A 71,585-nucleotide genomic window follows, 5' to 3' on the forward strand; every position below is an offset into this window, starting at 1 on the left:
TAGATTTGGTGACAACTAACAAACACGTTAATGTTATGCTCACTATTGGTGACAGCTACAATTTTTTATTTTCTTTTTTTTTTTTTAATCTACAATTGAAAATAGAAATTACAAAATCTTCGTTTTAACTTAAAATCATATGGCAATCTTATTCGCATATTTTTTTAATTTTAATGAAATAATTATTTAATCTATTTATTTTGATATTATAAATTAAAATCTCCATCAATTTTACTCTTGTCTACCAATTAGCATTTTCGTTGATTTTTCTTAGCATACTTTGTTGGTCCAACTAATAAAATAAAAAATATATATTTTTATTTCTATATGGATAGAGAATGAACGGATGAGAGATAAAGAAGAAAATTATGTTGATTATTTGGATTAAAATAAGTTACTAAAATTGTTATATCAATGATCAATGAATTTTAATTTAATAATATTAAAATTATTTTCCAAATGATGAGATCCGTATTCTAATGAAAATCAATTTTAAAAAAACTTTCACACCAATATTTAAATAAGAAATAAGAGAAATTTTGTTATTTGGAAAATAAATTTTAATTTTAATAATATTTTTACTTATTTTTGTTACAAATAATTCATAAATTGAATAAAAATGACAATGTATAGGATATTTATGAAAATATCTCACTCAAATTTAAATCTAATTAACATTTATAATACTCAAATTTGTTACAAATTTAAATAATATTTTTTAATAATATTTGAACCCATTTAAATTTATATATTTTAATTAATAATTTATATAAAATATATTTTCGATTGAAAATTTATATTTTAAAAATTTTATAATTATATGAAATATTTAAATATTATTTATTTAAAATATATTATATAAAAAATTATTAATATTATTATAAAAATATATATTTTTTAGTTAATTATTTATATATAATAAATATATAAAATTTGAGTTTTACCCTAATTTAATTTGGATATTAGTTATTAAATTTAAATTATTTTAAATTTAATTATATATTATTTAAATTCATTTTAATAAATATCCCTTTCATTAATAAATGAAAGGACATAGAGATGGCTCATATAGAAGCACCATCTATACACCAGAATAGGAGGCTATTTAATGCATATAAAAATTTAGAGTTTAATTAAGAAGGTGCTTTTAAGATTGATTAATATTAGAGTGTATGTGTAGATAGCTCGAATTAATGTGAGAATTAATTTATTAATTATTAAATTAAATTTTTATATTTAAATTTATGCATCTTTTATATATAATTTAATTAATTTTATATATATTTCAATATAAATTTTATGATTGTTAAATTTAATTTTATATAAGGTTAAACTTATATTATATGCGCTTTTAATTCTAATGAATAGTTGAAGAGAAAGAAATTAGAACGACCAACTCTCAACCACCGTTGGTCTCTTGATATTACCCACAAGGATTTGGATTTCCACCTAACTCTTGCAAGGCCTTCGATGATTGCTAGGCGCACACCCATCTCACAATTTAATAATAATATTGGGAAAAAAAAAATCATGAAAAGAATAGAATGCACGTGAAGCCATTGCTAGAAGGATATGCTCATGCTCCTTCCTTCCCACCACTTGTTCTTGCTGCCTAAACCAATATGCTAAGACAAATAAAACAATTGGCCATAACTAGAGGAGTAAATGTTAAACTTGGTCTCGTCTTCTTTTTAATATTATTTATTTAATTTAGATTAAATTAAAACTCAACATTTTATAGTTTGTAAAAACTCTCTAAAACTAATTTTAATATTATATTTGAGATTAGCATTTGATTAATTGAATTAAATTAAATTTTTAATTAATTGAATTATTAATTAATTTTAAAATTATTAATCAAACTAAATTGAAATCAAAAGAAAATTAAAATTAATCAAAATCAATTATTTTTTTGAATGATTATCGATTATAATTAAATTAATAAAATATATATATATATATATATATATTTATATTATTAATTAATTATTAATAAAAATATTTTTATAATCCTTTTTTATTTATAAAAAAATAATATATGTGATTTAATATTAATAATAGAATAATTATTAAATATTATTATAAAATCATAAAAATAATAATTATAAATAATATATTATTAATAAAATTATAATTGGATGCAATTTCTTTGACAAATGGAAGGAGGAGTCCTCAAGATGTGGCTGCATAAGCTTCATCCCACATTTCACTGTCCATATACACATATGCACACACACAGCAATTTCTGTATCCATTGCCCATTTGCCCTTATGGGAAAGATAGAGAATGGGCATCCTCATAATTTTTTTTTTTTGGATTATTTGTTATTATTTTTCTTAAAAAATCATTTGAAATTCAGCAATTGCTAAGTTTTTATATGATGAGAAAAATATAAAAATTTGTTTATATTGAGAAAAATATATTGAGAAATATGGTTAAACGGTGAAGTGGGCAAACTTTTATATTGATTAAAATGGTTTGTCAGTGGCAGTGCTGTTGACGGAGTCCCAACGATCAAGGGCATATTTATTGTCCTTCTCAAACCCAGAAGAGAAGGCCCCATTCATGACATTTGCATAACAGCCATGAAATCCCTCGGATGGAGAATCTAATGTTAGTATGGAACTAAAGGACAAACCCCCATGCTAATCTCTTAAGTGCGCTCATCCTACACCTTACCATCACATCCCTTCCGTGAAAATGCAATCGTTTATATATATATACTTATAGTTAATTATGACGGATTCATTATGATTAATTATTATAATATAATTTTTATAAAATAATTATATTTTAAAATTTTCTTTCATCCTCAACTCTCATTTAATTTCATTAATTTTTTTTTCTTAATTAATTAATAAATTTTAATTTTAAAATATTAGAAACATCTTTAAAATTATAATTAAATTAAAATTATCTATTTAAACTTAATTAGATTTTTTTTACCACAATTAGAATCAATTGAAAACATAATGTATAAGTAGGAATAACAATAAATAGAGTACATGTGAAAATTATCATTTCTAAATTTGAATCTTGATTAATATTTATGAAACTTAAATTTAATTAAAATTTATTTTTAATTATTCAATTTATCTCAAACTCAATTATTATTGTTCAAAAAATATCTAAATTCATTTAATTTTATATATTTAATTAATAATAAAAAAATAATTTTAATTAATAACTTATACTTAAAAATTTAATAATTTCATAAAATATTAAATTTCTATTTTATATAAAATAAAATATATAAAAATTTATAAATATTATTATAAAAAATATATTTTATATTTAATTAAATATTTATATAAATAAATACAACTAATAAAATATCTAAAATATAAAATTTAAACTCATCATAAATGTTAAAATTAAGTCATGTCGATTACCTATAAAAACTTGATATATTGCGTATGTATAAATTTAAAATATTTTTTCACAATAAAAATTCGAGGGTGCAAAAAAGAATAAAAAAAACATCACCTTGTCAATAGCACTTCTTGGTGCCTGCCTCAGGCCATCACAATAACACAGTCACAAATCCGAGCGCTAGTAATGCCCCCAATACAAGAAAGGGTCCTACGTTTTATGGGACACATTGGTAATATTTGGACAAAATCAGTTGCGCACATGTCATTTCAATAAAGAGAAAATAAAAATTAAAAAAATAAGAAGAAAAAGTTGGTAGAGAGAGGAAGTGAGTCGAGACACGTTTTAGCCTCCTTCGTTGCCATTTCTCGATACCTCCTCCCCTCTCTCTATCTTTCCTCTGTTAAGTAGAGAGAGAGGGAGATCAGAGAGAGAAAAACCACAGCTAGGAGAAGCTTATATATTTCCTCTTTTAGACTCTCTCTACTCTCTCTCTCTCTCTCTTCCCTTCACTCACTTTGTTATTCTATTTTTCTCTGCTTCTTTTCTCTAAGGAGGGAGAGTGTTTGTAGAACGCGAAAGACACTGTCTTTCCCACGTTTCTTCCGCCATGATCTCCTTGAAAAGCAGTTTCCTGGTAATATAAACCACACCCATTTCTCTATTCACAATTTCAACCTCACATACTTCACACAAATTATTCAAACAATCTATTAATTCAAAGTTTGGCTTTGCATTTCACATCGTCAATCAGCAACTTGTAGATTTTTCTTCAATTTTTTGCTTATGCTCCTTTTCAGTTGATTTACATTTCTGGGTATGTTCCCTTTAATCTCCTTTTACATTTAAAACTATCAAACTGTTTTCAGTATACTTGTTTATACATATTTTTCCATATCTGGGTTTTTGAAAAATTGAAAATTAATTTACTTTTAATTTCTGAAAATAAAATTTGTTGATCCCGTAGATTATTCATATCTGGGCGTTGTTTTAAATTCAAAGCCACCAAATCATCCTTATTCCGATAAGTGTTTTTTTTTTTTTTTACTGAACTATTTGATTTACAAACATTTAAAACTTCTTGTTACCATTTATAGTTTCAAGGTCTCTTATATTTTCATTTCAAATCGATCATGAAATTGGAACACAAAATGTTTTCCTTCTGAGAAAAGAACTTTTGATGTTAATAATTTCTTGATGATTGTCATTATTAACTCACAGCAATGAAGAAGAAAAGGTAATTATTTTTGTTATTATTATAATAATCATCATCTTGTGGTGAACAGAGTAACACGGGCATCTCAGGCTCGTGTAGCCCTTTCGCGGGGAAGCAGAGAGGACTAGTTCGTACAGCTCCACCTTCACTAAAAGTACAGGCACTGAATCCAAATAGGGAACGAAACGGCAGCGTCTTGATGGAGAGCACACTGCAGGAAATGAGAGATGGAGCCTCTGTGCTTGACTTGGAACCCAAATCCACCGTTGCTGGTGGCGTCCGCGATGTTTACGGTGAGGATACTGCCACTGAGGATCAGCTTGTCACGCCTTGGTCCCTTTCGGTTGCTAGGTAAGCTTTATGAATAAGGAATTGTTGACGTTAAATTTTTGTAACACGCGTCTCTTTTTTTTTTTTTTTTTTTCTGGTTATTCGATTTTGTTTAAATTTTTTATTTTATTTTCGATGATATCGATGTTTTTAGCTTGTCATGTACTATGTTGTTGATGTAAGTTGCATATGTTGCTTAGATGGGATCTTTGGACATATCTTTGTTGCTTTATGTTTATGGCTCCCTTTGGCTTGGTTGTATTTTCTGTTTTTAGTTTATATATTTATAGCCAGTATAATTTCTCATTATTATTTAAGTGTTTTTCTTCTATTATTTTATGCAATCTAATTTTTTCCAGCCCTTTTTAAGCCTTTGTCTCGTTTGGAGCAGTAGTTTCTATGTTCTTTTGCTATCTTAGCAATTTGAATGGCATAAGCTAACCTAATCTTAATTGGTTATGTTTTGCTATCTTTCTTACTTATTGGCTCCTTTCTGATGCTGCAGTGGATATTCTTTGTTGCGAGATCCACACCACAACAAAGGACTTGCCTTCAATGATAAAGAGAGAGATGCCCACTACTTGCGTGGCCTTCTCCCCCCAGCTGTGGTTTCTCAGGAGGTTCAGGTTGTTTTTCCTTATTTGTTGTCTCTTGATTTAATTTACCCTTTGTTTTACACACACACACACACACACATGAAATGCTGATGAAACTTTTGGCCCTATGCTGACCAGGTGAAGAAACTGATGCACATTATTCGCCAGTATCAACTTCCATTGCAAAAGTACATGGCTATGATGGATCTTCAGGTAGCCACAAAGTTTCTCTGATATTTTGCCTGTATTATTCATGCTTCAATGTAAAGAATTGTAATTGACTCATAGTTTGCATGTCAACTGATTTACTGATAATTACGAGCAGTGTGAATACCATTGATTACTTTAATTTTGTTGCAATATATTTGAGAATACATCATATTTTCTTCCCTAGCCTGGATTGCCTATTGTACTAGTGTAATTGGTGTTGTAAATAAGGGGTATGCCCTTTCCATAACTTAGTGGCCTTTTCTAGAGTTTTGTTTTAACTGGTACCACTAGACTCTCCAGCTTTATTTTATTGAAAATATGAAATAAACATGCTAACTTATTGCAGGAAAGAAATGAAAAACTGTTTTACAAGCTTCTCATTGACAATGTTGAGGAGATGCTCCCTATCGTTTACACTCCAACTGTTGGTGAGGCGTGCCAGAAATATGGAAGTATCTTCAGTCGTCCTCAGGGTCTTTACATCAGTTTGAAAGAAAAGTAAGTACCGCACAATATATTTGTATTCTTCATTTTTGTGGTACAAAGTCTCTATTGCAACACTTTCTTGCTATCCATGGTTAAGCTGATAAATTTTCTTTTACAGGGGTAGAATTCTTGAGGTGCTGAGGAACTGGCCTGAGAAGAATATTCAAGTCATTGTTGTGACTGATGGTGAGCGTATTCTGGGCCTTGGGGACCTTGGATGTCAGGTGAGATCTATTTAAATACCATTTCAAAAGTTCCTGTGATTCTTTTACCCTTTCACCTCCATATCTTTCTCACACACACACATTCATGCTCTCATTTGCACAGAAATATAATTGGTGACACTTAATTTTTATTTTTTTAGGGTATGGGGATACCTGTTGGAAAACTCTCTTTATATACTGCACTTGGTGGAGTCCGTCCTTCAGCTGTAAGTATCAACAAAACAATTTTTTTTTCCCTTCTTATCTTTAGTTCCTTTGTTCCTTATTTTTGTTTTTCTGTGGGACATACCTGAGCCAAAATACTTGTACTCAATCAGCTGTTATATTTTATCTCATCTAGAATTCCACTGTAGCCTGTGCACATGGTCTAAGCCTTTTCTGGCAGAACTTGAGAGTTTCCAGAGGTTGCCATTGTTTTTTCAGGATTGGAGGATGGTATTTTAGTGCTTCACTACGTTTTCTTTTGTTTGATGATGGCAATGTGTACTTAGCTGCATGTACAGGATGTAAAGAATATGGCAAATCTTGACAAGTTTTGCATCTTGTCACCCTTTCCCTTATCATTAACAAAAAGGATATTAATTATGTGAATTATTGCAGTGCCTGCCTGTTACAATTGATGTGGGAACCAACAATGAGAAACTGTTAAATGATGAGTTCTACATAGGGCTCAGGCAAAGAAGAGCTACTGGACAGGTACATGATGTGTTCACTTAACTTGTATGGACTTCTTCTGTGCTCATAAGATTTTTTTATAGGTGTTGCGTAATTTTCTGTTAAAGTGGAGTGCTCTTCATTTCAGGAATATTCTGAATTGCTACATGAATTCATGAGTGCAGTCAAGCAGAATTATGGTGAGAGAGTCCTCATTCAGGTTGTTAGCTAAAGCCAAAGACACTGATGATCCTTCTGTGATTTGGTTTTACATGTTCTTTTTTTTTTATGGGTAAGCTTACATGCATTTGTTTTTTTAAAATCTATGTCAAACTCTGCAGTTTGAAGACTTTGCAAACCACAATGCATTTGACCTGCTTGCAAAATATGGTACTACTCATCTTGTTTTCAATGATGATATTCAGGTAATTTTTACTTTTTCTTATAAAAGGCAATTTTTTACTTGTATTATTTGTAGCAGTTAGGATTTAGGATGGGAATAGCTCTAAATGCTTAAATCAATTGTTCTATTCCAGGGTACAGCATCTGTGGTCCTTGCAGGGCTTGTTGCAGCACTAAAATTAGTTGGTGGAACACTAGCTGACCACAAATTTTTATTTCTTGGTGCCGGAGAGGTGAGTAGATACTTGGTACAACTTTCACAAAATGTGGATTCATGGAAGTTTGTGAACATGTAAGCTGATAAATGGAAAAGGATAAATTGCTTGCCTTAATTTATGCCAGCATATGTATTTTTTGGGGTTCTTTATCATGTGTGCAAGTGCAACTGCTTTTCCTGACCATGACTGCATCATCAACCCCATTCTCCATTTTCACATTTTCCTTTTCTTCTACTTGTGTTTATATCTCACTTTGTTGCTGATAACAGGCTGGCACTGGAATTGCAGAACTGATAGCCCTTGAGATGTCCAAACAGGTCTGAAAATAATTTCTTTTGCATGTAATCTTTTTTTCCTTGGATATTATTATGAAAGCATTCGATGTCAAATAGACCTTAATGGCTATACATTTTGTCTTATTCTTTGTGCAGACAAACATGCCAGTGGAAGAGACTCGCAAGAGGATTTGGCTTGTGGATTCGAAGGTAGTAAAAATTTGTTCTGATTCTGGTTAATGGAAGGAGAATGATCATTAGCTTCTCATTCTGTTTCATTTTTATCAGTTATAAATCTGCACATGTAATTCCTTTGCAGGGGTTGATTGTTGGTTCCCGTAAGGAATCACTCCAACATTTCAAGAAGCCCTGGGCTCACGAGCATGAACCTATAAAGACACTTCTGGATGCTGTCAACGTATGGATTCTCTCTCTCTTCTCACTCTTCTCTTACAGTGCAAAAGAAAAATGTATTCTTATTCTCTTTACTTGTCTGATTTCCATCAGGACATTAAGCCAACAGTGTTGATTGGAACATCAGGGGTAGGAAGAACATTTACTAAAGAAGTGGTTGAGGCTATGGCCTCTTTCAATGAGGTATGAATCTTTATCCATCTACTTTGGTGTTGAATTTTGAACTCTGAGATAACCATGTGTTGCATTATCTCGTGCAGAGACCTATAATTCTTGCTCTTTCCAACCCAACTTCACAGTCTGAATGTACCGCTGAAGAAGCTTATACATGGAGTAAGGTAATGCAAACGGTATTTGTATGTGTTATTTGCCGACAAGAAATTAGCATATCACGGTGCTTTTCCTTCACCTTTGCATATGATTTTCACTTAATACACTGCCTACCATAGGACTGCTGGATTTTATATAGACCAACATTTCTTTCTTCTTTGCATGCAGGGTCGTGCCATTTTTGCAAGTGGAAGCCCATTTGCCCCTGTTGAATATGAGGGGAAAGTTTATGTGCCTGGTCAGGTAGGAAACCTTGGGAATTTAAATGATTTTCTAAGTAGAGACGTTTGATCCATTGGATATTGATTTTTGTTTTATTGTTATTTTTGGTTCAGGCAAACAATGCATACATTTTCCCTGGATTTGGTCTGGGTTTGATAATGTCTGGTACAATTCGTGTTCATGATGATATGCTTCTGGCAGCATGTAAGTGAACCAAAAATATGAGTACTTGAGATCATTTTACCTTTAGTTGTTAAACTGGTAAAGTTTTAGGGAACTTCATGTCATTCAACTATCCCTGCATAAAGTCTCCTCTCATCATTTAGAATTAGTAGATCTTGTTCTTGCATTTGAATTGATGATATTACGTGATATAATTCTGAGTTAGAATATGGGACACATCTAGAAGTAGGGCCTACAACATAGAGCTTGGAGGATCTAAATTAGCAGAGTTTGTTTTTCAGGCTTGATCTTACAATTCTGTCTTCAGCTCTTTTGGAGGTTTTGTTCCTAGATTTTAAATAGTTCCATGTATGTGTTCATTTCTTTGGTGCAGCGGAAGCTTTGGCTGCCCAGGTGACCCAGGAAAACTTCGACAAGGGACTCATATACCCACCGTTTACAAACATCAGAAAGATCTCTGCACAAATTGCCGCCAATGTGGCTGCTAAAGCTTATGAACTTGGTGAGTCCTTAATTCTTCTAATTCAGCTCATCCATGATATGATATGAAAGTCTTAGCTTGTGATACATATATTTGTCATCTCAAAAACGCCTTGTGTATAGGTTTGGCTACTCGCCTCCCTCAGCCTAAGGATCTGGTTAAGTATGCTGAAAGCTGTATGTACAGCCCTGCCTACCGAAGCTACCGATGAAGCAGCAGAAGCTTCCCACGCTAAACTATGCCTCCACCTCATCCCCGAAGGGAAGGTGGCAAAAAAATATTAAAAGAAATATTAGAGGTTCACTTTTAGCACATAATCAGCTGGTTTGTAATTTTTTCCCGTTCTTCCCCTTATTTTTTCAGTTTTTATTGTTAATCCTTTCTTTTATGGCTTGAAAAAGCTGTTGTGAACTTGAAAAATCTCACATGGAAATGAAATTCAATAGTGTTCTTTGACTTGTAATCTACTCAGAATAGTCCTTCTGTAATGTAAGGGAATAAATTAGTAAATAACATTGATTCCAGGAAGGTGACAGCAGTTGGCCAAGTGAATCCAACCCAAAATTGCCCGGATGGTCTTGGACTAGTCAACATGAAAGCTATTGAAAGAATTAAGTAAACAAGTGGGATTTTGCTTAGCATTGATTGGAAACTCTGAATTTTGTCTGTTTGGGTCGTTTCTGACTGCCTTCGGCGATGTGATAAGACTCTAAAACAGAGTTCAAAGTTAATGTTCTGCCAAAATAAAACGAGGGAAAATGAATTTCACTTATTTTAACTCTCATCACGAACTCTTTCGTTAATTTCATGAATTGTATTTCCTGAGGCAGTTCATTAACAATTTCTGATTCCTCAATCTCTTCTATTTTTAATTAGCTTCAACGTCTAGTCAAGAATCAAGGCAAATCAGAGAGAAATCCAGCAGGGAACAAAGGCATCAGTGAGTAATTGCACTTATTTTAAAAGAAAACAGCAGTCACATCCAAAATTATTAAATAAATCTATTTGGGTCGACTTCCAGTCTTATGTCGGCCCATTTTCCAAGATAAATCCTAGGCTTGGTTTGAGATTGAGTTTCAAAGGCTTCGGCTCGGTTTGAGATTGAGTTTGTTAAATGGGCATTTTTTATTTTTCATGTTTATAAAAAAATATATTAAATTTAATTTTAAATTATTTTAAATATATTTTAATTAACATATTTAAAGACATAACCTTTTTAATGCAACCTTAGCAGCAATACTAAAACAAATCAAATTTGGGAGTATAAAGATGTAGTTATTATAAGTTTGATTTTATATGAAAAATAAATTTAATAATCACTGGATTAAATATTTATATTTATATTTATATTTATATATTTATTAATTAATTCTAAATAAATCTCAACACAAATATTTTATTTAACAATTATTAAAAGTGTTCTCATATGAAATCGTTCTCGTATTATATAATTCTAATTTATATTTGTAAAAAATTCTCTTTTATGAAACAACTAATAAATATGATTGATATCAATATATTTTCATGAAGTGATATTTAATAAAATCAAATATAATTATTGAAAAACCCATGAAAAAAAAAACTATTTTATGGTCATAAATGGTGTGATATAGAACAGAAATGACTTCAGAATCCAAACTAGTGGTTGACTCAATGAATGTTAAGGTTAAATTTGGAGTCAAAATTTTTAATTTGATTATTGTAGCACATTTTCTAGGCAACTACCCCCTAGAGCAAGGTGGATTTATTAGAATATGAAGGACAATGACCTTATCAATTCAAGCCACTTTTGTCAAATCAAATCCTATTTTGTTTATGCAAAAATTCAAAGATGGGTTAGTTTTGATTAGGAAATTTCCATGAGATTTCTGCTCCAATTTCCTACCCTAATTCCACTAGTCTTCCATGCTTAGAAATGTAGGAAACTTATTCCCATTTGATCTATTAGACGAAAAATCATAGCTTGCAACTTGGGTTAATTGGATTTGTCATATTCTGTGTGTTTTATTTTAAGGCTGAATGTATAAATTAATCTCTTACCCTTATTAAAACAAAAAAGGTATGGTAACATTCTCAACTTTAAAAAGTCTATTTTACCCTTAAATTTTCATAACTTATATTTTATTTAAATGAAGATGAAAGAGAAGTAAATAAAAGTAACGAGGGGTAAATAAAAAATAATAAAATTTTTATAGGGTAAGTGGAAGTAAGCCTCATCATTTTTTACCTCGTGATTCATAATTTCTTTTACACCTTAATTTAAAATGTAAAAATGAGAAGTGACAGATATAATTATTTTATTTCATACGCCCTTTAAATTTATCATTCTTTTACCTATTTTTAAATATAAAAAAAAATATATTACTTTTCTCCCATTTTCAAGTATGATTTTTTTTTTTATTATACACTCTTTATTTTTTCACTCCTTATCTTTTCATTAATTACTCTTCTCTCGTCCCATCTAAATATAGTCTTAATTAATAAATTTAAAAAGATCAAATATATAAATTAAATTCTGACTTTTCTTTAAAAAAAATCTAATAATACCTTCCACTACTCTAATTTCTTCATAAATTTTAATGCTGACTAGGGTCACAAGATTCATTTAATTTTTTTTAGTATTAGGATGCTATTAGACTTTTCAAATAAGTCAGAAGTTAAATATGTTTTCCACGAATTTTAATAAAATTAATCTTAAATGTTTATTAAATTTAGATACCTATTTTTTTCCTCTTTTTGACGTATTGTATGATTTTCATTTTCTTAATGAAAGTGACGGACATTTTCAATAAATAATAGTTATGTGACATTTAGAAATACATCTATTATAAAAAAATAAAAATAAAAATCAATTTGCCGACATTTATTTATAGTATTCTCTCTATTCCTTTATGGTCTATTCTAAATTATAGACCATTCTCTTTTAAAAATGTACTTTATTTATTAGCTCACTAATATACTCTTATTTAATATGTATTAAAAAAATATTTATTCGAATAATAAATCAGTTACATAAGTTATTTAATTTTTAAAGTGCAGCTATAGAAAGTCCAACTTCATATGAGGATGTGTATAATAATTATTAGATTAAATAGTTTTACACTTTATAAATATTTGATTTGGCAGTTCTTAAATTTATACTCATATGAGTTCGAGCTAGTATTAAATGCATTCTAATTTTTAATGGAGCAATATAAATAAAGGGTATATTAAAAGCAAAATTAATTACTTTAATTATATTTTATTAATTTATATAAAAAAAATCTATTTTTATGAGGCAGAGAAAATATAAGTTATAAAATTAAAAAGTATAATTTGTCCATAAATAAACCTAATTAATTGGGTTTTTTTTTTGGACAGCGTTCAAATTTTTGTTTGACATAATCTTTGATACGCTCAATAACAAGTGCCCATTGCGAATAATTTAATAGTCGAGTGTTTAAGTTTATTTTATACAATAAAATGGCTATAATTTTTTTTTATTATTAATTTATAATTCTTATGCTAAATTTTAATTTATTATATTTCAAATTTTTTTTGTAAAATTGCTACAATTTTCTTTCTAAAAGAAAAAAATTTGGAATTCCTTTTCCTCGTATAAACTAAGAAGCTTGACACATAAAATACGGGAGGTCATTTTCCATTGCTTTGAATTTTCTAAATAATAATGTAAAAAGTTTTAGGCTTATTTATAAAATCTAATAAGAGTTTCACATATCAAAAAACATTAAATTTAAGGATTTATAATCATCAACAGTCAATTAATTAATTAATTTTAATCTTTTAGCAAATTTTATAGACTATAAAAATTGATGGACTAAGAAGAATGAAGATGGATGCAGTTGAGATTTTGAGTCAAAACTGTCAATTTCTTTTTATTATGTAATGCACACCAACATTTTCCTTTTTTTTTTTTTCCTTTATTTTTCTTTGCCCATTAAGGCTTTGCTTGCTTTGTGAAATATGTTTTCATATAATTTTTTTCATATTTTTTAATATTTTAAACACTCATAAAATGAATCAATAGAAAATAATTTCATGGTTAAAGAAAAATGACTTCCTCCTCTTTATTAAAATTACAAATGCTAATATATACATAACATAAATACATAATATTAATTTAACATTGTTGAAATCTTATATTGAAAGAACATGAAGTAAAAAGACAATATATAAGTGATTGGATTACAACATTGACTTGATTAGTTATTTGATGTGTAAAATAATTTAATCACTTATACAAATCCAAATTAAAATGAATTAAATTGTAATTTGACAAATGCTCTCTCAATTTAACAAACATTGCAATTAAATAATAATAAAATATTTTTATAAAAAATAATCTTCATAAAAAAAATATTTTTTTTATATATAAATTACTTGATATGGAATAAATAGAGTCGAAGTGATAAAAGTAAAATGCTATTAACACTAATTTGATCAAAAAAAGGCATGTTTGATTCAACCATTCCAATCGGCTATTTTATATATATATATATATATATATATATATATATATATATATATATATATATATATATATATATATATATATATTAAAAGCTATGAAAAACTATGCTTTAAAAACTTTTACAATTTTACTCTCTTCCTCTATTTAAACAAAGTGTTAGTGGGTAAAGAGAAAATGTGAGGAAGTTTCTATTTCTATTGTAGGTTTTACAAAATCTAATTTCCTTTTAGGCTTGTCTTAATTATCTCAATTAAATGACAAATATCTATTTTTTATTTAAATTCAATAAATATCATCTTATTCAATCTATATTTAAATGGATTCCAAATTAGATCATTCGTAATTATATCAATTTAAATTTTAATTTATATTCTAATTATAAATGTCACGATCCAACCTATGGGCCGGATCGGCACTAGGACCTGAGCCAGCCTAAAACCCCCGATACCCGTAGTAAGCCTAACTGTTCCTCAACCTAATCCTAAGGCCCATTTGAGCGCAATTTTAAGAATTCAACCGGATAGAGTCCGGCCATAAAATGGATCGTTCAACGGAGAGTTTTTTACTCGCCCGACCTATAAACACAATATATAATAAATTGAGAAGCTCAGCTCACCCTCCATATACTCATTATATCAAAAGTCCTATAGGAGCTCAGCTCCCTCATCCAATATAGTCATACATACAGTTAATAATTTTACAGGTCCAACATAACTTTTATAATACATACTCAAAATAAAAATAAGTACTTATAGCACATGCGCAGTCTATAATTTAACTCAATTGTACAAAATACATTAAATACTATCATTGGACCTGTGGAGAAGAAGAGCAGGTTAGCCATAACAAATAATACTCCTATAGCCTGGAAAAATAGATGAACAGGAGTGAGCGTTCGACTCAGAGAGTAAAATACCAATTTTAATTATAATCTCTATAACTATCTAAAACTAATACACCATGTGGAGTGAAATGCAATATCGTCATAATTTTCATATCATAACAGCAAAAAGGTAAATTTGGAGCACTCACACCTTAACACTGTCAAGCAATACATATATGGGAGCTGATCCCCTTTACAGTTCTCTTAATTCAACCTCTGCCAGCGAGTGTCTCTGAAGCCGGACTTTTCGCTTAATAAACTAAATGCGGGGTCCCAGCAAGTGTCTCTCAAGCCGTGTCTACCCCGAATGACCTGGTCCTAACGAGTATCTCTCAAGCCGTGTCTACTCGTCTTGTCCATATACAATACCATATTACACGCATGCCAACGCACGCACACTGTTCCAAATTACCACAAACAACATCCATAACACTTCATCAATTTAAAAATGCAATATAAATCATGCCTAGTATTTAACTACATAGATATATATTTATAAGTGATGCATGGACATACTTAAACATATAATAATATCGAAATTATAATTAAAATTAATATTTTAATCACAGACTTAACCGATGTCACTGTGGCGGTTGGGCGAAGGAGGAAGGCTGGGCCGATCGTGCCTAAAATCTGGTAGAGTCTTCCCTATACCTAAGACCTACCCAACCTGTAAAAAGGCTTAAAACGCACTTCTATATCCACAAACCACACACTCACAACTTAATCACATCACATAGCCCCTCCTAGGCCAATCCAAACAATCAACAATTATAATATGAAAAATTACAGTTTAGTCCTTATAATTAATCATTTTACAAAAACTACCCAAATGAGCTTTAAAAATTATAAAACTTTTCTCCGCAGTCCTTAGTAATATTACTAAGCTAATGCAAAAGGATTTTTAATTTTCTAAACTACCACGAATATTCTATGGATTTTTAATCCAATTCAAGCACTAGATAGTTAAGAAAAAGTAAGGTTCGGGTTTACCTATGCCGATTCTGACCCTGGATTCGCATTCAGGACGTCTGGCAACGGTGGGATAGCCAAAATCTCGACCCAATTCTGAGACTTTTTCGATAGCCTGTCTGCTTGGCCTGAAATTTACAGATCCGGGCAACCGTTGAATTTCCGCGAATTGAAGGTATCTACACGAAGCTAATAACATGGAGGTTAATACATAATTTTTATAGAATTTTCTAAGCTCATTTAGTGCTCAAAAAAATACTACGAAGTTTCGCGGGACCCACCGAAAAACGATGTCAGAAAATTTTGAAATTGGTATTCCCAAGAAACTCTCGACGAGTGGAGCACTCCGGTACTCTCGGTTTTCTCGTGGGGTTCACGGTTTGCGAGAAATTTAGCTTAAAAGTTGAAATAGGCTAAAACTTCCCGGACAAGAATTGGGCAAACCGCTCAATGAATTTTGGTGTTCTTGGTGTCTATGAAAAGTTCTCGAGGTGTAGATGGATTTTGGTACAAGACCCGTTTCGATTGATGGCCGGATCGGCCGGAATTGACCTGAGAATACGAAACGACGCGCCCGTGCAGGGGGGACTTTGCCCAACTTTTCTGACCTCCTGAAGATTCGGCCTGTGGCGGGGAGGTGGCTTGGAGATGCGCCGGCGTGTGGGGGAGGCTGGGGCGGTGGCTGGCCGGCGAGGGGTGGAGGGAGGAGAGAGAAAAAGGGAAGAGAAGTGGGGGGTGTTGGGGCGCGCGGGGAAGAAAAAAAAGAAGGGAAAGAGGGTCGGTCCGATTCGATCGGTCCTACTCAGTTCGGTTTGATTCGGTCGGTCCGATTCAGGATACAAAATTTTAAATTTTTTACTTTGCTTTAGGATTGAAAACGAGGCCCCAAAATTACGAAAAAAATTTCAAAAAACTCAGAAAAATTCGTAAAATCCAAATATATTTTTAGTTTTATCACGTGATCTTTAAATTAATTTTTAAAAATCATTAAAGTTTTATATTTTTAGAAAATCGAACCCAATTTCTAAAATCTGAAAAATTTCAAATAATTTTTTAAAATTTAAATAAAACAAAATATAAATAATTATCTATAACATAATAAATTTAAAAATTATGAATGTTATAATAAATTTAATTTAATTTAATTTAATAATTAAAAATATATTATTCATATGATAAATTCATCTTTGAACTATCCATGAAATTATTGATTCAATAAAATAATAAACTAGAAAAACAAGGATAAGCCGCATAATGAGTGGAAATCCTAAATTGCTTTTCCTATATGCTTTTGGCTATAAGATAAGATATTATTATTATTATTATTATTATTATTATTATTATTATTATTATTATTATTATTATCTAGAGAAGAGGTAATTGGGAAGCTTTTGGCTGGCTGGGAAGCAAACGTGCATAGTGCTATCTCAGGGAATCCTGGAACTTCCCCCATTGAAGATAACATTCTTTATTTCATTTTCTTTAGCCACAAGAGATAAAAAGGGAGGCTCTATGTTATCTCTTTGGAGTTGGAGATAATAATCTGCAAAGATTGACTTTACTGCCACCTTGTCTATTTTCAACCCATCATCTGCCACGTTGCTGACTCAACCCTCCCCTATTCGTTATGTCTTTTTCTCGAGTTTCTACAATTCTTTAATATTTGGTGCTTGTGGAATGTATAAAGGTTAATTGTTTCATGATTAGATCAAAGGGTAAATCATTATTACCAATTTTCAACCATGGAAATATCTCTACCACTAGTGCTAACTCCCAGGTCTTGTCTTTGCATAGCCAACCATAGGCTTGGTTTCGGGTCAATTTGAACTAGAAATCAAATCAAAATTGTTTTATATCAAATTCATAATTGAGTTGGATTAACGATTTTGATTCATGAATTGACTCAAAATTATAATGGATCAATTTCGGTCCTTTCTCATTAAATCTGAATTGAAACTAGCTCAATTTGGAAAAATTTTTCTTTTTATCTGAAAAATTTACATTAGATCCCTTTTAATTTTTTAGGCTATGTTTGGAAACTTTAATAAAGAGAAAAGAAAATAAAATAGAGAAAATAAGAAAAAAAATAAAAAAAATATAAAAGTTATTTTTTTCTTTTTATTTGGATATCAAGATAAAAAATAAGAAAAGAAAATAACTTTTTAAATAGTAAAATATTTATTTTATCTTTTTTATTTGAAATTAAAATAAATAATTATAGTGATAAAAAAATAATTTTATTTATTTTTTACTTACTTTCTGTCCAAAATGGAGAGATTATGAATAGTAACTCTCATTTGTTATTTTTCACCCTTATCTTTTATTTTTCTCAATTTTCCCTCATTCCTAAGCAAAAGAAGAGAGAAACCATTTTATTTTTCTTCATAATTTTTTTTTCTCTCTTATTTTCTTTCAATCCAAATATAACCTTATTTTAGAATTAAAATTGAACCGATATTATATCAAATTAAAATTATTTTATACTGAAACTATTATAAATTAAAATCATTATGAACCAAAGTCATTCGAAACAAAACCGATTAAAATTGTGAAGCTAAATGAATTGACAATTTCAATTCATAATCGAATCAAAATTATTCTATGGCCAAAACTAAGTAAACAAACTAGGTGGTGCTAATGGCAAACAACAATGTGTTCAAACATTTTTTTTTTAAATATAGTTCTAACATGTTTAACATAAGGTTAATAATGGATATCTATAGTAATAAAATATTGGCTAAGCTTTATCATGATTATAATTAAGAATTAGGCCTCGCCATCGCAAAACTCCTCCAATCAATCACCGCCCATTGCCTAATTAATTATTTATTGATTAATTAATATATTTTTTAAAATACAATGCTAAATACTATAATAAAAAATAAATAATAATGCTTATTAATTTTATTCGTAATTAAAAAAATTATTATTTTAATTATTATGTATTAAATAAAAATAAATCACAAAAAGCACGTTCTTTTGAGTAATCCAAAGATTATATTAAAAAACAAAGAGATTAAGTAAAAGGTTAGGATGGAGCTTTTGTTGATGGGACGCCCAATCAATAGTTGATTAAGCATTTGAAGCAACTGACCTTTGAAAGACATAATAATTAGCGGCCATTCCTCATGATTAGGAAAAGGATTAATGTCATTAAATTTTATTATTATAATAAGTTAATTTCTTATTAAAAGATCTTTAAATTTTAATTTCCTCCATCACTTTAATCATTTCATTGGATTTTTTAAATATATTTTATGGGATATGTTTAATATAAATTTAAATTTATTCAAAAATAAATTTAATATTTAAATTAAAATATATATAAAACTAATTTAATGACAAATATAAAATATAAAAATTTAATCTTGATAAATTTATTTTTATATGAACTTATATTCCCCATAGCCACGTTCATTCAATATTTTTTTAATAACATTTCAAATAGATAAGTAGATATTTAAGTATATTATTATTACTTTCATTCATCTGTTTTAAAAAAATATTTTAAATACTTTTTAGCTTTACATGATTATTTTAATATTTTATTTAAATATAAAGAAGTTTACATGATAATTAAGAAAAATAGTTAAATTATTTAAATTATAATAAAATATTTTATAAATTAATTAAATTATTTTTTTATTTCACTTAATTAAAAAAAAATAGAAGTGATAAGATAAATTATAAGAAATTATTATATATATTAAGAGTATTAAAAAATAGTATTTTCTCAAAAATAAAAAATTAATTTTTTTTTTAATTTTAGAAATATGAGATCATTATATTTACATAAAGAATATATGTGTTCAGAGTGTAATTAATAATTTTTAATAAAAAATTACATATAAAAAATTATTAATTAATATATTTTAAATTTCTGTAAATATTAAATAATTTTAAATAAAATAACTTTAAGAACGATAGATAAGAGTGGAGGGATGAAAATGATCAAAAGCGAAAGAATCCCAATAATGCTCTTGGTATTCGTGTGCGGTGATCCTTTAGCAAGGCTCCACACAGAGTAAATGTGGGCCATGTTTAATTCCACGTGGAACACTATGGTTGGTAAGTACATCCACTAGACTATTGGGTGGTCCAAAACGATATTTTCATAAAATTCCCAATATGCCCCTTCCATGAACAGGCATAGAAGGCAATTTGGTCATGAAATGATGTATGTTTTAACCAGCGGGCTAATTTTGCAGGAATTGGGTAAACAGGGGTGTTTGTGTCCGCTAATTTATGTCCCCAAACGAGAGATCCATTTCCATAAATACGCAAACACAGGGTAGGGAAGGGAAGCATTATCCAAGTTAGGTGGTCGACTGCACCTCCTTTTAAAGTGACCTCAATCTCCTTATGCAACATGAATGCATGAATTATATAACACTATATATATGAAAAATTTATAATTTGATCATTCAATTTTATCTTATATCTAAAATTTAAAAAATTAATTATTTAATCAATAAATAATGTATTATATTAATTTTAGTCATTAAATTTTAAAAAATTAAATATTTATATTTCATTTATTTTATAGAAAATATTTTTTAAAAAAATATTTTTATATTTTCTAACATTTGAGATACTCAGAAAAATTAATCATTGAAAAATATTTTTTGATAAAAAGAAAAATATGTCATTTAAAAAACTGATTTTCTTTTTTTAAAAGAGATACTATTTTTTATTTTTTAAATTTTGATAATTTTATTAAAATATGAAAATATTTATACATATATGAAATAAATATATATTATTAATTTAAAATTATAACTAAACAATGAAAAATTTTTTACAAAAAATATTTATTTATTTGAAAAATATTTTATGTATATAAATTATTTTTCGTGAAACAAGCGAAACCTTAGTCTCTTTAATTTTAATATATAAAATAATTTAATTCTCGTAATTTTAATATTTATGACAATTTCATCCGTAGACAAAAGAATTAAATTATTTTGTATATTAAAGTTACAAAGATTAAAGTGTAATATAATGTAAATTTTAGAGATTAAATAATTCATTTCTCAAAATTCAGGAATTAAAATATAATATAGTGCAAAACTTATGGATTAAATAATTAATTTCTCAAAATTAATAAATTAAAGTGTAATATAAATAAAACTCAGAGACTAAAATATAAATTTTCTTATATTTAATATAAATTTAAATTTTAATAATTTTATTCTTTTTTATATTCATGATCAAAATATTTTAAATTAATTTCAAATTTTTTTAATGATTTGGCAAATATTAATATTTTAGAGAGTCAAATATTGATTGACAATTAATAAAAATTTTCATTATTATTACTCATACTAACTCTATTAAATAATTTTATTTATGTTTAGAAAAATTTAAATATACATATAAACACATCCATAAAAATACTCATTCTAATAAAAGGATTACACTAATTATGTATGAACACAAATATCTTTACTTTTTTTTTAATATTATTTATAAAAAATATAATAATAAATGTAAATATGTAACAATAATAATTAAATAAAAAAATAAATTTATAAAATAATAGATTCTTACTATAATCATAAATTCTTTCACGAAGAAAATTCTTAGAATTTTAAGATCCAATATCCTATTATTTATTTTTTATATGGGATCGCACATCTATATATTTAACAACTTCTAGCGACCACATGAAATAATCTATATAAAGACTATCCTCAATAAAAAAAATATCCACAATCTATTGTATATTTATAAAGAGGAATGTGAGATTTGTTAAGATTCTTGTATCTTAAATAAAGCATAAACCAACAAAGAAAGAAAGAGGAAGAAATTGCTCATTGCCGACAGCAAAAATCAAATGATTTTGTTAATACATAGAAAGAGAATTTATTACCACACACTCGTCAAACTCCGTATGGTTTTGTAAGGGATTTCAATTCTAGTCATTTGCTATGAAATTTAAAGACACCTTCGTACTCTGTAATTAAAGGTTGAAGCTCAGTTGTTTCCACGTTTTGAAGTCGTTTATATCTCCACCCTCCAACTTTTTTTTTTTTTCCAGCTCAGAGGTTCTTTTGTCATGCAACACGTAAGCAAGATATTTTCACAAATTCAAACCATATTTATTTATTTATTTATTTTTTCTCTTTTTTATCCAACTGAAATTAATACTTCCTTCCGCTTAGACTCTGTTGGTCAACACTATGCTATTATTAATTATTTTATTAATTATTTTATCATAATTAATGATTAATAATTAATTATTTATATTAAATTTAAATTAATTATTAAATATAAAAATATTTATAAAAAGATTCCTATTAAAATGAAGCTACTTCAATATTTAACCAAAAAATTGCTGTTATTGAACATATTTACATAGATAATTAGTTTTTATTACCCATTATTAATAAATTTAATTTATATATATGAATATCTTGATTTTTATTAACTTTTAGTTCTTTCAAATAACTTATTTTTAATTTGAGAAAAATTATATTTGGATAATTTTTATATTTTTCAAAAATAAAAATAAAAATAAAAAAGAAAGAAGAAAACGTCATCCTTCGTGGAAGGATAGAAAAGTAAATTCAATTATTTCCCAATGAACGATCCCCCGCTATCCTCTAATCCCTTCCTAAATTCCCCCGAAAAAACTAAAATTCCAAAATTACCACTGCCCTCACCATCTCTCTCTTCCCCAAATAAATCCCCAACTCCTCAATCTCCTCTTCGTCCATGCAACTCTCCTTCTCTCTCTCTCTCTCTCTCTCTATTGTTCTTTCTCTCTCTGAAAAACAGCTCTCTTTATAAACTGCTATATTTATCCGTTTCTTCGTTTCTCTTTATTAACCTTGCTCCGGTTAACTCGCCGGTAATTCGGCAGAGTCATTCACCATGACTCGACGGTGCTCGCATTGCAGCAACAACGGCCACAACTCCCGTACCTGTCCCACGCGCTCATCTGGCGCGTCATCTACGTCGGCCTCTTCTGCCGCCGGAGTCAGGCTCTTCGGTGTGAGGCTCACCGATGGCTCCATTATCAAGAAGAGTGCCAGTATGGGTAACTTGTCGGCGCACTACCATTCGTCATCATCAGCCGCTGCTTCACCCAATCCCGACTCTCCCTTATCGGATCATGTCCGCGATTCAGGCAACGTTCCGGACGGGTATTTGTCTGATGATCCGGCCCATGCTAGCTGCTCCGCCAATCGACGCGGAGAGAGAAAGAAAGGTAAGCTCTTTTTTTTTCCCTCCATTTTTTCCGCGGCAAAAGAATAAAGATATGGTCTTGTTTGCTTGGTTTACCCGATGCGTTTATGACTGGTAGGGTATTTTTCTTTGCTTATATGATTTTTTTTCTTGATTATCAATTATTTTTTAAAAAACTTACACTTAATTTTTTAAAGAGATCGTGTAGTTATAAATCATACTCGGATTTAGTTTGCTTTTTTTTTTTTTTTGGGATAAGGTGCACGTCGATGATGATTAATTGTGTTGGTCGATGATGATCAGTTGCATTTCATCCGTATTTTTAATTTTTAAAATTTTAAATTTTAAATTTCCTAATAATTTTTCAGTATATATCTATCATCCGAGCTTGGTTGTGAGAGTTTGTTTATTTCATGCTGGTTAACTCTTTAAAGGACTCTAAAATCTAAAAATTATTGGATCATTTTTATGCCCGAAATTATCTCAATTTTGGATTTTCATTTATCTGTAAATGACATCAAATTGTATGGTTAGTTTCTGGGTAAATTCTAGAGAGATTATCTTAAAGCGCCACATTGCTAAAGATGGTAATAAGAAATTTTAATCCCATTTAAACAAACCCCCTTTGCCTTTATACGTTTTCGTGCTTGGAGATGGTGAATTCTGCTTAATTCATATGCAGTACATATAATAAAAGAAAAAGTACCTCATTTACATTTCATGCTCTCACAAAAGAAAGTGCACAGACGTTTTTGCCAATTTGTTGTGAAAGTGTCACTATCTAGAGTTTGCTAAATAAATTTCTTCCTTAGGCCTTCTGGTGAAAGTTTCCTGTTATTTTTTCTTCCTTTTCTTTCTTGGATTTATAGGGGAACTGTTGTTTCTATTTTTTTATAAGTTCAATTTGGAGTTCCAGGTGACCAACGTTTTCTATGACCAATTGACGTGATTCTTACTTTGGGGCATGAGGTTTATCAGTGCTCTTTAATGATTAAGTTCAGGGAATTCAGCCTGTACTATTTGATTCAGGAGAATCAGGTGCATCAAACTTTAAAAGTTAGTATGTTTTTTCATAGTTGAAGGGATTAAGGGAATGTGTTCCTGCTTTGAATCATCTGAATTGGTATTTTTGCTGATTATAATTTACTTAAACAAAATAGAATATTGCCTCTTTATATTTCTATAGAAGATATCAGCCTTTAATTGTAATATAAAATTTCTTTGAAGCTGAAGGCATTTAGATTATCGGGATTGCCTTAAAATACATGAACGTGTATTTATTTTACTGTTGGATCCATTGGCTGACATGCACTCCAACCTTACTATTCTGCTAACTAGGAGCAACTATTTTATTGGACTTAAGCTCTGCATTTTAAAAGGCGATTTCTGCCAAAACGTTAATTTCCCCTTATTTGGCGCTCGATGATATGCATTTCATCAAGTAAGCTCCTAGGTCCCAAGTTTCTGACTGTGGGGTTTGGAGTATTGGAGTGATTAGATTAATGTTTAACTGGCATTTTGAAGTTCATGTCCTTTTTTGTGCAACTTTTGCTTTTAATAAATCTTGGAACTGCATTTCAAACAAATGATACATAGTTCAGTCACTCATCATTGTTTCTTCACTCTGTGTCTGTGTGTGTGTGTTTTTCAATACAGGAGTTGTCATTGGCGTGTTCTACTTCATAAATAGCCTCCTTTTAGTAAGTGGGAAATCATATAATTTGCTGCATTTCAAAATCGAAGTAAATCACATAATTTGCTTTTTTTTTTCAAAATCTAATGTTGAAATGATGGTGATTATTGTTCTTATTTGGTCAACTATCTAATAGTTGTCAAGTGGCTGTGCAGCCAAAGTTTTTACATTGGTCCTATATTGAATCTTTTCACTTTTGTATTTGGATTTTAGGTGTCCCCTGGACAGAAGAGGAGCATCGTCTATTCTTAGTTGGTCTTCAGAAACTGGGGAAAGGAGATTGGCGTGGAATAGCTCGAAATTTTGTGGTGTCTAGAACCCCTACCCAGGTAGCAAGCCATGCTCAGAAGTATTTTATCCGCCAGAGCAATGCCACACGAAGAAAGAGGCGCTCCAGCCTTTTTGACATGGTTCCAGACATGGTTTGTTGTCCTTTCTTTATGTTTATTTTACATGTTTATATATGTATGTACTGACTCGTGGTAAGACCAATGGCAGTCGGCTTCAATCTGGCAGTTGCTTTTTGGGCTTGCCACATTACAGAATTTCATATATATAAAAGCAATCCATTTTAACACCAAAAATCAAAGTTGTGCTACTCCTTCCTTAGTAAGTAGTGAGATGCACTTTATGAGGTTATATAATGCAGGATATTTGCTACTCCAAATTTCCTTTCATCTTATTATTTTTAATGTTCAGATAAGTGTGTAATCTGGTGGAGAATTGGTGGTCAGCCCATGCTTGTGTAACCTGTTATAACTAGATAACGAGATAAGTTTATTCAGCTGTGTTATCATTCATCCTTCGGAACTGATGAAATTATTTGTATACTTTATCGTGTATTTCTCAGGCAACTGAACCCCAGACAGTTCCAGAAGAACATGAGTTGCCATCTTTTCAGTCAGGAGAAATGGATAATGCAGATGCGCTGCCTTCACTGAACCTCTCCCTGAGGCCAGAATATGTACCCATGGACACAGCATCTGAAGAACAAGTGAAAGAACATGATGAAACAGTGATAGATTCCAGTGAATCCAAACAAACTGTTCCAAAATCAAGTGAATTCAGTCCAATTGTCCCTCAGTTAAGTGAATTCCCACAATTTGTTCCTGGATTCTATCCAGCTTATGTGCCAATCCCTTATCCCTTTTGGCCTGCAAATACTGCCCCTCTTCAAGAAGTAAAGGGCGTGGAGACATCAAATCATGAGGTCCTAAAGCCAGTTCCAATCTTTCCCAAGGAGCCTGTTAATGTAGATGAACTGGTTGGCATGTCTCACCTCAGTATAGGAGAGACCGAGAGAGGCCAAAGAGAGCCTTCGCCACTCTCCCTGAAATTAATAGGTGAGCCATCGAGGCAGTCAGCATTTCAAGCCAATGCTTCGGCAGTGGGTTAGAGTCAAGCCAGGGCAAGGGCAGTCCTATACAAGCAGTTTGACATGGAGAAAAGAAGCTGTATTTTAGCTTTTGATTAGTTTAGCGCCTCCCTTCCCCCTGTAGAATCTTTGTTTTACCATTTGATAGTGCCAAGCTTTTTCTATTTCTTATAACGTAGGGTGACATTGATTTGGTTTGAAATATTTATTCTTTCTAACTGTAATCAGCTAGAAATATAAATAAATGAAGGGGGCGTGGCGCCAAATTGCAAATTCTTGTAAGTGCTGTATGCAGTTTAGCTTTAACTTCAAACTTGTTAGTACCTTTGTGGCAATATTCTACTTGACGAATTCTGATGCATTCTGCTAGTATATGTTTTTTTGGAACCATCTTCTACGCTATTAGCACATCTGGCTTTCTTTTATAATTATCTTCTTTCAGAGTAGGCCAATTTTTTTTTAAAGAAAATCGTCTTCAACCCTTTTTCATAAAAAAAAAAAAGAAGAAAATTGATTGTCATAAGAATTGAAAATATCGGTAGATTCGGTTCTCCCTCTTTTCTCGTGACAATTTCTGTTATTTGCTTTCAATGAAGACATCTTCTTTTATTTTTAAAAAAAATATATTCATAGAGAAATATTAATTTTTTTTAGAGTGTCAATAAATAAATTTTAATCCATTTATTTATCTTAGATTATCCACTTTATAATTCATCAACCATTACACTTCCATTGAATTAAAAAAAAATGTTACAAAATATTTGCAATGTCATGAGTTAATTTAAAGAATTTTTGAATTTAGGATTTGTTTTAATTGCTTAAAAATCCATGATACGATTGGAAATTTCAGTTAAAATTTTAGTATGTTGATCGAAGATAAATATTGATACTAATTTATAAGAAAAATTAGAATTTATTACTTATGTGATTTGACATATTTTTTAGGTAGCGTCTTGAGACTAAATTTATGATAAAAATATATCTAAACTTTAGTAAAGAGAGGTTAAGTTTTGTAACACTATTTAAAAAATGCGTATAATTGCATAGTAGTTTTTTTTTTTTTTAATTTAAATTTCTCTTAATTTATAAATGATAAAGAGTTAAGTGCAATGGGATTATGGTCATGGGCGGGTAAGCAAGCAAAATATACCCAAACAAAAATGCCCAAAACAAAGACATTATTGGTTGGGCGGGAGTTTGTGCTCCCTCGCTCGCACTCACTATTTTAACTCTCAGTCAGTTTGTTCTTCTACTGCAACATCCAAACCTTCTGCTTGGTTCTCAAGAATCTGAGTGAAAACGAAAGAAAGTGGAACAAAATGATAGATCATACCAACTTCACGTTGAGAGACCTAACGAAAAAAGGTACCTCGACCTTTAATTTGATGAAACACCGTAAAAAAATTGAGCCTATCTCACGCTTGTTAGAGGTTGTGGTTTCGTAGGCTCCATATTTGTGAATTTTGCTTTCCGTTTTTCTGTTTTTCCAATTGAGATTAATAGTAATTTGATTCTATTTTATTAGCTTCTGTTGAATATGTTTCAATGTATGTTAATACTGGTTTCTATATTTTGCCTGTTATGTGCTCGATGGTATTTCTATATACTCGAATGAGAAACAAATCCTGCAGTACGGAATTCTCAATTAGAGTCTAATGTTGATGGTGAGTTCGTTGCATCGGATTGCTCTTTTTTTTGGAAATGTTTCAACGAAAAAGTTGTTGAAGCCTTCTTCTGTAGAGGATGAAAGAAAATGAGTTGTTTGTTCTTGGGAATTAATGCTGTTATTGTACTTTTATGTTTTAATGAAATAGTAATTAGTTAAGAGCAGAAGGGAGTTGGTGCAAGACTCCAGAAGCAATGTCTGTTTGGATTTGACAAGTTCTCTTTCACAGTTAAAATTGGTTCTTGTTAACCTTCTATGCTGGTGGTTCTTCATGTAATGTTTAAATTCGTAAATCCTAAATCAGCTGCAGTCTTTTACATAATCTTTTTAGTGTCTGCACTTAGTCCATAGATTCTGCTCACTTATTTTGTAATGTCATTTTCAGCAAGGAAGGAAATATATGAACTCTCCATCTGTTTCACAGTGAAGGAAAAGGGGAAAGCAAGAGTTATGATTGTACAAGTACCAGCTCTCGCCCTTTAATAATAGAAATTCAATTATCTTTTAAAGTCTGATAGGTCTGGAGACATTGTCAATTAATGATAAGGTTTTTTTGCATCAAATTTTATCATGCAATTATTACTTTCTTGTTTGTAATTCCAAAAACCTCACTCAGCGGTCAATGATTTGCAATGCAATATTCTTGCAAAAGTTTTATGAGATGGTGCTGCTAGTAACATGACTTTTTTTTTTTTTTTTTTAAAGTTCGCATGGAAATGTGAAATTTCTTTTCATGAATTTGGAAATGAATTTTTTTTTTCTTTTATTGAATTGCAATCTTGTTATCTTCCTTTTGCATTAGCAATGCTTGGTTACATTGTTTTGCTTTCGCATAACCAAAAGTGTTTCTCTATGTTTACACATCATAATGGAGTATGATTTTCATTAATATGATTTTTTTTTTTTTTTTTTTTTTTTGCACTTTTGAAGAATGTGATGCCATTGTACCTAGAAAAAAGTAGTGCATGAAGACTAAGGTTTATGTAGAATGAAGGAAAAACATAGTTGGGAAATACATGAATAGAATACCCAGATAAACAATACACATTAAGGTATTTATAATTCTTTTTGAGTTCATCAATATTTTATCTCTTTAACAGTTTCATGTTTACACATGGGTGTCTCCAACCTGTGAAATACAGGTCTTGGACTTAAGTTTTAAGCTTTGCAGATTAGGCTTGATAGCAAAAGAAATTGTTTATGGCTATTGATCCGTAAGTTATGTCCTGAGCCTCCACAGCAAAATAATTTGTTTGTTAAAAAAGGATGACCTAGCACAAGCTTGCGCGAGCCCTTCATTGGGTCGAGCTCGAGTTTTGAGCCCAACCTGCCTTGCTCTGGACCTTGATTTTTACCATATCCTAGCCTGAGTCCAGCCACACTCACCCTATTGCACAATCTACCTTTGTCTCAACATAATCCAATATATTTTATTAACTATATTCTGCTTCTGCTTATCCATGCCCACAAGTGTGCATCTAGATGGTTCAGAGATTGTCTTTTTTTATTATAATTTTTGTCCATGCATGCTAATTTTGAATGTAGCAAGCAAAATGAATTTTTTTTTTTCCGGTTAGCATTAAAATCATGATCACCTCATACACTTGCCAACATTATATTTCCCTGCCTCAAAAGTTTATGGGTGCGGTTATTAGAAGTTTGTGCTCATATGAGAATGAACTTAACAACTGTTAGATTTATATTTGCATCTAGATTCATGCATTCATTATATACATTTTAATTAATTCTGCATACATTTCGATACAAATATTTAATCTAACGGCTCATATGAGGTCAAGTTTATATTAGATGCATCCAAAGTTTATTACTTTTCCTTGATGTTCTGTAATCACTAATTTGGTGATTCTATGGTCATTTGTTTATTGCTTTTTCAGGATTAATATGAGGATCACTGTCTTATTCAGTTTTTTTGGATAAATTTTGGCAGAGTGAGCAAAAGCTGCAATATAATGGGGCTGCTGCATTCAATAATGTATACCATGCAATAGGATTCTTATGAAGATGAGCAGAATTGATGCTGCAAAGAGAATATCTATGGAAAGGTTAGTGAGAAAGCAACCTCAAAGATAAAATGCCCCACAAGTTTTTGATTATTCGCATAAAATTTTTTCAAGAAGGTCCGAGAAGCTGCTAATTCTGTGATATGGCAACCCTACTCTCACTTTAGAGACAATGGCATTTCAAATCCATGGCCATGTTGTATGCCCTTTCTTATCACTTTCTGCACTAGTATTACACAAGTTTTTTAAGTTCATTAAGAATTACAAGTGATTAAATTTATCAAAATTAGTAAACATAATTAAAATTTATGTAAATCGGTAAAATAACAATTAGGAACTCAGTAACTTTTTGGGAGATGATTTCATATCTTAATGGCTAATTGAAATGGAGAAGGTATCAGTAATGCTTTAGAAGTTCCTAGGTTTTACTCCTTTAGCTTGAAATTAATTTTGTAAATGTTATAATTTGGTTGGACCAGTGATCTGCTCTGGTTCTGATAACAATGGTTTCTGGTGTTTCTCTTCATGCCAGATATACATTGACTTCCAACTGATTTGTGGGCAAGATTTTCCTTTATGAGAACAAGAGAACCTATTCTTATCATAATTTCCATCAAATAATTTGTAATAATGACCATTCAGAAATCAGAATTAGAATCAGCTTTTCTAATGACATGACTGCCTGAAATATTATTGTCTCTGTGTGATTCTAGATGCAGCATTTTTTGAAGAATATTGTCAGTGTATGTTTATTGCCATTTTGCTTTGTGTTGGAAGACACAAGATACTTGTATCGATATGATAATTTAATTAATTATATGCCGTACCTAGAAAGAATTGCTATTGAGATTATGAAAACTACTGAATGAATCAGCTTTAAACTGCTTGCCTGAGATATTATGGCTTTAAATGATACTGCAACTCAATTCTGTTTCACTAAGCCTTAATCTCAAACTTTCTGTGCTGAGGTGCTACTCTCTTCTGGTGTAATATCCTGCACTGTATTGTTGAATGAAATTAACCACTGATTGAGTTTTAAACTGCTTATCTTAATTGTAATATTATAGGTTTTTGTTTTTATTGTGATAATGCTGCTCAACTAAATCTTAATTTCAAACTTATTGGTGCCTAGTACTATCACTTTCTCTATTCCAGATGGTTAAGGGGCCAGAGTTTTCCTGTAGCACTGAGTTAAAGCTCACAAGTAGAAACCTTGTTATTTCACTCATTTGACTGGGAAAAGTAACACCAAACTAACAAGTCATAACCGATTTGCTGGTGTAATTTTCTTTCATGATTTGATAAAAAAAAAGGCTTTCATTCAGAAGCAAAATTAATATTACTATTTGGGAATGATAATTGTCCAGGGTGGGATTCTTATCAACATAGGAGACAGTGATAGGAAAAGAGAATCATGACCTTTGCCAGAAAACAAAACAAAAACATATTCTGATCCCACTCACACCCACCCATACACTCACCCTTTTTTTTTAACTCTTTTACTAAAGGAGCAGATGTGACCACACATTTGGAAAAGAAAAATGTGTTGTGGCACTGTAAAACATCCCTTCTCTCCTTTCACTTTGCTGTGGGCAGAGGAATAAAGGGAGAGTCTCTTCTTAGACACTTCTTCCTCTTTTAACCATCTTGCTGAATTTGCAGGTAGAAAATAGAGTTAAGACATGACTACTGCCTGCAAGGTGAGTTCTGATGTCAATCATCATTGGGAATTTGTGTATTCTTGTTTTTTTTTTTTTTATGTCCAAATTTTTTCCTCTTTTGGCCACTTATGATTCTTCTCTTGCTTGTTGTGTTATGTTCTTGTTAATATTCTCCACCCACTATTATATCTTACTTTCACAGTTCACAGGATCTTTGTCACATAAATAGATGTGCTAATTGGTTCCTTAATTTTCGTTCTTGAAATTAAACCCTTCTAACAAGATTCCATTTAGTTTAATATATATGCATCTACTTGTTTGTTTGTTTGTTTTAAAAAAAAACAATTTTTTTTTTAAAAGGGGACTAAATTAGTATGGTTTGTTATAATTTAAATACACCTTTTTCCTTTATTTTCTATTTATAGCCAAATAAATTGTTGATTTGATGTGATTCACAATTCTTGCTGCATTCATTTTTTTTTTAAATTTATTTTGTAGAAAATGCTCTTAGCAATCATGTTTATTTTTTTACAATTAATTTCGACTGAAACTTAAAATTGAGATCTAATAGCTTTAAAAATGACTTCAGTCTCTTGTATCATTAAATTAAAACTCATTGGTAAAGCAATCATGTTTATAATTTTCATCTATGATTAGTACTTTAAAGTGTACCTACTATATATTTTAGTTGATCTTATTGATTCTTTTAGTGTTCATTTGGAATAAATCATTTATAAGGAAAAAATTCAAAAGAATTCTTATACAATCATGCATGAATTTTATTTCTTTTAGAATGAAAATTTTTTCAAGTTTAAAGAAATGAATTCTTTCATTCTAAATATGAGAATTAGTGAAAAAAAAATCAATTAAATTAAATATCTTCTCAGCAATAGCCAATAAGAATCCTTACTATACTACTATCTTAATATTTACGTGAATATTGTTTATTTTTTTTTATTAAAGATGGAAGTACAAGATACATTAAACTAATATCATAATACGTAGTAGTGTCATAACTTTATTAATTACTATTGAAAATTAAAGTATATTTACAAATGAAGTTTAGAAATAAATTAAATCATTAGAGAATAGGACGTAGCAAAAAACACTAGAACGGGGTTTCCTTGTTTTGGATTTTAACTTAGCACCTGACTCCTTAAATTTGGGAAAGGTAGCAGAAGTAAAGAACTTGGAAGGGATGATTTGTGCGTGTAATGTAGCGTGAAAAATCTTTTTTTATCTGAAGTTCTAGACGTGAAATGATGTCGTTCTCACAGCATGGTATTAGTCTGTCATCATGGTAGTATTGAAAGACGGCATAAGGGACCCATTCTTGATGCTTTCTTTGTTCGAAATTCTGCGGTGGGGAATGAGGCTGTTATTATAAATGGTCACAGCCAGTTCTGCCATTATTTCAATGTCGAAATCAACGTGGAATTAATTCTTTAATTCCATAATATTTAAATTATTTATAAAATTATAAGGTTTTAAATTCAAATTCTCATCTTAAAAAAAAAAATAAAAAAATTCCCAACCCTCTCTGTCCATGGAAGAAGGGAAATCCATAACCTCATCAATCAAGGCGCAAATTTCTCAATTACAAGGCTGGAGGATTCTGACAAATCTAACCTCCTTGCTCGGATTCTGAAAGGTAAATATGCAAGCTAAACATGGTGTTGACTTTTCTTGGGAGAGTGGCAAGTGTTAGAGCAAGGAGTTAGATGGTACTGTAATGATAGAAATTTAATTTTGTGCAAAATTGATAAATGAATAATACTTAATAGTTTGATATTAATAATGAATTTTTTTTTTACATAATAACAATAAAAATAAAAATTTTGAGAAAACTAGTAATCACATGTAAGTAAATTATTTTAGCATATCCCACATAGGCTAGGACCTATATTAAACAAGATATCAGAAGTTTACTAGAAAGTGTATATATATATATATATATATATAGAAACTCTAAAGCTTGTCCGTACGTGGTCTTTTCAAAGAATCAATCTGCCTCAACTTTTCCTTCTGTTTTTATTTTAATAGTATGAAGACTTTGGGAGTATGGATCGATTTAGAAAAGATGATACGATAAAAATAAATAGAAAATTGATACGATTCATAACAATTGTAATCTATTTAGAACAAAATATTCATCCGTCATTAACTATAAAATTATAAGCAATTTATAATTTAGGCCTTAAAATATGACAAAAATATAATTTAGCCTCATTATTTATTTATAGAAAAAAAAAAAGTTAACTCTCTTAGCTGTGTTTTTGTTAACAAATTAGTTTTATGTTAAAATGTACTAACATTTTAGTCATTAAATTTTACTTTTTGTAATAATTTAGTTCTTATAGTTTTAATATCTGTAACAATTTAATAATTTAAATTTGGGTTGATTGCTTCTATTATGATTGACTAATAGAAAATTTTAATAGAATAATTATTTTATTAATAGAAACATAATTCAAGGATTAACTTATTCTCATAAAACATAGAAGGACTAAATTATAGTTTTCATTATAACGAGACTAAATTATAAAATATCCTAAAATTATTGAATCAGTTGTGTCACGACCTAATCTATGGGCCAGACCGGCACTAGAACCTGGACCAGCCTAAAGCTCCTGAGGCCCGTAGTAAGCCTAACTACTCCTTAACCCAACTCTAAGGCCCATTTGAGGCTCAATTTCAAGAATTCAACCGGACAGAGTTCGGCCATAAAATGGACCTTTCAACGGGGCTAGAACCTGGGCCAGCTTAAAGCCCCCGAGGCCCGTAGTAAGTCTAATTACTCCTTAATCCAACTCTAAGGCCCATTTGGGGCCCAATTTCAAGAATTCAATCGGACAGAGTCCGGCCATAGAATGGACCTTTCAACGGGGAGTTTCTGACTTACCCGACCTGTAAACACAATATATAATCAATTGGGGAGCTCAGCTTACCCTCCACGTACTCAAATGTCATAAAATAAATGGGAGCTCAGCTCCCTCATCCAGTCCATCAACATGCATAAAATAATAAGTTTACTGGTCCAAAATAACAATTTATGTTACAGACCCAAATCAAATAATTATTTCTAATACATGCGGAAATTCTAGAGTTAACAGGTTTATATAAACATTAATAAACGACCTGCAAGGGAGAAAAGCAGGTTAACCTAAAAAATATCCTCCTGTGGCCTGGAAAAATATTGAACAGGAGTGAGCGTTCGATTCAGAGAGTAAAATATCAATTTTAACAATAATCTCTATAACTATCTAAAACTAATACACCCTGTAGAGTGAAATGCAATATCAACAATATTTTCACATCATAACAGCAAAAAGGTAATTTGAAGCACTCACACACCCAGTAATATCAATCATAATATATGGGAGCTGATCCCTTACACAGCTCTCTTAAATCCAACCTATGCCAGCGAAGAACTCAAGCTGGACTTTCGCTTAATAAACCAAATCGGGGTCCCAGTGAAGAACTCAAGCCGTGACTACCCCCGAAGGACCGGGTCCCAGCGAAGATCTCAAGCCGTGTCTACCTGTCCTGTCCATAGCCAACACCACATCACACGTACGCCAACGCACGCACACTGCTCCAAATTACCACAACAACATACATGGCACTTTAACAGTTGTGAATGCAACATAAAACGTGCCTAGAGTTTAACTACATAGATATATACATATAAGTGATGCATGGGCATATTTGAACATATAATAATAGTGAAATTACAATTAAAATTAACATTTTACTCACAGACTTGACAGCAGTCACTGTGGCGGCTGGGCGGAGGAAGAAGGCTGTCTCGGCTTACCTAACAATTTTATTACAATCATTTAATAAATATGACTCAATACAAACTAAGAAAAAGACCAAAGACATCTTAAGTCATGCCGAAAATCCGACAGAGTCTCTCCTATACCTAGAACCTACCCAACCTGCAAAAGGGCTCAAAACGCACTTCTATATTTACAAATCATACACTCACAACTCAATCACATCACATAGCCCCTCCTGGGCCCATCCATACAGTCCTCAATCACAATATGTAAATTTACAGTTTAGTCCTTATAATTGATTATTTTTGCAAAAACTGCCCAAATAAGCTCTAAAAATTCTAAAACTTTGCCCCGAGGTCCTTAGCAATATTACTAGGCTATTGCAAAAAGAATCATAATTTTCTGAGCTATCACAAATATTTTATGAATTTTTAATCCCATTTAAGTACTAGAAAATTATGAAAAAGCAAGGTTCGGGTTTACCTATGTCTATTCTGACTCCGGGGACGCACTCGAGATATCTGACAATGGTGGGGTAGCTAAAATCTCAATCCAATTCGGAGACTTTTTCTGTAGCCGGTCTGTATGGCCGAAAATTCACAGACCCGGACAACTGTCGAGTTTCCGCGAATTGAAGATACCTACACGAAGCCCACAACACGGGGTTAGTAGATAAATTTTACGGAATTTTCTAAGCTCGTTTAATGCTCGAAAAAACACTACGAAGTTCCGTGGGACCCACTGAAAAACGGTGTCGGAAAATTTTGAAATTTATATTTCCGCGAAGCTCTCGACGAGTGGAGCGCTCTGGTATTCTCAGTTTTCTCGTGGAGTTTATTGTTTGCGAGAAATCTAGCCCAAAAGTCAAAATGGGCTAAAACTTCCCGGACAAAAATTGGACAAACCGCTCGATGAATTTTGGTGTTCTTGGTGTCTATGGAAAGCTCTCGAGGTGTAGATGGTGTTTGACACAAGACCCGGCCCAAATGGTGGCCGGATAGACCGGATTTTGGCCGGGAAGACGAAGCGGCGCGCTGCGCGTTGTGTCGCTTCGCTCGACGTTTCCCGGTGTTCTAAGCGGCGGCCGGAGAGCTGGGGTGGAGCGCCGGCCAAGTGGAGAGGCTGGCGAGGTGGAGAGGCTCGAGGTGTAGATGGTGTTTGACACAAGACCCGGCCCAAATGGTGGCCGGATAGACCGGATTTTGGCCGGGAAGACGAAGCGGCGCGCTGCGCGTCGTGTCGCTTCGCTCGACGTTTCCCGGTGTTCTAAGCGGCGGCCGGAGAGCTGGGGTGGCGCGCCGGCGAGGTGGAGAGGCTGGGGAGGCGGCTGGCTGGCGAGGGGAGGTGAAAGGAGAGAGAAAATGGGAGAGAGAGAAAGGAAGGAGAACGCGCGCGGGAAGAGGAGAAGAAGAAAAAAGGAGTCGGCTTGATTTGGCCGGTCCGATCCGATCAGGTTCGATTTGGCTGGTTTGATTCAGGATACAAAATTTTAAATTTTTACTCTGTCTTAGGACCGAAAACGAGGCCCAAAAATTTCGAAAAAAATTCTAGAAAACTCAGAAAAATTCGTAAATTCCAAATATATTTTTAGTTTTGCCACGTGGTTTTTAAATTAAATTTTAAAAATCATCAAAGTTTTTATTTTCGGAAAAATCGAACTCAATTTCTAAAATCCAAAAAATTTCAAATAATTTTCTAAAATTCAAATAAAATAAAATATCAATAATTACCCAAAAATAATAAATTTAAAAAAAATTAGGGGTGTTACAAGCTGATAAATTCAGCTTTGCATAGAAATGCTTTTAGTAATCAAAATTTATTTAGGGCGTATTTGAAATGTCTAGATATGAAAGAATTTAATTCAATTTTATTTGTTAATTTTCCATGTTTGAAAAGTTTAAAATTAATATAATTTAATTCTTTTAATTAAAAAAAATACTGAAAAAATTAGTTCATACCATAAATAGCACTTTTGCAAGAATTTAATTTATTTAATGAAATTTTTTATTAAAAACTTAAAACACTCATATTTAAGTTATCTTTGTTTCTTTATAAATAAGGGCAAATTTAATATATATATATATATATATTTCATTTATCAATTATTTCAAATAATAAAATTTAAATAAATTATCGTACTTTAAAATTTATTGTGAACACATAAATTTTATTTTAAAAAAATTATTTGAATTGATCAGATTCTTGAATAAAAATCATTTCAAATGAGGTGTAATGTCCTGAAAGTAACATCATCTCCTGATTAGTTAACAGTGATGGATGTAATTTCAATTCTTTGGAATTGGATTTGTTTACGCTATCTAGCTTACAACTCTCTAGGGATAAATTCTTTGCCTGATGGCAAAAATGGTTAAATAGATTTTCAAGGTTAGGCTTGGGAAGGGTTCTTCTGGCGCCTTATTTAAAGAGAGAACATTTAGGACACGTGTATGAAGCTTAAAGGTAAAGAGGAGAATATATGTACGGACATAAGTGAAAAATATATATATATATCGTAGCAACTGGGTTGCAATATATTGTGATTGTTCTCAAGCGCTTGTCATGGTATCACATGCATATTAGGTGAGGTGTGGGGAGATCTTTTTTTATTAGTACTTATAACTTTAGAGTATTCTCATATTAATTTATGCGCATCGTAATTTTAAGGATATATTTGTGGTTTTTTTTTTTTTTGTTAGATTATATTGTTAACATTAGCATGATACATTTATGACCTCTTTGAAAAATTTCAAAGTTTTATGGAAAGCATAGAATTCTTATTTATGGATAAAACCAAGGAAAATCAATGATTTGTGAGTAATATATATAAAACCTTTTCAAGGTAATTGGTCGTGACAATTGACCTCATTGTTATTTGTAAGTATTTGACAGAATCATCCAGGTTTAGGGCGTAAAATACCATTAGACAAAAACTGTTGCACCAAAGAATCACTACACTAGGAATCTGCATGTAAATTTAGCCCTATAGTTGATATATATATATATATATATATATATATATATATATATATATAAAATAAAAAAATATGATATTTTTAATTCTGATAGAATCAGAATTCTATCTTTTCTATCTTTTCAATACCCAAATTAATATTACTTGGACACTAAAATCACTATTTTCTCCCTCTCACTACACCTGTCCGCGTGTATTGTGAAACCCCACTTTCTCTTCCCAGTTCTCGCTCTTTCCAGGTAGAAAGTTGGCAGAGTACAGTCTCTTTTCTCTTCTATTTAATGCCCTCGACATATTCCATTATTACTCAAGCCTTACAAGTGTTCTCTTTCTCATCTCTTCTCTCTCTCTCTCTCTCTCTCTCTCTCTCTCTCTCTCTCTTTGCTTGCTTTGTCCAATATCCTTTTTCTCAAATAATGGAAAGAAATAACCAGTTGCATCGGCAAGTTGTTCTCTCGAGGCAGTCTCTGTTTGATCAGGTTTTCACTTAGCATAACTAATAGCCAATGCATTCCTTGAGCTATATTTATATCTATTTATTGCATATCCAATATGGTAGAAGGAGTTGTCTTGTTATATTTTTTAAATAAGTTGCAAAATCCCACTTCATGATTTCAAATTTCCTCGAGAAAACTTATTTTAAATGATAACAAGTTCTCTATTGGAATTTGGAAAGAAACTAATGATTCAATCTGTTTATATATTTAAGAGTCTTGATGTGGACCACATCATGTAGCGGACCTAAGCTGGCCCTAGAGGACATGACATTTCTCCACTTTTAAGCAGCAATAAAAGGAGAGAGAACGAAGAATATATATATATATATATAGAGAGAGAGAGAACGAAGAATATATATATATATATATAACCTTTACATTTATGCTTGTTTAATTTTTTTACTCGAATCTTTTCCCTCTTGGATTTTTTTATTTATTTTCTTGTGATGGAATTTTAAAATGGGGTGACCATTTTTCAGGGATTTCTTGATGAACAATTTCTCCAGCTTGAGGAACTCCAAGATGATGCTAATCCAAATTTTGTGGAGGAAGTTGTCACATTGTACTATCGGGATTCAGCTAGACTAATCCTTAACATAGAGCAAGCATTGTCAGTTGAAAACTTCCCATTCTTAATTTCCACAACTTTTGTTTTCTTCGCTTTTCTATTGTCTAGTCCTGTAAGTATAAGGCAATTATGGAGTTTCAAGGTGGCATCTTTCTTGTGTCTTTGCAGGGAGAGGAATCCTCTTGATTTTAACAAGTTAGATAGCCTTATGCATCAATTCAAGGGAAGTAGCTCAAGGTAATTAATGGGGAGATGCAACGCTAAAATAATTATTAAGAACTAATTATATAGATTAATTTAAAGGCATCATCAGGTACATTCTGTGTTGGCTTTAACCCAACAATCTTTTTATCTCTGTTCTTTACTATTGGATGCAGCATTGGAGCCAAAAAGGTGAAAGCTGAGTGCACTCTCTTTAGGGAATATTGCAGGGCAGGAAATGGAGAAGGGTAATAACCTTTTTTTTTTTTTTCCACTTTAATTTCTTAAACTCTCCTCCATTTAACTGCCAAGGATTGTTTTGGGCCCATTCCCCAAATTTCCTATATGCACCCACCCATTAGATGCCACAAAAACTATGGAAATGTTTTCATGTTTTTTAATTTTCTTGTAAACAAACAGATGCATTAGAACATTCCAACAACTCAAGAAAGAGTATGCAACATTGAAAAAGAAGCTTGAGGCCTATTTTCAGGTGCTTCAGTTTCCCTAGCTATTTTCAATTAATGAATGGAACTTTTGTATAATTTTGCAATTTAAACATAAAATTCTATATATTCTATGGATGTTAATCTTTGTATCCTAATTAATTCAGCTAGCAAGGCAAGTTGGGCCAGCTGAGACTGCATGTCGCCCCAAGTAAGAAATCAGTGGCAGAAGGAAGACATGGCTGGAATCTATCTGAAAATGATTTTGTAATTGGACGCCCAATAATCTACCCTAATATAGAATGGGTTTTTATATTGGGTTTATTAGGCTATAGTTTCCGCTTATTTCGCAGCTTTTATAGATATAATAATAAGTGGTTTTCAAAATCCGTTGATAAACAAAACTATGCTCGACTTCGTTATTGGCCATTTTCTTTTTGTTCACAATGCTAGTGTCCAAGCAACTGTGACAATATAGAAACGCCCTAACTTTATAACAAGATGAAAGAACCCAAAAACTTGTTGAAGTTGTTGGGCCTTGGACAGTTACAAGATAGATACAAGTGAATCCATTACCAAACTATCAAAAATTCAACAATTTAAAACTATAAATGCTAAATCATCTTTCTTGACAAATGACAAATTAAGGGTGCAAATGAAACATACTCATAAGTATTTATTGACATGGAAGTCATGCAATAAATATAATAAAACTTTTTCTGGTTTCTTAATCCTGTAAGCTAAAGACATTTGGGTCTGTTTTGTAGTGACGAAAAGTGAAAGAAAAATGATAAAAAATATATATATATTTATTTTATTAAAAAAATAAAAGTTTAATTTATTTATTTTGTGAAAAGAAAAAAAAAAGAATTTATGTAAAAATATTTTTTGAACCGTTCTATTTTACGTTTAAATTGAGTGGAAAATAGTGAAAAACAATGTTAATTTTTTTAATATTTATTTTTTAATATAATAATAATATTATAATAATTTTTTAATTTTCTTTTAATTAAAATATGAAAAATAAATAAATAAATCCCTTTTCTTTCTTTGTAAAAAATATTTATAAAAGAATAATAATTTTTTCTTATAGAACTCTTACTTTTCCAATAATTCTAATCACTTTCTTTTATTCAGCTTTCCCTTTTATAAAACAAGCCCCTTATCTCATGTGGGACTTCCATTGAAAGTCTAAGGCCAGAGCATGTTTGGCACTATTTTTTTAAGAAGAAAACATATCTTTTAAAAATTACCAGAAATTAATTATTTTAAAATTATTATAGTTAAATTAAATTTTAAAATAATATTTTCAAGAATCTTATCATTATGGCCAAATGGAATTAGGGCAAACAACACGTACTAGTAAGTATTGGCAAATGGAAGTCATGCATGCATGCCATGGTATTTCACATAACTTTTCCTTGTCCCTTTGCAATCCTTTGGAATTCTTGTGGGGTACCCTATTAGTTTGAGAGGCAAATAATATCTCTAGTGTTAATAAAATGATAATCATCTTTACTGGCAAATTACAAATGCAAATGACACCTACTCTTAGCTAATGACATTTGGTAGTCATGCAGTATAGGGTAAATTACAATGATAAGATCTGATTTTATAAGGTTATAACAATAAAATATTTAATTTATAATAAAAAAATTTCTTAAATCAATAAATTTTAATTTATTAGTGTTAAAGTGATTTTTGAAATTATAAAATTTTTGAAATTATATATATATATATATATATATATATATATATATATATATAAACTGTTAAATTCATCAATTTAAAACTAGAAATGCTAAATCACCTTTCTTGACAAATGATAAATTAAGAATCTGTTTTGTAAAAAAATAAAATTTAAGAAAAAAATAATAAAATGATGAGAAAAATTAAAAAAAATTTATAAAAATAAATTATTATTTTTCTTATAATTTTTTTTTATAAAGAAAGAAATGAAAATTATTTACTTATTTTTCATGTTTTGATAGAAAGAAGATTAAAGAGATAAAATTATTACAATTTTACTATTATGATAAAATTATATTAAAAAATAATTATTAGAAGGAAAAAAAAGTATAAAGAAAAAAAATAATACTATTGTCTACTCTTTTTTTGCTTAATTTAGATAGAAAATTAAATGATAAAAAATGCTCTTTGAACATTTTTCATATAAATTTTTATAATTTTTTTCTTTTTATGAAATTGGAAATTAGATTTTTAATTATTTTTTTTAAATAAAAAAATTATCATTTTCTTATCTTTTCCTATTTTTTTTAATTTTCTTTTCCTTAAAAAATAATTCCTAGGGGTGGAAATGAAACGTATCATAAACATTATTGACATATGGAAGTCATGCAGTAAATATAATAAAACTTTTTCTGGTTTCTTAATCTTGTAAGCTAAAGACATTTGAGGACTGTTTTGTGGTGGGGAAAAGTGAAAGAAAAATGATAATGGAAGAAAAAAAATATATAATTTCATTTAAAAAAAAAAGTAAAATGTTCAATTCCCATATTTCACAAGGAGAAAAAAAAAATTGTAAAAATTTGTGTAAAATATGTTTTTTTGAATTATTTTTTTTTTCACTAAATTGGGCGAAAAGAGTAGAAAATAATTTTTTTTTCTTTCTATGTCTTTTTTTTTCCTTTCTCAATATAATTTTATTTATTAAACATAATTATAAAAATATACTCATGTTATTTCCTTACTTTTTTTTATTAAAATATAAAAATTAAATAAATATTTTTTTACAGAAAAAATTTATAAATTATAAAGATTTTATTTTTTTATAATTTCATCCACTTTGTTTTTTTTTTACATTTTTTCTATAAAACATGCCTCATGTAGGCTCTTCCATTGAAAATCTAGGCCCATAATAAGGAGAAATTATATGGTCACTATAATTCTCTATCAACATTTCACATAAAATGAAAAATAAATAATATTTACATAAATATATAAATGTGATTATATTAAAAAAATTACAAAATAAATTTAAATTTATGAAACCCACTTTTATATATAAATATATATACTTATTAGGACTCATACATATTTATATATTTATCCAATATTGTTATTTTATATAAAATATTTTATAAGAAATAACCATTTTATTAATAAAAGCATGTTTGATAAATTTTTTTAAAGGAAGAAATTCTTTTAAATATTTGCAGAATAATTATTTTAAATTATTATAATAAATTTAAATTTAAAATATTTAAAAAACAATTTTTAGTGCAAATGACACGTACTATAAGCATCGGCAAATGGAAGACATGCATACCATACTATTTTACGTAACTTTCCCTTGTCCCTTAACAATCCTCCGAGATTCTTGTGGGGTACCCTATTAGTTTGAGAGACAAATGATATCTCTAGTGTTCATGAAATGACGATCATCTTTGCTGGCAAATTACACAGCTAACGACATTTGGAAGTCATGCATGATAGGGTAATAAATTATTTTAATTATTATTAAAAATTTATAATTTTAAATTATATTTTAATATACATTTTTTAATTATTAAATTTAAACTAATTACATTATTAGGTGTATTTCATCTGTTAATCAATAAAATTAATTATTTTTTAAACTTTTATAATAATTTAAAAATCACGAAAATCAAATAATCAACTATAAAATTCTGAATTAAATAATATATTTATAGTCTTCGTGTCCAAATTTGAGATGTCTCTTAAGATCACCTCTTTTTTACAAGTGAGTTGGTTTCATCTTTAGTTTTTTTCTTTTTTTTCTTCCTTGAAAGAAAATAAAAATTAAAATATTAGTTATGTTAGCTTTTCTTAGAAATAAATAAAAATACATTACAATTAATATACACCATTTTAAAAAACTAATATTTTCTAATGTGTATTTTATATTATTTATACTCATTATATTTATTTATAATTAAATTTTTTATATGTAATTTAAAAAATGTTTATATGTTAATTAATTAATAAATCTTAAAACTAATAGAAATTCAGAGCATGTGTAATAATGAAATAAAATTAAGAAAATTAAACTAATGATAAAAATAAAAATTATGCAAACATCTTAAAAAACTTTAATTATATTATAGTTACATTTATTTAAGTAAGCTCTTATTTATTAATAATATTTTTTATTTTATTTAAGTGGGATTTAAAATATCTATCTAAGTATAATACTTTCTGCTCTCAAGATTTTTTATTATTCATAAATTTTAAAAGATTTAAATTAATCTTGATAATAAAAATTTTATTTTTTTTCACTTTTTCTATTATAGGCAATTCTTTAATTTTTTAAAATTTTAGTTTGATTTTAAATATTTATTTTTTTAGTGAGTAGTGAAATTTAAAATAAATTAATGGCCAAAATTATAATATGTCAATTGATTAAAAAAGATACCAACAGTTAAAATTATGTCAGGTTAACTAGTCTAAATCAATTTTAACTACAGATTAAAAAAAATTTTAAAAATCATACTAAAATTGTTAAAAAAAAAAGAATTAACTATAATTATAAAAATTTTTTAAAGATTATTTTTTTAACATTAAATTTTTAAATTACATATTATTCTTTACTAGTAGCAAAATTATTTGAGTTAAGATTATTATCTATAAAGTAATTTTCAAAATAAGATTTATATTATGAGTAAGATTTTAATATGTTAATTATTATTTAATTTAAATTAAAAATATGTAAACATAATTTTATTAGTTCATAATTTCTCTTATTCATATTTAATTTATTTATTAATTATTAAAAAAAAAAAAACATAAAACGATCAGTAAAAAAGTTTGGTTAATAAAAGAAAGAAGTTGCACTGTAAATTTGTCAGTTTCTTGTACAAGATGATTCAAGGCCCAATTTGGTTGTCTTCCAAATAGCTTGAACCTGATATCCACCAGTTCCCCCCGATCCCTCCTAGTTCTCTTCATGTCTGACTGTTTAACTGGTGCTGTTTTCTTCTTATCTTGCTCACAGATGATTGACAGTAAGAAATAAAAATTAAAAGTTCAGCAAATGACTATAAAATGCGCAGTTGATGAAAACAATTAATGTTTCATATGTACAAACAGTTGAAATCATTTTATGTGGTTTTAAAACTCTGTTCTACTCTTTAAAAATAGAGGAGCCCATTGGTGACATCTAACATGATGCTCACGTTAGTTCATTACTCTCACGCATGGATATACTAAGCTTCCATATGTGTTCTTATTTAGTTTCAAGCCAACGGTACAACTCTTCTTGGGAATTATTGTTTGCATGATGTCTCTACACATGCATTTTTGCATTCCCTGGTATGCTTGTGGATCTCACTTGTGTGGGAAAGGCTGATCCAGAGAGTCTCATAAATGTTTCTACTGAAAGAATAACAGACTCGTAAGTCATGATGTATCATTTTCATTGAAAGCTAACAATTCTTTGGTTAGTTTTTAATTAAAATTAATATTGCAAAAGCTAGCATGTTTTTCCTGGTGATCTGCTACAAAAAGAGCGCCGATTACTTATGATAGTGGACCTATTTTGATCAATTAATTTAATTCCAAAAAGAAAGTGCACTGGAAAAGTAGGCCTGGAGCAATCCCAGTTGCAGCTTGAAGATGAAGAACTAATAACCTAGTATGTTGCATCTTGAAAACGAAGAGTAATCCCAGTTGCAGCTCCAAGATGGAGCAATCCCATTTTACATATTTTTATTTTTGTCAAATTATTAAAAACAATTTTTTTTTTAGTTTCTGATAAATTATTTTTTATTTCACATCAATACTTTGTCAATCGTGTACCTTAAAGTAAAAATAAGTAGAATCATACAGTGTGTTTTTGGTTCTCTAAATTATTACCCTATCAGCAATTAAGTCTAAAATTAATGGATTCATAATTGATTAATTGAATTATTTAATTTATTTTTTATTAGTTAATTGTTAAAAAATTTCAATAATGTGATTTATAATTTCATAATTATTATTAATAATAAATAGATATTAATTTTAAAACTTTAAAAAAGAAAAACTCAATTGATCTAATAAAAATAGCATATATATTACAATTATTAGAAAAAATAAAATTTTAGGGATATAATTTGTATATATTTATTCATTAATGTATCTACTTAATATATATTTTTTACTTATAATGTTATTTTCATTTTGGTAATTTTTTTCCTTGATGATATTTATATACATACATTATTTTCATAAATATATTTTTTTATCAATTAATATAATTTTTAATAATAGATAAATAAAAAATTAAATAAATCGAATTTAACATCCTTGAATGAAAAGTAAAGGCTAAAACTCTAGGATATGTAGAATCAATATTAATTTTTAAATTTAGAACAATCATAATTAGTTAATTAAAATGAACAAATATTTAAAAAAAAAACTCAATAGTTTTAAAAATAGAAAATTAAAATGCTAAACAAAGAAAATTTGAAAACTATGTTTATAATTTTAAAAAATTACCATAAGTGAAAAAAATTAGCCTTATCCTTTTACCCCCCTCTCTCTCTCTCTCTCTCTCTCTCTCTCTCTCTCTCTCTCTCTCTCTCTCTCTCTCTCTCTCTCTCTCTCTCTCTCTATATATATATATATATATATATATATCTCAAATGATACTAAAATTAAATTATTAGATGTACATTGTAAATAGCCTTTATGGTAATTAAATGAAAAAGAAAAAAAAAACAGATATACACATGGATAAGATAATAACTCTTTAATTCAATATATAGAATATTAAATTACCTTTTTTTTATATTTTTATTTCCATAATGGTTCTTTAAAATTAAATATTTTTTTAAATAAGGTAAATTGTATTTTTTATTCTAATTTTATCCTAAATTATTTTTTTTGGGAAATTACCAAAAAATTAATATTTATTTTTAACTAAATTATAATGTTTAATTGATCTATATCATAACTTTTATTTTGTTATATATATATATAATGAAACAAGTAATTATTAATTTTTTTAAAAAATTTAAATATCTTAAATTTAAATTTTAATCAAAATTAAATCAATAAAAAAATTAACAAAATAAATATTCAGAATTAAAACATTTAAAAAAAAAAAGAAAACCCAGCATACTAAGTTTTACCCTTAAAAAAAAAAGAATGGCAAATTGCTAGTTTACTCAACAATAATAATAATAATAATAATAATAATAATAATAATAATTTTATTATAAAAATAATAATAAATTTTAATGTAATTGCTCAATTTAAAAAAAAATATTTAGGAAAAAAAACTGCGAATTGGCTGCGCCAGTTAAAACCTAGAAAACAAAAATCCGAGAAGCGGAATTCTGTCAAAATTGAACTCAGGCGCCTGACTCGGTTTCGAGCGAAAATTTCCGATAAATTTTACAAAATCCACCGTAGCCTATTTACAACTGAGATTTACCTTCAAAAGAATTCAAAGCACACAAAATCTGTGTGGTCTTTCTTTCCTTTTCTGATAAGCTTTTCCCTCTCATGCGTGTATATATGCGTGCAGTCCATTAGATACCCAAATATCAAATAAGCTGTTTCGAAAGCTCAAATCTTTATGATTCAATGGAGTTTTCTCTCTCCTAGGTTTTTTTTTCCTTAGGTCCTGGTAGATTTGGCGAGTGAGTTTCCTCTTTCATAGGTGCAAGGGAGTAGTGGGAATTCACTCTCTCTTTCGTTTCTAGCTCTGTTATGTTGCAAAATCGATAATTGGGAATTTTGTTGTCTCTTAGAACTTGAGAATTGGGGTTAGATTTTGATTTTAGTGGTTTAGGGATTTGAGCTGATTCACAATGGCCTCCTATAGGCAATTTCCTCCACAATCCACATTCCCGCCGCCCCAACAACCACCACAACAGCAACAGCAGAGACCTAATCAGTATACTCAAAACTACTCTCAAATGGCTCCAACGCCAGCTGCTTCTTCCTCTACATTTCCCCAAAACTACCCCCAAATTCCTACTCAGCAGAATTTCTCGCAACATTATCCTCCTCGACGTGCCCAACACCCTGCCCCTCCACCACCACCTCACCAACAATATCCGTATCAGCCTCCCCCACCTCCCCCAGCACCAGAATCATCATATCCACCTCCACCTCCGCCACCAGCACCAGCCCAACAGCAACCACCACCTTCTATGTACTACCCACCATCACAATATTCTCAGTATGGTCATCAGCCATTGCAGCAGCCAATGCAGCCACCTCCTCCGCCCCCACCCCCTTCATCTCCTCCTCCTAGCTCTTCAATACCACCCCCGCCACCCCCCAGCTCCCCACCCCCACCTCCTCCTAAGGACAGCGGCACAGCAAGAGATAAAGTGGGGCCTGAGGAAAGGAGGCAACATGGGCATTCAAGTCACAGTGGTGTAGCCAAACAAAAGATGCAGAAGCCACCAGTTCCACCTGGGGGGAAGAAGGTGAATGGACCAACCGGGAGGGTGGAGACAGAGGAGGAGAGAAGGTTGAGGAAAAAGAAGGAGTTTGAGAAGCAAAGGCTAGAAGATAAGAATAGGCAGCAGTTGAAAGAATCTCAGAACACAATTCTGCAGAAGACCCAGATGTTATCTTCTCAGAAGGGGCATGGTTCCATTGTTGGATCCCGAATGGGGGATAGGAGGGCCACTCCATTACTGGGCGGGGAGAGGATTGAGAATAGGTTGAAGAAGCCAACAACATTCTTATGCAAATTGAAGTGAGTGTTTTGCCATTAAATCTGGGTTCAATTATATGAAAAGCATCTAAATAATTAATTCTTCTCTCTGTTTTTTTTCCCTTTCCTTGAAAATAACGGAAAACTTATCGCCAGTCGAACGTGTAGCTGCTTGCTTTAGTGGGTCAATTTTGGAGCATGGTAATTGATCAATGGCTCAGCTGACACTCTAACTAGTACTTTTTAACTCCTTTAATCACTAATGATAGTTTGATGCTGTAGATATAGGAGAATTAGGTCTAAATGCATACAGTTTTCACAATTTTGTTCATTTTCTTGAAATCAGGTATTTTCAGGTGTAGGAGTTAATTAAATAGATGATAGATCTTGAATTGATTTCTGTTGTTGTCCTTCTTAATGCTTCCATTGGATGGAACTAAATTCAGTAGGATGATTTGAAACTGCTGCTTATATGCGTTGGTTATGAATTGCCATAATTCCTGCAAAATACTTGTGTGTGTAAATGGGCATTCTGGAATTGGCTGGTCCTTTTTGAATCTTGAGTTCTTCTCTAATCATGTTTACCTTGAAAGAAAAACCCATATTATTCACTAATGCTTTTCTTGATTGTTCGATCTAGTTACTGGTTCTTGTTTTCCCCAATTTTAGTTTAGTTCTGCCAATGTGAACCATTGGACAGGCAAGTGATATTTTGATTTGAAATGGTATTCTTGCATCTATTAGAAAGTTATTTGCTTGCCTACTATTAATGCTGACACTATTTATACTTGTGTGCCTTTTGAAGATTCCGAAATGAACTTCCTGATCCAAGTGCACAACCAAAGCTCATGACCGTGAAGAGAGATAAAGATCGGTATGTACATGTAGCATGTAGGCTTTTGTGCATTCAATTAATACATGTTTGTTAGGAATCGAAAAACCAGCTTCGGGTTTGCAGTGCAGATGCACCTCTTCAACATTAGCGATTATTTGATAGTGCTTATATTGTCTTCTGATTATCAGAGGCATAAATCTAACCACATTGCATATAAACAATAAGGAAAGGAACTTGATTGACGCTTGTGTAATGAATCTGTGAAAAAAAGTTTACTGCTTGTTCATCAAATTGGACATATCAAATAGTTGAAACAAGCTGACCTCTGATAAATGGGGTTTTTTTTTTTTTTTATAAGAAATTGTGGAGAAGCTCATAGAATGTAGGATCACATCAGTGGATAAGCAAGGCAAATTGAACAATCAAGGCCATTAGTGATTTCTGCAATCTCTTATTTGGCAACTCCAAATAACTGATGATGTGGAAGCAAGTATAGGGACTGCTGGTTTTTGATGTATTAGCAATTATTTTGAACTTTTAGCTTCCACTGTAGCTTATACAGACAAATTTAATTTTTATTGAAGCTGATTCTGCAAGACTTTTGACATCAAGTTCTTTCAAATCAAGGGTTTGATGATCTATGTTCTCTGATACACTCAGACGTCATGCTCAAATTTCATTAGAAAACAATTATTATTAATCCCAGTATCTTTATTTGCAGATTTACAAAATACACAATCACATCATTGGAGAAAAATTATAAGCCCCAACTGTTTGTGGAGCCAGATCTTGGGATACCACTTGATCTGCTTGATCTCAGTCTCTACAAGTATCCTCGTGCTCTCTCTCTCTCTCTCTCTCTCTCTCTCCTCTCCCTTTTTTTGCTGACTTTCTTTGTCCCCTTTTCTTTTCTATTAGTCCACCTAGTGTTAGACCACCTCTTGCTCCAGAAGATGAGGAATTATTGCGTGATGATGATGAATCAGTTACCCCTGTAAAACGAGATGGCATTAGAAGAAAAGAACGACCCACTGATAAAGGTGTTTCTTGGCTGGTCAAAACTCAATACATATCTCCTTTAAGTATGGAATCGGCTAAACAGGTGGGATTTTAGTATACTTCTGTCACTTAATTGGCAAATTGCTGATAGAGATGTTGTACTCAAATGCTTTTGTATTTTGTAGTCTCTTACTGAAAAGCAAGCAAAAGAATTGCGAGAAATGAAAGTAGGCCGTAACCTTTTGGAGAACCTCAATAACAGGTCTGTGCTATTTCAATCAGCTTGTCTATAGAAAATGATGGATAGGAAAAATGGTGATTATACGTTTTGTTCTCTCTCTCTCTTTTTCTGAGAATATTAACTCCCTTTTCAGAGAGAGTCAAATCAAGGATATTGAAGCATCATTTGAAGCAAGCAAGTTGCGCCCTATCCATGCAACCAATAAAAATTTAAAGCCTGTTGAAATTCTACCATTGCTACCTGATTTTGATAGGTATGGGGTTGATGCTTTTATATTGCACCTCGTGAATTAATCAGTTCCTTGTAGTGTGTCATTTTCAGTGAACTTAAATGTGATGCTTGGAATGCATGGAACAAGTTTCTGAAAATTTAGGAGTTCCTGATGAAGGCATTGGCTGATGTCCTGCTAAATTATACAACTATTAAATAGCATATTGTATTGCATTTAGGTATTAAACTTTGATTGGATACTTTTTATGCTATTTTAACAGGTATAAAGATAAATTTGTCTCTGTGACATTTGATAATGCTCCTACGGCTGATTCAGAAACCTATAGCAAGTTGGATCAATCTGTTCGTGATGCCTGTGAATCACAGGTGAGTTAATTATAATTAGCAGGTGAATTGCACGTAAGCAACAAAAAAAGTACTCAAATCTGCAATATCTATGGAATTAAAATGGGTAATAGCAAACTTACTTGAAGGTTTGTTTATGTATTGATTAGGATTGCTATTTACATATTAAACAAGAATTTGCTGGACTAATTGAGAAGTGGCATGATTGTTTGTGTGTGATTCAGATAATTAAGTTTATTCTTGAACCTCTGCTTCTCATTGAACATATAATTTGTCATTACATTTTATTCTTTTTTAAAAGTTATTTTTGAGTCAAAATTATCCTTGTATTACTAATTTCAAGGCTGATACATTTTGTTTTAAGTGCAACGTTCATCATGTTTGGTTCCAGGCTGTTATGAAAGCTTGTGTGGCATCTAGCTCAGATCCAGCTAAACAGGAAAAATTTTTGGCATACATGGCCCCTAATCCTAATGAGGTGGATACTTTTGATCTAAAATTACAGATATCATTTATACTCGCCACCAATGCAGTTTTGAAGCATTACTTCTTTTGTTCAATAATTATCACTGGCTTATTTATTTTGTATCTATTATTGTAGCTATCGAAGGATGTCTATGATGAAAATGAGGATATCTCATATAACTGGGTTCGTGAGTACAACTGGGATGTAAGTGCCTCAAATTTTTTGGTGTTGCCTAGCAAGCCAGCGTTTTAACTTCCTAATGAAAGTTTTCTGATTTACTTGTTGAACAGGTACGAGGTGATGATGCTAATGACCCAACAACATTCCTTGTTTCATTTGATGAAAATGCAGCTCGCTATGTGGTAGGAACTTGACACCTCTTTTCTTTTTTGTTTTTTGTTACCAATCACATGCCTTGGATTAGCCAATATGACTTTCACTTCTTATCATCATGCAGCCTCTTCCCACAAAGATTAATTTAAGAAAGAAGCGAGCCAGTGAGGGAAGATCTGCTGATGAGGTAGAGCATTTTCTACCACCATCAACAGTAACAGTGAGGAACAGGTCAACTGCTGCTGCAATAGAAATCAGAGATACAGGGGTATGGGCATTTAGCGTGTGAAGCTCATATTATTAATCTGCGTTGGATATTCTGCCTTGATGCCTTTGACGTGGTTATACTTTCAGGTTAATTCAAATTCAAGGGGTAATATCCTGAATTCAAGGATGGGAATGTCAGATGATGATGATGGCCTTGGTAGAATGCGTAGGATTGATCGAGGCAAGGATATTGACCATTCAAGTGGAGCTGAAGATGACTTTTCTGAATAATTGGTCCTAATGCAAATGCTGCAACTAGAAAGTTTTCAAGGTTGAAAACAGTTGGTATTGCAGGTGACTTGTAGAATGTACATGCCAACCATCCGAAATATACATGTTTTCATGATGTAGCTGGTTTTAGTAGAAACAGGTTTTTTTCAATACCATAAGCGGCAGAAAGAATGAAGGTGTAAAGAAGTTCATCAAGGCCTGATGTTTTGATGTACTGTAAACATCTTAAGTTAATCTATAGAACAGTTAAATATTTCTTTTCGTCCTCAACTTTTGTTGTATTTTTCACATTTTTTTGTTTCATAAGACGTGTGGCGTAAACTTCCATCCATGGTTCTTTTCGCGCCTCATCCTATGTCATGCCATGCTCATGGCCCTTTCTTTCACTCTGTTCTACTTTTTTCGGTTTTTGTTAGATACTTGGGATGGAGTTTGATGGTATGGTAATTCTACATGCTCGATCTACTTTACCCAGAATTGCCAAATGGAAGCTTTGGTTACAATCTCCAAACTTACGATCATGTTATTCCTAAATCAACCTTTGTTTTTGCAAATTTGGTTGCTAGAGCATCCCGTGCTACCATTCCAAGCGGGCAGTCATCCAAAAATACTTGATAACCTTGTAAGAGGAAAACCAAAGTTGTCTGTATAAAATATTTACTGTGGAGACATGGAAAGGAAAAACATAATCATGCCACCAGATTAGTCTTTCAGACCCAACCTGAGAATGCTTGTGCTCTTCACAAATGAGGACTTCTTGATGCAATTGACGCCTTATTTTGACGATTAACAGAAATCTATGTCAATGAATCTGTGGGTTATATCATTTCAGGCTACAGCAATAAAGATCTAAAGCACTGACCATGCTTGCCGGCACCTAACAGCTTCTTGACGAACAGCCTTCTTTGGATCATCAAATGCTTTAGACAATGCTTGTAATACCTGAAAATGAATACAATTCAGAAATGCAGAGTGAGGTAAAGAAAAGTAGCATCATGTCAGGCAGAAGACTGCTAAATTGCTGTATTGATGATGTCAAAACTATCAACTCTCTCCCAGTGGCCTATGGGCTTCACCATCAAGTGGCAAATCCAAGTTCAATCCTCAGAGAAATTGGGGAGTTTGTCCCAAAGGACGGCTAAGGATCGTCCAAGAAATTGGGGAGTTTGTCCCAAAGGACGGCTAAGGATCGTCCAAGAAATTGGGGAGTTTGTCCAGTAGGACGGCTGAGGATGAGTTATCAATCATATCCTTTTCCCCTTTCCAGATAATGCGAAAAAAAAAAAAAAAAAGGCCACCACCCTACTAAAGTGTTAACCAACATCATGGTTCAACTAACCTGGACTCTCAAAGGGTAAATCCTTGTGTGAGGCAGCTCTGACATGGCAACAAGACATTGAATTGCTATTTCTCGGACATTAGAAACTTATATGTGAATGGTCACAAGTAAACATCGGATCTATAAGCGGACAGCTGGGTAGGAAGTAAATGTGTGGAGCAGAAGTTGAAAGTTATACTCTGGCCACTTGAATTTTAAATAAAATCACCTCAAATCAAATAACAAAAATCTGATATTTACAAAGTAAAATAGCATTTACAAGAATGAAAAATATGAACTAGCTTCAAATTGTTAATTCACATAAAGAGTACAACAGAAAAAATTGAATTTTTTCATCAAGGAGAGATTTATTACCATCGTACAAGGTATGCAACAAGTTCAATTAGGCATTTAATGATAACATGAGCATTCTCTATGACAGCTTTTCCTGCATGCACAAGTAGACAATAGAACATACATCACTAATGCAAGTGGAGAGTCACAATGACATAAAGCATAATCTACGCAAAATAAAGAAATTTCATTTTCCATAACTTGGGATAACAAGCTAAATTTATATAGATATACCATGGAAGAAAAAAAAAAGAATAATCAGCAATAACAGAAGATACTGCATAAAGCTTACAAAAAAAGCTAGAGAAGAATTAAGAATGCTTACAAACTAGGGAGCTTAATGCACTTGCTGGGAAAAAATAAATCCCTCCCTCGAACAGAGTACATTTGGAAGCCTAGAAGCGACTAATAACCAGATAATTCCTGCCGGTAAAAATAACTATTGAAAAGCAAGCCTCATGATCTGGAAATTCTAGATTAAGGCTAATTAACAAGTAGAATAAAGCCAATGCATGACAACATTAATATAAAAGGATTTTACAAGAGTTAAGGCCAACTAATGGCCTGGCATTTTAAAAAATCTCTTGCTCAGGATTTTCAGCAGTGCATTTGGTTTCCTCTTTTCCTTGTTCCACATAGCAGTATCTACCCAGGAAAGAAATAGAGATGGATGTAAGATGCGTCAATCCTCCAATGGAAGGCAGCCAAGGAACAAAGTAATATCAACAAGATTAGTTCCATTCACCAAGACCTCTAGTTAAATACACCTGAGTACTTATACAAATTTCAACAGCCAAAGAGTTTTCTGGTATTCTATAATCATGTTGTATAGATATCAATTTTAAATCCAAACCTCTACAGATATCTGTTCGAAAATGCCTCATCTGCTACGAACAAGAAGTTAAAAGAAGATAACGTTTATCTACAATAAAATTAAAAAGCTGTTTTGTTTTTGATATTTATGTTTTGTTTTTGAATTTCGAATTTATAATATTTAAAAGGTAGGATTGAGGCAAGGAAGCTCATAGGCTCATAGGAAGCTCTTGTCATTCAATTTGCATATGAAGAAAAACATAAAATTAAGCCAACATATGCCAGAGCAGAACAAAGACTTCTTCAGAAAAAAACAACAAAGCCAAGCAAATAAAACAAAATCAAGACAAGCTAGGAGGAGAACAAGAAGTTAAGACATCAACATAAGTGGATAATTCTTTCATAATAACCATGATGTGACAGCTCTAATCTTCCAAATAAATAAGGCTGTGATTAATGTCAAAACAGAATTTCAGAAATACCCAATCCCCACTAGATGGACCCTGAACCCAATGCTGTCCATGTAAAAACCTTCAATAATGTAAACAGCAGGCAATTTGGCATTAAGGTACTAAATTTCAAATATGGAACTTCCTGAGTATATATTTTTCACTTCACATTTTTTTAATCAACACCTCATGCCCTAATTAATATTGATAGTTTTTGTCATCAACTAAACTTGCTCCTCTAAACTTCCTTCAGCATAGATCCAAGAAAAAATGAATCTTTTTTAGATATATCTCAAACTGAGGAAAGGCTCTCCCATTTTTTTATTATGCCCCCTTCCACAACGAAACAAAAATAACCTCCTTGCTTGGAAGAACTAAATACCATGTAAGAAAAAAAATAGAAAAACTATTATCTTAAGCTCAAATGATATAGGCACAACGCAAGAAGGTAACCCACCAAGATGATCCCCTCCATATATTCATAAAATCTATTCTCTGTTCTCCAATTTCTAGCACTCAAATGATCAACAGTTAGGATTTTGTACTGCGAGACAAGGACATGCAGCTTCAAAACAAACATTTGCTTTCAAGCTTCCTTCAGAAAACAGCAGTTAATCCAGACCACAAGGATCTTGAAGAAATGCTTCAAGTTAAACATTAAAATTAAGTAGGAAGAAGAATTTACGCCAATGGAACAATTTAAACAAAAATCATTCAACTGAATTTGAGTAAAAAAGAAAATGCCAGACTCAAAAGACAGACTACTATTTCTCCATTAAGACTATTTTAAACATAATGTGTATTTTCACACAAATTATCTAATGGAAATCCCGGCTCAGCAGTCAAACATGTTCTTGTAATAATAAAATTATATTACTAAAATATGACATTCAATATTGTCCTGAAACATGAGTAAAATGAAGCAAATAGAAACACAGCTGAAGAAACAAAGAAAGTAGATGATAAACACTAGGCAGACGTAGAACACGATTACAGGGGAAAAAAAATCCATATACAGCTTTGCAGACATAGATTGTGCTGCTGAATAACAAAGCCAGAATCACCAGTCGCTCTGTGAAGAATGTTATCAAGATAAGTATAGTTGCATTGTCTAGTGGCTTTGATGAAAGATGGTTCAGAGCTTCTCCAAGAAGAAGGATGCCTAAGAAGGAAACCATTGAAAGAGATTATGGGTTTCTTTTTTTTCCCAAAAACATTAGTCATTAGAATCTCAAATGAAATAGCTGAATTAATTTAACCATGACAAAAAAAAAAAAATGCTGTCAAAAGTTTACCATGTTCCAAAAGGAAGATGCTACAATGCAACTATCTATCAGTAATGTCTGTTATAACAAGTTGAAGAGAGAATTGCTCGCTGACAAGTTTTTATTTTAATTCATTTATAACACCAATCAGCATCCAAGTTACACACTTCAAGGTAAGAAAAGGTACTTCTTGCACGTAGTATGTTGTCCGTTATAGTAAAATACATCTCTATTTCCTTAACCTATGTTTTCAAAAAGAGGTAAGTATAATACAGTGACTGGCCAGTTTAAGCACAATGATTTATGATAAGTAGCGAAGTATACCAATGATCCTATAGTTACTGCACCATTCTTCAAGAGGGAAACAATTGCATCCAAACTTTCAGCCTGCAGTTAACAAATGAATTTAGTATTAACAGAAACTAGTCTAAAATTATCAATATATCATGTTAAATACCATTGCATACAATATGCAAAAGCTTTTGATTTTTTTCTAAAAGATAATTAGATAATGTAGTAACATTGAACTCTCAATTCAACAAAAGCTACCCACCTTGAGCTAATAAGACTCAGTAATTACAAGACGAATAACAAAACCACAATCAACCACTAGCAAACACTGAACAGGAAGTAAATGTGCGTTTTTAAGAATAAACACTAGCTTTCCCTTAGAAAAGGAAAAAATTGAAGCAGCATCTACTCTTAAATGACAATATATATATATATATATATATTGAACGATTTCGACCCAAGAACAATTCTTTAAGAAACCAATTAGGGAACTGGAAAAGCTGATTAAAATTCAAAATTAAAGAACTAACGCAAATAAGAGAAGAATGAGACTTGAACCCGATGAGTTAGAAAGCAGGACGAGTGAATTACAATTCAATAAGCTGAGTCAGCTGACTCGGGTCTGCCATTCTTTGTAAAGACTTAAGACAGAGGCCTTAGGGCTCAAGGAGTTTCCGGAGACAGAGACAAAAGATGAGATTTAACGGTTAAAGTGAATTTGAAGCTCCTTAGCTTTTGACTATGGCTGACTGTTGGTCTGTTACTGTATTTTTCTATTTTTAGTCACTAAGTTTTCAGTTATTTTACTTTGACTCTTTAGATAAATATTTCATTTTGTGGTAGCGTTTATAATTATCTATACTATATATATACAAATATAGAAAGAAAAAAAAATATAGACTTTGTTAAAAATATCTTTCATTTTTTAATTTAATTAAAATTATATTTTTATTATTTAAATTAATTTTAATGTTTAGAGTGGAGAAAGCGAATCCATATAGCCGACCTCAAATCATTGGGATAAAGGCTTAGTTAAGTTGAGTTGAGTTTATATAATTTTAAAACTCTTAATTTTATTATTCATATAAATTTAAAATTCTTAATCTTATTCATACTTAAAAAGTAATTAGTTATATAACACTATAAAAAGTAATTCATATTTATAAAAAGTAATTAATTAAATAAAAAATTAATAATAAAAAAATAAAAAATAAATCAATCTATAATATATATAACACTATAAAAATTAATTAATATCAATAATATAAATTAAAAATATAAACTAAAATTTAATCCTATTCTAAAAATATTTTCACTAATATTATTCCATTTTTAATTTACGTTACAAACATATTATGGATTAAGAAGTAACTAGGATTATAATCATATTAATATAATCTTATTATGAGTTTACATTATATCATAATTTATTAGATTTATTTATTTTTTTTAATAATGTTTCATCTAAAATTATTTTGATATAATTAATTTATAACTTAATATATAATTTTAATATTATTTTATTATTAAAAATATAAATAATTTAAACTTTAAATATGAAATATCTATTTTATATTAAAAATAATTTTTCAAAACATAATAAAAAGCGAGTTCATCACAACAGTACTTTGGAAATTGAATTACAATAATATGTATAATAAGTTTCTTCTATGTTTTCCTTTTTTTTTTTCAATTTATATTTCAAAATTATATAAAAGCTATATCAATAAAATGTATTCTACTACCTTGTATCCACTAGCCAAACCCAACAAGGCTATTTATTTATTATTTTTTTTAATTTATTTTTTAAAAATATATTTTATGTAGTTTTTTACTTTAGTCTGATTATTATTAGTTAATTTAATTTTTAGTTTTTTTCATTTGAATATTATCTTATATATATTATTTTATGAAGCACCTTGCTTTATACTAATAATTGACACAATTTTATATGGCATTCAATTTTTTTTTATTTAAATTTATATACAAATTTTGTACCATCTATCAATAGTTAAACGATGCATTCTACTTTCTCACAAATTGTAGGCTTAGTTTTAATAGTTATAAAACAAATCTAAATCTATTGAGATATTTTGATATTTTCTAAAGATCTTTATTATCATGTTTCTTGAGAGTGTAAATTTATATGTTGCTAGAAAATCTTAATTAGTATATTGATAAATAATTGCTTGATTTACTATAAAAAAAATAATTCATGAGATTTTAATTTTTATGGGTTTACAAAGTATAAGATTTTTTTTAGAATAGTAAAGTATAGAATTTTTTTTAGAATAATTTAAGTGTGAATTAATTATAATTTATTAATATTCTTACATGCATTATATATTTTTTATTTTTAATTTATTATTCAATTTTAATTAAAATGTTAATTTTGATTATAAAGTTATAAAAAATAAAAAAAAGAAAGACAAAAAAAAAACAATTTTAGAATATATATATATATATATATATATATATATATATATATATATATATATATGAAGGCATTTGCAAGAGTTTGCCATGTGGCATTCTCCTTCATAGTATTGTCACATGGCAACTACATAGCGTTCTACTTCATTATGTTGTCACGTAATATTCTCTATTATATGTAAGTTATAAATTATTTAATAGTTATCCTATTAATATCATAATACGTAGCCATTATTATATATATATATATATATATATATATATATATATATATATATATATATATATTTATATATATATTTATTAAAAAGTTTAAGAAATAAAAATAATAAAAATAAAATTTAAAATAATTAATAAAAATTTAAAATATTACATTATTTTTATATTAAAATTAAAAAAAATATATATACAAAATAAAATTATTAACAGTCACTTGCATTAGCATAGGTAATTTCCTAATAATATAGTATTTTACTGCTGCTATCTATTGCACAATCTTCTTGTAATTATGTATTATGTTAAACATTTTATCTTAAATTACTATGATGATTTATAGTCATAAATCCAACTCATTAATTTTAAAATAATATATATAATGAATTATTATTATTATTATTATGCATAAATATAAATAATAATATATTAATAGGATAAATATATAATTTAATTTAATATTTATAGATTCTAAGTTTGCAAGTATTTTTTTAATAAAATTTTATTCCTCTCATTTTTCTTAAACTCTTAAAAGGACAATATTTGATTTAAAATTATATAAAAATTTAGTAATACAAGTGTTAAAGAAATGCATATTTAAGTAATTAACATAAAGTTTACACATAATTTCATAATAATTATTCATTTAAAATTACCTACATATTTAAATTACATTATATTTAATTTCAGTAATTAAAATAATAAATAAATATAAAAATTAAGACTATAAAAATCAATTACATAAAATTTTATATATATGAGCATTATTTATTTATAATATTGCTTTTTTTATTATAAATTCACTCTTAAATAATGTGAATGATTCTTTAAAAAAAAAAATAATGTGAATGATGTGTTTTAGAGTTAACTTTTTATAGAAATTACATAAGAGAATGTATGAACTGCTAAATTAAGTTTACTTTCTATACTTGCAAAATTTTATAGCCCTTTTATTATATATTAATATTGATACTACTTCTACTGCTATTTACATAATACAACACCTAATGAAGGGAAAAAAATTATTTTGTTATTTTAATATTTTAAAAATTAAAATTTATTAAATTTAATTTTAAATTATTTTTAATATTCTCTAATTAATATATTTAAAAAAATATTTTTCTCAATACAATTTCAACAATAATATCAAATAAACTTATAATCATACACATAAAGAAAAACAATTATGTATATGCAATATGTGAATGTTTTCATAACAATACATCAACTAATTAACTAAACCGGATATTTTCCGATTAAATTACATTTATAAATTCAAAGTTAACTGAACAATAATTAAATAAAAAATTTCTCAATTTCATAATTAAATAAACCACATGAAATAGTAAAAAAGTGTAAAAAAATTATGTTTATAGCCATCATGCTATTGCCTGATCTGTTCCTATTGCAGTCCTACCATAAGACCCTTAAATACAACTTAAATTGGTGTCAAAAGATGAGCAAATCTAAAGGCAAAGCATGAGGAAGACAAAGCTTCAAAGCTTGTGGAGAAAGCATGGACGAAAACAAAAGAAAACCAACAGGGCAAAACAGGGGAAAAACAAAAAAGAAAACCAACAGGGCAAAACAGGGGAAAAACAAAAAAGAAAACCAACAGGGCAAAACAGGGCAAAAACAAACGGCACCATTTTCACATTTTCAGTGACTAGCGCAAGCAGAAATGAAAACCAAGCAGCACCAAAACTAATAGGCCCTCCCTCAACAATCTTCCGTGCATTTTTAATGGAAGTCATGGACTTAAACCTTACAACTAATACTTTCATCAAAGTACCAATCACTTGAAACAAAGTTGAACCAGGCAATATTAAAAAACTAGCATTCTAACATAAAACTTCTTGAAGAAAATTTTATTTTATGTTTTCTTTCTCTTCTCTTCATTCAACAAGAAACAAAAATTTTATGCCATTAACTGTTAATTAATACCCAACAACCAAAACTTTAATCAGAGTACAAATGCGCTGAAACAAACTTGAACCGGCCAATGTTAAAATATCAGTGCATTTGTTTTTTTTTTTTTTATATATATTTTTAACACCTGAGCAAAATGTTCAATGAAACCTGTACCATTTCTGGCAATAACAGGAGCACTGCCTTTCTCTAAACTTAAATATCTGAGCTTCTTTTCTATTCATGGTTTGGCACAAACTCATTTGTTTTTTTGACCACCTAAGCAAAATGTTCAACAGCATTTTCACTGCCACTTGCAATAATAGGTTATCTTTCTTCAAACTTAAATATCTGAGTTTCTTTTCTATTCATGGTTTGCCACTAATTCATTTTAACAGCAGAGCAAAATCAACTTCTAAAAAAGAATTAAATTTCAAGAATCAAATATGAGTAGTTGGGCATGTTATTATTGACCACACAAAAGTTATAAAATAATACATAAAGCATTAAAATTTATTAAAGACACAATAAAAGCAAAGATTGTGGCCAGCAACACTATGAAAAATTAGTGTTAAAAATCCAGCACACGTTAAAAACCACTAATAATGACATCAACTGCCAAAAAAAGGAAGGGAAAAAGCCAAAATTAGCACCAATATACTGGGAAAAAAACAATGGCATCCAAAACAGAAACAAGTCAAGGTTAAAAAAAAATAAATAAATAAATTACCAAACATAGCCTTAAAGATTTTAAATCCAAATGTGAGTGAATAGTGTAAGGAAAATGGGAAACAGTGTTAAACTATAGTCAAAATATGCTAAAAAGTCTTTTAGGCTAAATTTAGGAGAGGAAGGGGAAATGGAAAGAAGGGAAAATAGAAGGAAAATGAAGGATGGGATATAGTACAAGTTCATTTTCCTTCCATTTTCACTCCTCCATTTTGCTCCAAGCCTCAAATGTAACCTAAATCTAAACCAAAGTGAAACTAAAGATGTTAAAAAACCTTTAACCAAGAAAAAAATATGGTGAGAAGATGTTAAAAAAAAAAAAAAAACCAACAATGTCCTCAAGCCATATACGGCTAAAGGTTATTAAATCTAAATAAAAGTAAAATTAAAGATGTTAAGAAGTTTAAAATCATAATCCAAATATGGTTCAAAGATGTCAAAATTCATATAAAAAATAAAACTAGAGATGTTTAAAAAGTCTGCGCCCTAATTCAAATACGGTTAAGGATCAATTTGGGGGAAGGAAAATTGGAGAAAAATGGAGTGTGAGACTTACATGATAGCTTCTTTTAATACGGATACCATTTCTCATTTTCCATCCATTTTTACTTTCCATTAATTTTCCTACCTCCCCTAAATAGAGCCTTAATATCATTAAAAGATGTGAAAATCCAATAAAAGTAAAACCAAAGTTGTTAAGAAGTCTTAAACTACCCCAAAAAGGATTAGAAGATGTGAAATCCTTAATAAATGTATAATATAAACAAGTAAAAACCCTTAAAACAATAATTCAAATATTACAAAAAGATCTTAAATATAAATAAAAGCAAAACTAAATATGTTAAGAAGTCTATAAAAAAATGTTAAAATACAAATAGGAGCAAAACCAAATACATTAAAAAGTATTAAAAATATGATTGAAAGCCTCTAAATCTAAATATAGGCCAAAAAAAAAAGATGTTCAAAAGTCTTCAGCCATGCTAAAAAGTCTTGATGGCTAAATTTCGGAGAGGGAAGGAGATGGAAAGAAGGGAAAATCGAAGGAAAATTAATGAAACATGGGATGCACAAGTTCATTTTCCTCCCATTTTTTTCCTCCAAACCTAAATGTAACCTTAATTTAAAACAAAGTGGAACTACAGATGTTAAAAAGTCGTAAACCAAGAAAAAAATAAGGTGAGAAGATGTTAAATCCAAATAAAAGTAAAATCAATGATGTTGAAAAATCTTAACCCATAAGCCACATATATCGCTTAAATCTTAATAAAAGTAAAATTAAACATGTTAAAAAGTTTAAAATCATCAACCAAACATGGTAAAAAAATGTCAAAATCCATATAAAAATAAAGGAAAAGATGTTAAAAAGTCTTAGTCCTAATCCAAATATGGTTTAAGGATTAGTTTGGGAGAATGAAAAGGAGAGGAAGGAAAATTAAGAGGAAAATGGAATGGTTGACTCACGTGTTACCTTGTGATATGGACATATGGATACCATTTCCCATTTTCCATCCATTTTCACTCTACCTGCATTTTCCTACCTCTCCCAAACAGAGTCCTAATATCATTAAAAGATGTGAAAAATCGAATAACAGTAAAACTAAAGTTCTTAAAAAGCCTTAAATTATCCCAAAAAGGATTAGAAGATGTAAAATACTTAATAAATGTAAAATTTGAATATGCAAAAAAGCTTTAGAACCATAATTCAAATATTATACAAAGATTTTAAATACAAATAAAAGCAAAACTGAAAATGTTAAAAGTTCTCAAAATCCAAATATGGTTGAAAGCCTTTAATTTAAATATAATTAAAAATAAAAAATGTAAAGATTTATTCAACCAACCATAATCCACAAATGAGTAAAAATATTATTTCCAAAAAGTAAAAATAAAGATGTTTAAAAAGTTTTAAAATATAATCCAAATGTGCTCAAGGCTCTTTTTAGGGGAGAGAGAGAGAGAGAGAGAGAGAGAGAGAGAGAGAGAGAGAGAAGAAAATGATGGAAGGGAAAATAGGACAACAGAACATGGGACCCATGACTTTGTTTCTTATCATATAGATCTTATTAATCATTTTCTTTCCATTCACTTCCCCTTTTCCAATGTCCTCCACTTCCTAAACATAGCATTAAAGATTTTGAATCCAAATAAAGGTCAACAGAATGAGGAAAATGGCAAACATTGTTAAACCATAATTAAAATACAATAAAAAGTCTTTAGGGCTAAATTTCAGAGAGGAGGAAAATTGAAAGAAGGGAAAATATAAGGAAAACAAAACATGGGATAAACAAGTTCATTTTCTCCAGTTTTCACTCTCCCCCATTTTACTACATGCCCTAAATGTAACGTAATTTTAAATAAAAATAAGACTAAAGATGTTAAAAGGTCTTAAACAAAGAAAAAAAATGTGGTGAGAAGATATTAAATCCAAATAAAAGTAAAATTAAAGATGTTAAAAAGTTTAAAATAGTCATTCAAAAATGGCTAAAAGATGTAGAATCCATATAAAAATACAGCTAAAGATGTTAAAAAGTCCCAACCCTAGGCTCAGTTTGGGAGAAGGAAAATGGGGGAAGCAAGCTGGGAAGTAGTAGGGATGTGTCTTGCAAAAATACAAAGAAAGAAGCCTGAAGAGAATGATATAGAGCTTCACCATTAGGACATGACTCTAGCAAAACATTTAGGCCTATTTACTTCTGTAAAGATTTGAAACATGTTCAACCAGAAAAAAGTCCCTAATTCAAGAAGTGTATATATCACTTCTTTCTTAATGCAATGTGCTTAGTATCTAGCTTACACAAAATTTCCTACAGGTTTGAGCCATTTCCTAAAAGTAACCTTCTAAAACCTACGTAAAGAAACTTCATACATTTGTCCACCATAATAATAAACTTAGTAGCCTAGGGTCTAATCATAGATATGAGTATGACCTATTATCCTAAAAAAATTGCTTGAAGCAAATAAAAAAAAAAAGATATTCCACAAGTGCTTACCATTCCTCATTAAACGTAATATGTTATTTCCTACTGGCAGAGTCAGAATCATTAGGCTTGCTTTTAGAAATGCCATCCCCTTCACTCTTTTTAGATGTCTGCACTCAAAATAATTATGATTGCCTTTGCGGTTTTGCCCTAGAAGAAAGCAGACGAAGGGAGTATGATCCGAATAGAAAAGAGACCAAACAAATACTAGAAATTTATAGGCATCAGTATTTTTTTTTTTTCAAATTTATTATGATCTAAGTGATAATATAAATTAGAGAACCAAGTAAGATAATATAAATTAGAGAAACAAGTAAGAATGGCACCTTATCCTTGTCTGAGGATTCATCAGAAGCATCACTTGATTCTCAAACGCTGTCTTTCTTTCTCTACTTTATGTGCATCAAGTGAAAACAAAATCAAAATTTATCATGATCCAACTGATAATATAAATTAAAGAAACAAGCAAGAATGGCACCTGTGACTGTGAGTCTATAGCCATCACCAATAATCAACACCACCAGCCTTAAGAATTCCCGACTGAATCTTTGTAGCTCTCCAGAGACCTCGAGCTCGACTGATTCAACCATCTACACCGGCGGTTGTTTCCAAAAAGGTCTAATTCAACCAATAAATCGTATTCATCGGTGATTGAACCACCTTCACCCAATGTCTCTTCTAGGGGAAGAATGAGATCAAAGAAAGATCGGAACCAGAGACTAGAAATCGAGACTGAGAGTAAATGTAAGAACTAGAAAACAAAAAGAAAAGTGATCCTTCACGAGAGAGCACATTGCAAAGAACTCAAAAGATGTATAGCAAATACAATCGTTGTTAGGAAAGAGTGGGAAAGAAGCATCTATAGGCACGCTCTGAGGCGGTGGAACGTATCTAGCTCGCCACGCTCCGGCTCGGCGCCAATTAAAATGAAAATATTTTATTCAGATTCTCTAAATTGTGTAATTACTTGAAATATTCTTTATTATTTTTTTAAATAAAAAAAATGAGGCTCTTTGAATATAGCAGTCCCAAACCTTTAGGCCCGAAATCCAAATTCACGGCTCTAGATTTAATCTAGTTTCATAGGAATAGAGACAATATAATCACTTAAAATATTTTTCTGTTTAAAAAAAATATAATTTTTTATAAAAGAATAAACTTATCGATATCAACCTGACGACCGACTATCATTTGCAGTCCCCCAAAAAACGATAGCCTCGATTTCGAAAACTTCTTTACAGGATCTACCGGTTATTTTACCTAGGATGGAAACTAGTAATAAATAAATAGGAAATACTTTTTGGCACAAGAGAAAATTATCACAAATGATACAAATAAATATAAATTGTCTAACTTATCTTTCATATGAATGAAATAAATATTGAGAGGGAAAATGATGAATCAAGTTTAACATCATTATTATTTATTAAAGTTAAATAGTTTATTAATTAACTCATAAATATTATTTGTGATAATTTTAAAAGAATAATTAACGAATTCAGTTGTATTTTGTATTAAATAAAAGAAGTTTAATTAATATTACAATAAAAGTAATATATCAAAATAAAATAATTTCAAATGAAATTACTAAAAGAATAATAATTTTGTTTTAAATCTGTTAATTCATATAACTCTTTGAAAATATAAGTGATAAATGAAGTAATGCGTAGGAGGGTAATTGCTGATGTATTCGAATGTAGTAAATATGACAATATTTTTAATGAAGAAAATAATACAATTGATGAAGATATTGTCATGAGTGATAACTCCATGAATGTAAGAATCGAAAAAGTGAACTTTATAGATGACGGTCTTCATATTTTTTATCAAAGAGATGATGAAGATGTTGAAGGTGTCGGCATGAGTGAAACTCCCATGAATAAAGTTGTGTGTAAGAATGAAATTTTGTGATAGGGGAAGAAAATCAAATGTTAATAAGTCATCAAAAAGAATTTGTTCAATGAATAATTTGTTAGAAAGAAAATGAAGATAGATACAAATAAGGTTTTGTTTAACAAATTAATAGTGTACTTTTTTAAACTTTTTGAAAAAGATAATTGAAACTCACGTAATATTAATTATAGCAGGAAAACTTTTATCCTGTTTACTTAAGCAATTATTAGATAGAAGAGAGAGAATGAAAATTTAAATCTCACCCTCTTTTCTTATATCTCTTTCATTTAAAATTTTAATAAAAATAATTATATTATTTTATAAGTATTTGTGCTACAGCAATTATGTGGTTTAGCAATCTCCTAAATAAATATATGTACAAAATAGATCTAAAAATTATGACCATCACATGGTTATTTTTTTAATTTCAGTAACTATATTTATGTACTCGTAAGATCTGTCATTCATGCAATATATTATGTAGATTCCAGCAAAGGGTTCGTTTTTCCATCAGGTTGGCATTATGAATGACTTTCACATCAAGCCCATAATCATGATCCAACACATTATCAAGTGCATAAATTTAAATTATTATTTAATTATAATTATTATAATTAAATGACATCAAAATTAGATTTTTTTATATTAATTTTCAATATTCATTAAATAATAAATATTTTTTTATAGCAATTTAACAATAATATCAAATAAATCTTTAGCAAAATATGAATAAAAGTTGAGATAAAAATAAAAATATTATTCTAATTTTGGCCAAAATATATTTTTGAATCCAACAAGTGGTGAGTTAATGAGAGTTTAATTTTTATAATATTATTAAATATAATAATTAATTTTTTTAAAATTTAATTTATATATATAAATAATTTTTTGTTATGTTAATATACTTTTATTTCCATCGACTTAATTTAAAAATGTTAAAGGCACGTTTATCATTTCTTTAATTTAAAATGGAAGATTATTATATTATCATAATAATAATAATTAATATATTATAATAATATTATATTATATAAAAATTAATAAAAAGTTATATATAAAAATATTAAATTATGAATATATACAATAAGAAAATATACGAGGCATGTTTAATAAAAACTAGTTTTATTTAAAGTAAAGTACTTAACAAATATATATATATATATATATATATATATATATATGAAAGATTTTTCAAATGAAATATTGGAAAGAGAAATGCAACCAAGTTAAAATATTGATTAACATAATGATGTTATAAAAACATGAGGTAAAGATAATGATATTTATGTCTAACTGAAACTTAAATGATTATAAATTCTCCAATAGAAATGCAATATTTAAAATAGTCTTGCCTGCTGTAGATGTCCAGGTTTGGATGGTGGACATACGTTTTTTTCTTGATTTATTTTCGATGGAGACTCGAACCCCGAAAATTAATTCAGTGCCTATTGATTTGATGATGATAATCACAAAGACGGCAAGAACCTTACCACTGCTAAACACATTTGCCAGTATACCATACAAAAGGATTTGCAAATCAAAATCTTAATCATCAAGGAGAATGTGTCATCTCAAACTGGCAGACAGTGGACTCTCCCTTTCTCAAGATACTTCATCAAGCAAGTCAAGAAATCCTTTCTGTGCAGTCCTTTGAAATTCAGATACATTTAAACGAAGCCCGTAAGTAGACGCTGCTTCAAACTTTGTCCACAGCTCCTTTTTCAGAGTATTCTCTCCTGGAAGCTTCCCTCTTCTCATTGTGCTTGCAGGTTCGTTCCATATGGGGGTGCTTTCTACCAGCGTCAAGCTGCTATCTATAGGTTATTTTGAAAATAGAAGCCCTGTTAGAATTGTGTTCAACATATGATTTGCATAATGAAAAAGAGTATACAGATGAAGAGGCTGAATACCTTGGTTAGAAGATTTCTCGATTCCATGACAACCAACTTGATCATTGTAATCTTTTGATGAACCCAAGTTTGCTTGCTGATTCAAAACAGGAGCACTGATTGGCAAGTGGTTATCGGTAGCGATTGTGTCCACTGATTTTTCATCTGTTGGCTCCAGTAGAACACAGGTTTTAGGAGGAGAAAAAATCCAATTAGGTGATGCTTCTAACTCTTTCTTTCCCATCCTAGATTTATAGGCCTGTTGTATCCCCATGAGCTCTGGATACTTCAAAGTCAGATCCTCAGAACCTTCACTGTCAGAGGACGATTCAGAAATCTGTGAACGAATTCCAACAGGAAATGGGGTTGACTTCCGAAACACAGCTTTGCCTTTATGAGAAGACTCAGAAATAGGTTCAAGCAACACACAAGATTTTGGAGGAGACATCTTTAAGCATGGAGTCATAACAAGAATAGATTGATCTCTATTGGAAAAGATTGGAGGGGAAACACACCCAGAATCAATGTTCCTTTTCGTTTTAGTCATAACTGGATTAGAAGGCTCATTTGGGGTTGGCTTTGTAGCTATACCTTCAAGAAAATCATCTTGTATGTCTCCAGAAATTGATAGAAACGATGGTAGCTCAACAGCAGGATTAGAAGCAATCCTTTCAAATACTGATTTACACAAGTCCAGATGTTTGGAGGATAACGTTTTTGATATAGGAAGAGGAGTGAGCAGAAAGAGTTGTCTACCTCTCTCTGTATTACAATCAACTCGCCAGGACACAAGAGGAGAAGGAGAGATCAGTGAGTCCATCCTGGTTTGTTCTGGACTTTCAACCTCAAAGTTTTCATCTTCATTTATGTCAGAAACAGTATTAACTGCCAAACTTTGGCCCAACCGAGTCTCACATTCGGCAGAGAAGGCATTTTGCAATCTGGGAACCCATGACTGCAATCATTGTATGGGATGCTCCATGTCATTCATGCAATAGAGTTTATGCAATTGCAACCAAAAACTGAATTTCTAGATAACTGACCTTTAAAGATGAAAGCATATCACACAAGACATGAGAAAAGGATTCAATTTCTCTTCTTCCATGTTTGCTGGTGGCCTTCAGTTTTAATGCTTGCGCAACAAGTTCATCAATCTGTCAAATTGACAAAATAGTTATGCATGATACAGCTATAATTTCATCTTGGTCATTTGTTCAAGGAGCATTTTCATTCTCACAAATCTTTTGCTATTTCTGGAATAGGGCAAATGGCCAATTTAATTAGTTCATTACATAGCGTTTGCCGTTGAGATTTTCACAGCATTCATGCAAGCATAATAGCAGAAGTCCTAAATGTTCTAATACATACAAAGGTCATCTGTCGAAGCAACATTGTATCCAACCAAACACAGAATTATGAAGCCACCAATTAAAAGTTTGCACTGAAGTATCCGTTATTATAGGTGTGCATTTGAAATAATTAAGGATTTGGATTTGTGTTTCAATTCAACCTAATATCAAATTCAAATGCCTCATCATTTGAAATTCACACAATTCAAATGAAGCCTCAAGGAAAATCTGAAAAGAAGAGAACTGAAACCAAATTATCTATGACTGGAACATTCAGTTTTGGTAGCTGAGACTAGAAAGACCATTCTAGCAAAAATCAAATCAAAACACTAGAAAGCACTAGCAAATATTTTTGAACCTAAAAACGCAGAGTTTCTGTTCGTAAATAGAGCTTTACCTGGCGAGTGATAGAGGAGAGATCGGACTGAACAAGCAAGATGCAATCAAGGTGGTCTTCTTCTCCTCTGCTGCCTTCCTCTTGTTGAGCCATAGTAACAACACTTTGTTGGTTTTCGACTTGCTTCTCGGAGATCGATTTCTTATTCTCATTCACAGATTTGGAGAATCTTCCTCCTCCTCCGCCACCACCATTGTTGCCATTAGTGTTATTATTCGATACGTCCCTCAGTGCTCTCCTCACCGATTTCGCTTTCCCTTCGTTTCTCGCCATTTCTCTCGCCCAACGGACTAGAATCCTCTCTTGCGTGTTTGGATTTGAATTTTGTAACTAAGCGGGAACGGGCCGGGCAACCGAGTTCAGTACTTTTGGCTCGGGTCGGAACGAGGGATTTAATGCACCAGGCCCAAATCAGATTGGCCCAAAACTCAAAAAAAAAAAATCCACCAATACATATGCCGTGAATCTGGACGCAATCGCAGTCCAAGCGAGTCCCGAGTCACGACGCTGCAGGCTGGCGCGTTCATTGCACGCTCCATCCACATTCAAGAATAGGACCAAATGGTCCAATACGGCAGCACAGGAGCAGCTAAGCAAGAATGGCGAAACATTTCAAGGAAATTGAAATCCCACACCAAAAACACTTCAATACCTTTCCTTTCCCTTCCGTTCTCTTTCATCTCATCAGTTTCTTACTCTATGAAAACTG

The 71,585-nt window shown here is 30.3% G+C and overlaps 6 protein-coding genes across 37 annotated transcripts; 4 read left to right on the plus strand and 2 right to left on the minus strand.

Annotated features, from left to right (window-relative positions):
• The first annotated feature begins 3,707 nt into the window (after positions 1-3,707).
• LOC110666758 (NADP-dependent malic enzyme) lies at positions 3,708-10,076 on the plus strand. Of its 2 annotated transcripts, none has more exons than XM_021827349.2 (20): positions 3,708-4,009; positions 4,659-4,939; positions 5,424-5,544; positions 5,653-5,727; positions 6,071-6,222; positions 6,329-6,434; positions 6,575-6,640; positions 7,035-7,130; positions 7,237-7,308; positions 7,430-7,513; positions 7,625-7,723; positions 7,978-8,025; positions 8,140-8,193; positions 8,303-8,401; positions 8,491-8,580; positions 8,658-8,735; positions 8,896-8,970; positions 9,063-9,153; positions 9,506-9,634; positions 9,736-10,076. In XM_021827349.2, the coding sequence occupies exons 1-20, from the start codon at positions 3,983-3,985 to the stop codon at positions 9,822-9,824; spliced, it is 1,932 nt and encodes a 643-aa protein (XP_021683041.2). In that variant the 5' UTR covers positions 3,708-3,982; the 3' UTR covers positions 9,825-10,076. The 2 variants fall into 2 exon arrangements, with proteins under 2 accessions (XP_021683041.2, XP_058006195.1); XM_058150212.1 differs by lacking the exon at positions 3,708-4,009 and adding an exon at positions 4,052-4,189.
• A 12,567-nt stretch (positions 10,077-22,643) lies between these two features.
• Positions 22,644-26,471, plus strand: LOC110666757 (transcription factor MYBS3). Its single transcript, XM_021827348.2, has 3 exons — positions 22,644-23,152; positions 25,037-25,245; positions 25,674-26,471. Exons 1-3 carry the CDS (start codon positions 22,816-22,818, stop codon positions 26,217-26,219), a joined length of 1,092 nt encoding a protein of 363 aa, XP_021683040.2. The 5' UTR covers positions 22,644-22,815; the 3' UTR covers positions 26,220-26,471.
• Positions 26,472-27,283: 812 nt separating this feature from the next.
• Positions 27,284-40,458, plus strand: LOC110666756 (histidine-containing phosphotransfer protein 4). 3 transcript variants are annotated; one of them, XM_021827347.2, is made up of 9 exons: positions 27,284-27,563; positions 28,250-28,326; positions 29,813-29,927; positions 31,548-31,585; positions 39,276-39,406; positions 39,533-39,601; positions 39,742-39,813; positions 39,986-40,058; positions 40,179-40,458. In XM_021827347.2, exons 4-9 carry the CDS (start codon positions 31,568-31,570, stop codon positions 40,224-40,226), a joined length of 411 nt encoding a protein of 136 aa, XP_021683039.1. In that variant the 5' UTR covers positions 27,284-27,563; positions 28,250-28,326; positions 29,813-29,927; positions 31,548-31,567; the 3' UTR covers positions 40,227-40,458. The 3 variants fall into 3 exon arrangements, with proteins under 3 accessions (XP_021683039.1, XP_021683038.1, XP_021683037.2); XM_021827346.2 differs by lacking the exons at positions 27,284-27,563; positions 28,250-28,326; positions 29,813-29,927 and having other exon boundaries at positions 30,950-31,585; XM_021827345.2 differs by lacking the exons at positions 27,284-27,563; positions 28,250-28,326; positions 29,813-29,927; positions 31,548-31,585 and adding an exon at positions 38,513-38,778.
• Positions 40,459-47,260: 6,802 nt separating this feature from the next.
• On the plus strand, positions 47,261-52,850 carry LOC110638878 (protein PAF1 homolog). Its single transcript, XM_021789595.2, has 12 exons — positions 47,261-48,691; positions 49,455-49,523; positions 50,206-50,313; positions 50,403-50,586; positions 50,669-50,745; positions 50,858-50,977; positions 51,216-51,321; positions 51,692-51,778; positions 51,902-51,970; positions 52,057-52,128; positions 52,224-52,367; positions 52,454-52,850. The coding sequence occupies exons 1-12, from the start codon at positions 47,790-47,792 to the stop codon at positions 52,595-52,597; spliced, it is 2,082 nt and encodes a 693-aa protein (XP_021645287.2). The 5' UTR covers positions 47,261-47,789; the 3' UTR covers positions 52,598-52,850.
• LOC110638879 (uncharacterized) lies at positions 52,769-66,301 on the minus strand. 29 transcript variants are annotated; one of them, XR_009150102.1, is made up of 10 exons: positions 65,827-66,293; positions 65,675-65,737; positions 65,361-65,498; positions 57,121-57,183; positions 55,989-56,693; positions 54,595-54,914; positions 54,291-54,363; positions 53,937-54,122; positions 53,460-53,539; positions 52,769-53,216 (listed from the first exon to the last, which is right to left on the minus strand). XR_009150102.1 is itself a non-coding variant. In XM_021789596.2 (7 exons), exons 2-7 carry the CDS (start codon positions 65,704-65,706, stop codon positions 53,175-53,177), a joined length of 402 nt encoding a protein of 133 aa, XP_021645288.2. In that variant the 5' UTR covers positions 65,707-65,737; positions 65,827-66,301; the 3' UTR covers positions 52,769-53,174. The 29 variants fall into 29 exon arrangements, 6 of the variants coding, with proteins under 6 accessions (XP_021645288.2, XP_021645289.2, XP_058006219.1 ...); XR_009150094.1 differs by having other exon boundaries at positions 53,319-53,539; XR_009150095.1 differs by having other exon boundaries at positions 52,769-53,241; positions 53,319-53,539.
• Positions 66,302-68,670: 2,369 nt separating this feature from the next.
• Positions 68,671-71,376, minus strand: LOC110638882 (uncharacterized). Its single transcript, XM_021789600.2, has 4 exons — positions 70,877-71,376; positions 70,174-70,284; positions 69,152-70,085; positions 68,671-69,055 (listed from the first exon to the last, which is right to left on the minus strand). Exons 1-4 carry the CDS (start codon positions 71,147-71,149, stop codon positions 68,844-68,846), a joined length of 1,530 nt encoding a protein of 509 aa, XP_021645292.2. The 5' UTR covers positions 71,150-71,376; the 3' UTR covers positions 68,671-68,843.
• Between the last annotated feature and the right edge of the window lie 209 nt (positions 71,377-71,585).

Source organism: Hevea brasiliensis, chromosome 1 (assembly GCF_030052815.1).
Source record: "Hevea brasiliensis isolate MT/VB/25A 57/8 chromosome 1, ASM3005281v1, whole genome shotgun sequence".
NCBI classification, from domain to species: Eukaryota; Viridiplantae; Streptophyta; class Magnoliopsida; order Malpighiales; family Euphorbiaceae; genus Hevea; species Hevea brasiliensis.

Bases quoted from the DNA above. Each gene is read 5' to 3' on its own strand.
- LOC110638882 (XM_021789600.2), bottom strand. From the start codon at position 71,149: ATGGCGAGAAACGAAGGGAAAGCGAAATCGGTGAGGAGAGCACTGAGG. The intron at 70,285-70,876 runs GTAAAGCTCTAT...TCAATTTGACAG, and splicing joins TCTCCTCTATCACTCGCCAG to ATTGATGAACTTGTTGCGCA. The intron at 70,086-70,173 runs GTCAGTTATCTA...CAATGATTGCAG, and splicing joins ATATGCTTTCATCTTTAAAG to TCATGGGTTCCCAGATTGCA.
- LOC110666757 (XM_021827348.2), top strand. From the start codon at position 22,816: ATGACTCGACGGTGCTCGCATTGCAGCAACAACGGCCACAACTCCCGT. The intron at 23,153-25,036 runs GTAAGCTCTTTT...TTTGGATTTTAG, and splicing joins ACGCGGAGAGAGAAAGAAAG to GTGTCCCCTGGACAGAAGAG. The intron at 25,246-25,673 runs GTTTGTTGTCCT...TGTATTTCTCAG, and splicing joins TTGACATGGTTCCAGACATG to GCAACTGAACCCCAGACAGT.
- LOC110666756 (XM_021827345.2), top strand. From the start codon at position 38,581: ATGCCCTCGACATATTCCATTATTACTCAAGCCTTACAAGTGTTCTCT. The intron at 39,602-39,741 runs GTAATTAATGGG...TATTGGATGCAG, and splicing joins TTCAAGGGAAGTAGCTCAAG to CATTGGAGCCAAAAAGGTGA. The intron at 39,814-39,985 runs GTAATAACCTTT...GTAAACAAACAG, and splicing joins AGGGCAGGAAATGGAGAAGG to ATGCATTAGAACATTCCAAC.
- LOC110638878 (XM_021789595.2), top strand. From the start codon at position 47,790: ATGGCCTCCTATAGGCAATTTCCTCCACAATCCACATTCCCGCCGCCC. The intron at 48,692-49,454 runs GTGAGTGTTTTG...TGCCTTTTGAAG, and splicing joins ACATTCTTATGCAAATTGAA to ATTCCGAAATGAACTTCCTG. The intron at 51,322-51,691 runs GTGAGTTAATTA...GTTTGGTTCCAG, and splicing joins GTGATGCCTGTGAATCACAG to GCTGTTATGAAAGCTTGTGT.
- LOC110638879 (XM_021789596.2), bottom strand. From the start codon at position 65,706: ATGCTTCTGATGAATCCTCAGACAAGGATAAG. The intron at 65,459-65,674 runs GTGCCATTCTTA...TTTTGAGTGCAG, and splicing joins AATCCTCAGACAAGGATAAG to ACATCTAAAAAGAGTGAAGG. The intron at 53,242-53,318 runs GTTGGGTCTGAA...TATTTTATACAG, and splicing joins AAGAGCACAAGCATTCTCAG to ACAACTTTGGTTTTCCTCTT.
- LOC110666758 (XM_021827349.2), top strand. From the start codon at position 3,983: ATGATCTCCTTGAAAAGCAGTTTCCTG. The intron at 6,435-6,574 runs GTGAGATCTATT...TTATTTTTTTAG, and splicing joins TTGGGGACCTTGGATGTCAG to GGTATGGGGATACCTGTTGG. The intron at 8,581-8,657 runs GTATGAATCTTT...TATCTCGTGCAG, and splicing joins CTATGGCCTCTTTCAATGAG to AGACCTATAATTCTTGCTCT.